A 60,948-nucleotide genomic window follows, 5' to 3' on the forward strand; every position below is an offset into this window, starting at 1 on the left:
GGCTCAAACACCCACTTCACTTTCAGAGGAGGCTGCAGCAAACACACAAGCACCACACTGGGTTCTTAACACCAGCTCACAATCACACACTTCTAAAAAATTTTCTGCTGCTTCAGATATTGTGACTTTTTCCAATGAAAAGCAAAGCAAACATTTATAGAAGGCTATCCACAGTATCTCCTAGAAAATGTGAACTACAGCCTGCTCTTAGTGGGCAAGGAGCAGCTCCCTGGCAGGACCAGGCACCAGATCAGAGCCAGCCCAGCCCAGCCTGACCAACGGGGAGAGCTGACCTGGCCCTGAGCACAGCCACCCAAAACCCTGCAGGGGCAGCACAGGCATCACCAGAAGGATGCTCTGTGTGCACCCAACACCCCCACACCAAATTCAGTGTTTTCCTGAACACAGCAATGATCCAAGTGCTATTCCTTGCATGAGACCCAACACCCAGCGCTGGTTCACAGAATCCCAGGCTGGTTTGGGGTGGAAGGGACTTTCAGCCTAGACAGATAAATTTAAACCAAAGCACCAAACCCCCTCTGGGATGAAAGACAACCATGGTGCCTTATCTGAGGTCTGTGGATGGCCACCAACCTGCACTAAACCTCCACTGAGGTCTGCACCAGGACCAAGGCTCCCATAAAGGCAGAAACAACTCAGACACCCAGAATACCTATAAAAGGTGCACTAGGAGCAGCATCTTTGAGAAATAACTGACTATTCTCGTTTGCCCTCTTTCCTTACAAGTAAGAGGGACTTGGAGTGTCCTACTTACTCTGGATACCTGATTAAGCATTTTTGAACAGGCAACCACTCCATTGTTCTCTGCTTTCAAATGCTAAGCAAGAACACTTCAGGATTTGCTCTCTCTTTCCACTGAAAGAGCTTGCAGGACTTCTCTCCTGACCAACACATCCTGCTGAGACTCAGACAACACAGAAGCAAGTTCTAATAAACAGCTGAAAAACACAGTACCTACAAGCACAGCTAAAATTCACCAAAAAAACAACACCCAAAGTGTCAAGCAGATGACTGAAAAACTGATAAAAAGTAAGAGACAAACTTTTAGGATTGCTCTGCATAAATCATTTAGTGAAACGTGTCTGTAACTAGTAGGAAAAGCTTCCTTAGTCCCCATGGTGTGAGATTTGATTTCTGAATTACATGTGGGATTTGCCATCTGAATCATAGTTCTGTGAAGTCATGGATTTGAGAAATATTATTTAATGAGCCTTGAGATGCAGGCTTCATTATCATGTTCTGCTTGAAAAACAAATTCAAGGGAAAAAAATCAAAATCACTGAAGCCCATTTCTCAGTCAGCTGAGGCACCAACTTGAGCCACTCCCCGAGCAACCCCCAACCCAATGCTCTCATCTCCAACACAGGGCTAGGAAAAGCAGCTGGGAGGAATCTTCATTATGCTCCAAGGCCAGCACTCTGCAACCCCAGCAGCACAAGGTGACACGGGGCAGGGAGGAGACTGCACCAGGCTGGGAAATGATTCACTGCAACACCAAAGTGCAGAAGGTGCTGGCACTTCCCAGCAGTAAATGGGAATAATTAGAGTGTGCTCAGGCACGGTGGCCACGGGCATCTCACACCCACAAGCCTGCAGCACTGCCCAGCCTTGGGAAGGCTCTGTGGGAAGCTGTGTGTGACAAGTGGCAATTTCAGCTCCCTCTCAGCAGCTCCATGCAGCTGCCAACCAAACAGTGACTTGCCAGATAAGAAAACCTGAGCTCAAAGATAAGTCCCAGTCAAATATTTGGTTTCATTACCTTTTCAGAAATTTTTTTCCATGATACAGACTGAAGGTGAGGATTAGAGGGACTAAATCACCTACCACTCACCAGCTCATGTCTACATCACTGCTTAGCATAGGTCACTAACCAGCCAAAAATAGTTGACAAATTCTGATTAAACTTGTCTGCAGGCAAATCCAACACAACCAAAGAAACCACCAGTCTGAGAAAAGCAACTACTACAAAGATGCACAAGCCACATGAAGTATTTCCTATTTAAATGTATTAGCACAGGGACACAGAAACAACAGGCCTTTGGTGACTTTCTAAACCATCCCTCAGCCACACAAACCAGATTTCAGCCAGCACTGGGAAGAATTCCCTGCCCTTCTCTGAAGGTTTCACAAGCAGCTCCTGATCCCAGCATGCTGACAGCAACACAAAACTGGAATGGTTTGGCTTGGAAGGGAGCTCAGAGCCCACCCAGTGCCACCCCTGCCATGGCAGGGACACCCCCCACGAGCCAGGTGCTCCCAGCCCTGTCCAGGAATTGGATTCTCCACAGAGGAGATTCCCACCTGCCAGGCCAGGCAAAGCTGCTCTCTGATCCTCCCTGTGCACTGCTAACCCAGCACGGGGCTCTGATGCACAAAGGGCTCAGCAGAACCCAGCCCTGCCTGACACTCCTGCCCTGCCCAGGGCAGCCTGAGCAGCAGCAGCTCCTCAGAGCAAGCCAAGGCTGGCTGGGCTTCCCAGAGGTGGAAGGAATCCTGCCTGCTCTGTTTCTGCATCACACCATGGGCTGGTTATGCACCTGCAGGACAGCAGCTCTGCAGAGCTTCAGAAGGACCCACCAGCTCTGGTGCCTCCCCATTTCCCTGGGAGATGGTGCTCCACAGCTGAGATCATGGTCAGAATAGAACAAATGCTTCAAAGCCTGTCCTTGACCAGATACTGATTCTGGAATGCCACCACACCAGAAAAACTCAAAGGTCAGCTCTTATCTAAGCATGATGTAAACATGTCTTTGTCTCTTTTGGGTGCTTCTACTTGAATCTCAGAGGTGGTTGGTGACATGGCCACTCAAGGCCAGCAGGTCCCAGACACTCCTTGTGGCACAACTCCCACTGAAGTCTGGAAGCAAAGAGCAGTTTTTTGGGGGGAAGGCACCCAGAAGCACTGCAGAACCAAGGCACAGTGACCCAGCAATGAGCAGTTTTTGGGGGTGAAAGCACCCAGAAGCACTGCAGAACCAAGCCACAGTGACCCAGCAATGAGCAGTTTTTGGGGGGAAAGCACCCAGAAGCACTGCAGAACCAAGGCACAGTGACCCAGCAATGAGAAGGGTACAGAATCACTGGGGCTGGAAGGGACCCCTGCAGATCACCCAGCCCCAGCCCCTGCCAAGGCAGGGTCCCCTAAAGCAGGTTACACAGCAACAAGTCCAGGTGGGCTTGGAATGTCTCCAGTGCACACTTAGATATTCTGTCTCACTATCACAATTAAAATAATCAGAGGTCACCTGTTCCTTCTAAGAAGTAAATTCAGAAAGACAAAAATTGCAGCCTGTGCACAACAATGGCTCTGCATCTCCAGCTGGCCCACGGCAGCTTCCCAGTGGAAAACCTGGCTCTTCCCTTCCTACCTCTCACACTGCTGGAAAAGAATGGCATTTGGAGATGCTCAGAAGCTTGGGCCAGCTCTTCAGGTTGGCTTGAGGAGTTCCACAAACAAACAGCAGCAGGCAGGGAGCGCTGGCAGTGCCAGGCTGGGGCTGATGTCACAGCACCAACCTGAAACCAGCTTTGCTGGGCCTGGCCTAGATGCCAGTGTGCACACACACCAGCTCCTAAAGCCAGAGACAATAGAGGGATCAGCCTTTTTATGAGCTTTCAAATCTTTGGCTTTTTAAGAGCACTCAGAACTCGAGGCATGACTAACACAAAGGGCGGAAAAAGTCAGCAGAGAATTTCACGCGCCGTGTCTCTGAATGCTGCACTTCCTCTTGGGATTAGGAGGAGGGGCAAGGAAATTTCACTTTGCTAGACAACACGTGAAGCCATGAGACCCACAGTATGGGAAATATAATACTACTTTTGACAGATTTTTAATCAAATGTCTCCTCCAATAACTACTACAAGATTAGAAATACAATTCTACTATTAATCCCAACAGTAAGTTTTTGGACCTTGCAAAACAGGAATAAAGTTAATAAGCTCTTGTTTCTAACAGCACAGGAACCTCTTTATGTCCACCCAGGATGATCAGCTAGCTACCAGCTTTGCACTGGGAGAAACCCAAACTCAAGCCCCATTTATGACTTCACATGCAGAAATTCATCCTGTGCCACCAGCCCAAACATAATGTGACATTTAGCAGAATTTCATATTCAAAAGCTGTGACATCTGGTTATCTGCACTCATGCACACCAGCATGTTCCCAGAGGATGCTGCTGGAGTTACCAAGTGCCCACTGCTCACATCCACCCAGCTCAGTGAAATGTGCCACACCTCGACCAGCCACCAACACACTCTGGACAACAGGTATCCAAATCCACCCAGTAATTTCTCCAGAGACCTGGACAACCCCAGGGCAGCTCAGGAATGCTGAATCCTGGGTGGGAAAGCCTTGGGCAGCCCAGCCAGGACCCCTGTGCCCATGCAGGGACCTTTGTCTTGGCCACAGTGATACTTCACAGGCTGAGGTTCAAAAGGTCCAGCAGGGTGGAAGAGATCATCTACTGATGCAAGCAAGATTTCACAGACTGGACACTGAACGTGGCCTTTTAAGAGATTTTTGCAAAATACTGTGGTATGCACACGCAGGGAAAATTCTGGGTTTGGAACAAAAGTTTCCCTTCTTCCCTGACCTGTCTCAAGACCTTTTGCCTTGAGAAGGATCTTCCTCCTCCACACACAAACTGACACCTAATACTTATGTAAACAGCATCCAGTTAACAGCATAATTATAAAGCTGTTGTCATCACTTAATGCAACTCACAGGCAAGAAGAAAATTCCCAGCAATAATTTCCCAGATTCAAGAAGAGAACACACTTGCTTCACGCTTCCGCTGGCACTTGAACCAAGTCCTTTCAGAGTGCTTTTTTTCCAAGCTCTTAATTTAACAAATAAAATAATTCCCCAATCATAAATACGCTGTCAGTTACACTGATTCAGACCGGCCTTACTTTACACAACAGATTTACAACAAATATTCCTGTTGAAAACCAACAAACTTTTCCTTTCAGGAGAAGGACCAAAGCACCTTGGAGAGAACTCCTAATGGCATTCTGGCTTTGCACCTGCAGCTCACACCTCCAGCCAGCCGTGATCTGCACCACTTGCTGCTCCAGAAAAACCAAAGCTCCTTCCAGCGAGCATCAGGAATTTTATCTCCAGTGCTGCAAACCACCGAAGCCAAGATCACGCTAGTTACCGACTCTTTGACCCAAGACCATCCAAAACGCAGGGCTCCTACAAAAACCGTGTTTCTCTGCACCTTCCACCCCCGCAGCGAGAGGGACCGACGGCTGCTACTCACAGTGGGACGTGGGGCTGCTCGGGGTCAGCTCTGCCCAGTTCCTCCTCCTCCACGTCCGACTCTCCGCCCGAGCTGCTGTCGGTGGCGTCCGAGTCGAAGGCCCGCTCGCTGCAGCGCAGGGTGGCCATGCCGCTGGCCGTGAACCGCCCCAGCTCCTCCGAGATGGAATCGCTCTTCAGGAAGTTGCTCAGGCCCTCCGAAGCGGCCGCGTCGCTCGCGGCTTTCCTCAGGGCCGCCTCTGCCTTCCTGGTCAGCATCAGCTGCCCGCGGTGCCGCAGCGGGTCCAGAGCCGGCAGCTTGCTCAGCGTTTTCTCCAGGAAGCCGCCCAGCTGCTGCTGGATGTGCCTCTCCACCTGCTTGGCCTGCACCACCTGCAGGCGCTTCTGCAGGCGCCGGGCGCGGCTCTCGATGTCGGCCTGCCGCCGCAGCAGGGCCCTGGTCCTCATCTCGGAGCCCAGGGCGCCGCGCTGGGGCCCCGGCGCCGCGCTCTGCTCCTCGGGCCGGCCGCTGCCCGCGCCGGGCGCCCGCGGCCCCGCGCAGCCCCTGCTCGCCGCGCCGCCGCCCAGGGCAGCGGCGTGCTCCGCATCAAGGCTTCTGTGTGCAACAGTGCAATTGCTCAGGCCCGTCTTCGCGTCCCCCAGCTCAGAACCTCCCGCGTTGCAGTCAGCAGTCTGCAGGGCAGCGGGAGCGCACTTCCCGCCGTTCACAGAACTGGAGTTCTCGTGGTCTGGGTTGGTACTTTTGGCCAACTTCTTGGCCAAGCCATTGACAGGCGCTTGCGGGAGAGGCGGCTGGCTATTAGTACTCATTGTTTTGAGATTCTCCAAAGTGAATTCCAACACCGGTTGCCTCCCCAATAGATCGCTTGTTTTCAAAAAGGACTGAGATAAGAGAGAGTGAGATTTAAGGACTGTCTGCTTGTTGAAGACTCCTTGCAGCTTCAGAGGCTCTTTTGAAGAGACAGATGTTACATCCGAGCAGAGATAAGAGGCCACTAGCGGCTGCAGCTTGCCCAGCTCTTCCTTGGTAGGGCTGTTTCTGAAATCCAGAGCGGGGTCCTCCGGAGCGATGGCTTTCCTTTTGGTGCCGTTGGCGGCCAGGAGGATGCTGCCGGCGTTGCCGTTGCTCTCGGCACTGCCAGGAGACAAGGTGGAGGACGGGGGAGCCAGCTTGAATCGGATGTGGTGAGCTTCGGCGGCGGCGTCAGTGAGAGCGGGCGCCATCGCAGCCATTCAGCACCGAGCCGCGGGAGGTGCAGGCGGTCCCGCTGCCGAGGCCGGCTCCAGCTGCAGCTCCAGCTCCAGGGCCTCCCAGCCTGCAGGGGAGGGAAGCACAGCTCAGCACGGAGCAACAGGCCCAGCTCTGCGCCCAGCGCAGCCCCCTCCTCCTCCTCCTCCTCTGAGCCCGAGCCCCAGCCCTGCACCAGAGCAACAGACCCAGCTCTGCGCCCAGTGCAGCCCCCTCCTCCTCCTCCTCCTCTGAGCCCCAGCCCTGCACTGGAGCAACAGGCCCAGCTCTGCGCCCAGCGCAGCCCCCTCCTCCTCCTCCTCCTCTGAGCCCCAGCCCTGCACTGGAGCAACAGACCCAGCTCTGCGCCCAGTGCAGCCCCCTCCTCCTCCTCCTCCTCCTCCTCCTCCGAGCCCGAGCCCCAGCCCTGCACTGGAGCAACAGACCCAGCTCTGCGCCCAGTGCAGCCCCCTCCTCCTCCTCCTCCTCCTCCCCCGAGCCCCAGCCCTGCACTGGAGCAACAGACCCAGTTCTGCGCCCAGCGCAGCCCCCTCCTCCTCCTCCTCCTCCTCCTCCCCGGAGCCCCAGCCCTGCACCGGAGCAACAGACCCAACTCTGTGCCCAGCGCAGCCCCCCTCCTCCTCCTCCTCCTCCTCCTCGCCCCAGCCCTGCACCTGGGAACAGCAACACCACCCACCCCAAGCCCAGCAGCTCCCAAAGCTCAGGCCTGTCCCCAGCTGCTGCTCCCACCTTACACTTTATCCCACAACCCTTCCTCCAGCCCTGGATGCTCCTATTCCTCAATGCCAGCACCTCGCCAACTTCATCACTAAAATCCCTGAGCTACACCTATGAAATACTTTTCAGTGCTTCTACTGCCAGCTCAGGGGTCTTAAAAATGACAAGTTTGACTATAACATGTAATACAGACAGGGCTTGAGGGGAACAAATCTCCATATGCTTAAACTCCCAGTGGCTGAAGAAACCCCACCGCTTCCCTGAAACTTGGATTTCAAGCAAGTCTCTTCCCTGGTGTATATGAAACCTACTTTCCCAGAAGGGCATTTCCGAATGAGCCAGGTGATTTCCAGTGTTAGCAATTCCCATTTCTCTTTCAAGAGCATGGATAAAGATTAACCCACACACACACAGAGCAGTTCCACACTGACTGTCACAGCAAGCCTGGGTTTAACTCAACTAGAGCAAACAAACTGAGAAATAACTAGAGACTCTTCATTCTCCATACTGCAACCTCTTCTCATCCACCTGGCCATTCACCCACCTTCCTTACCACTAAAACTGCCAGTGTTTTAAAATGCCTTTTAAAACTGCATTCAAATAACCCACAGTACTGGCTGTGCTGCCAGTGAAACAGTTACTTGATTTTCCTTTTACTGCTGAAGTTATTTAGCATCTTCCTAAGATATTTCAATGTCAACTTAATAATAAAAAAGTTGCCCTGATCTCTTGCCTGATATGCCAATCCTCTAATTTCACATAAATTTGCATAAACTTGTTGCAGCTGTTCATTAACACACCCCAATGACCAAATTAATGCACCACTTTACAGGAAAAGCAAGGACTATCTTTAATATGTTTAACAAGGAAAATTTCACAGCCAGTTCTGTTTCTGGGCTCATCCAGTTGCTCCCAACATCAGATCCAGGTGCTTCTATGTAACAGGGATGAAAGCTGAAAACCAAAGTACTAGAACCTGAATTTTTGTGAGATGAGTTAGAGAAACAAACCCACATTCCCACGGAGGGAAGGCTCAAAATTCTTTGTGGTTTCCTACAAGTACACACATCCAACTGTCCAGCCCCTCACCACATCCAAAAGACAGCCCCTCCATGGTCCTAGAATCCCAAAATGACTTGGGAAGGCACCCTGAGCTCACCCAGCTGCAGCAGAAGTATCAAGATGCTGGAGGTGGGTTCAGGCCTCCCAAATCCCCTCCTCACAGACCTTAGGGCATTCTGTCATCAACTGCACTTTATCCTTACTGAAAAAGGATCTGCATGTCTAAAAGTTTAGGCCACACTCACTGAAAATGGCTCTTAGTCACCATTTGGGTCCATAAATAAAAACTGAACATGGCTATTCAGGGAAGAAATTTTAAAAAAGGAACTTGCAGGGAACTTTCCACTTGTAGCTAAGACACCCTTGGGAGAGGAGGGAGGAAGACTGTCAGAATAAAGACTTCCTCCACTCCAGCCTCCCTCCCAGACCTCCACCAGAGACACACTGGGAATGGCTGCCCCTAACAAATTCTCAGTTCTGCAGAAGGATCTGGGTTTCCTTTCCAGAGGGAACTCTGGCTCAGGGCTCTGCAGAGTCACCACAGTGGCTCCAGAAACCCCAATGCAGAGAGCAGCAATCTGCCTTGGTGCCACAGGACTCTGCATGAATGAACCTGCTCTGCACCACAGCCAGCCAGCAGCTTGCAGGAGTTGCAGGCTGCAGTTTTAATTCACAGGTCATCAACTTGAATTAACAGAAATGGGAAATGGAAGCAAAACTTTGACACTGCCTTTTCCTCCAGGTTAGCAAACCCACCTGAAACCAGCAAATCTCCCTGCTAAGCCCCTGCAATCCTCCTTGGCTCCACTCTTCATGGAGTGGACAGCATTCAGAATACTTTGGAAGCCTGGAGAGCCTCCCCTTAGAATAAGGCTTTGTTCTGGTAGCTTAAAGATGACCTCCAAAAGTTATTTGGTCTATTTTTTAATTTTATTTGAGTCCTTATAAAATCTCTGTGTGCTGGACAGCACTGGCTTCTCTAACACTGAATTAGATCACTACTTTTATGAGCAACCCTGGAAAAGGCATTAAGAAACATTTGTAAGCGTGTTCCCTCCCTCTGTTTCTAAGTGTGGGTTGTTATTAAAGCTGTATTACACTTATCAGGAATTTCTTCCTAACAGGGAATTGGAGGGGAGAAAGTGTTAAGGCATTTCTGAGGAAGGAGAACAAAGAAAAGAAAAGGTCACAGAATGGGAAAGGAAGGTCATTCACACAGTCTCAGGAACCTGCAGAGCATTCTGGCAAGTCTTCCAATAATCCCAAGAATTATCCCCAGTCTGTTCCCTACTCCTGGACCCAAGTTGAGCTGGCAGGTTCTACTGAAGCTGCTGCCCCCATCAGCAGATCCATGTGAGCACCCACGGGTCCCTTTTTTTCACTGTTCCCTGCCAAGGGTCCTCAATTCCCAGCACTCAGGGTGACACTGGTGGGACAAGAGGCCTCTGCAGTGGCACAAGCCCTGCTGGTGGAGCAGTGCCAGGGGAACTGGCCCCAGCCCCAGCCCCTGTGCTGGGGGATCAGGGTGTTCACAGCCTGCCTTAGCTCATGCTGGATGAACCCTCCTCAGGCTCCCTCCAGAAGCAGAGCAGTGCCAGAGCACTTAGCAGTAATTAACAGAGCCAGGATGAAAGGCTGCAGCAGGCAGGTAAAACCAGGATAACCATAACTCAGGCACCTTCCCTGGCTCCCCAGGAGGGCACGAGGCCACCAGAGCCACCAGAGCCACCAGCAGCCTTCACCCAAACTGCAGGGCAGGCACTGGGAATGGGGCTGGGGCAGCCAGGGAGCACTGGGAACAGTGGGGAGCACTGGGAATGGGGCTGGGAACAGTGGGGAGCACTGGGAACAGTGGGGAGCACTGGGAATGGGGCTGGGAACAGTGGGGAGCACTGGGAATGGGGCTGGGAACAGTGGGGAGCACTGGGAACAGTGGGGAGCACTGGGAATGGGGCTGGGAACAGTGGGGAGCACTGGGAATGGGGCTGGGAACAGTGGGGAGCACTGGGAACAGTGGGGAGCACTGGGAACGGGGCTGGGAACAGGGCTGGGACACTGGGAATAGGATTGGGGCAGCCATGGGAGGCAGGGGCAGCAGGAACACTTCCAGTCACCCTACACCCCGAGCAGCACCAGGTCATGACACCCCTGAAAACAATCCCCCTGCCTGCTGACTTATTCAACAGCCTCTGCTTCTAAAACCCTATCCTACAATCACACATTGAAAGGAGAACTGGGTTTCCAAGCACATGATTTTGTGCAGTACCTCAGAAAATAAGCCCAAAACAAACACAGGAAGTTTTGGCTCCCTGAATTCTTTGTGGAAGTTTCCTGGGGAGCAAGAAGGGCTGTCCCTGCTCTCCTCCAGACACCAACCCCACCGTGGCACTGTCACCTGTGCCCTCCATCCCTCCCTGCACACACACACCTCACAGGTTTATGCTCCTGGGTTCTGGTTTGAATCCCAGACATTGTCCCAGACTCCTGCAGCCTGACACCCCCCCAGCCCAAGCTCTCCCCAGCACCCATTTCCTGACCTACACAGAGGTGCTGTTAGAAGCAATAAAAGCAAAGTTCCCCTGAAGGAAGTGAGTATTCTACCAATTCCCACTTCCCCTCTCCTCCCCCACTACAAATCAACAGTGCAGCCAACTCTTGAATCCGTGTGGTTACAAATATGTTTCAGTCAAAAAACCAAAACAAAGCACACAAAAAACCCCCGAACTTGCTAAAATAAAATCCCTCTGCACTTCATTTTGCAGTAAAACACATCATCTGTGCTAACCTCAGCAGGTAACAACACACAACAACTCCCTGAGCCCTACAAACAATTTCCACATCCACAACGTCCATCTACCAAAGTTAGGACTATTCTACATAACAGATTCTCTACGTGCTTCTGTTCTCAGCTCTCAACATTCTGTAGTTGTAGGACAGCTCTTGACCAATTTAGAAAGGGATTGACATGAGAAGCAACTCCCAAAGCTTTAATTAAGGAAACGTGACAGGCAAGTGCAGGACGATCACCTTATTGATAAGCCAGTTATCACGTGCAGACTGTGTGCTTGCAATGACCCACATTTGGGAAACAGGCTCTTTTTAAAAAATATTGATTAAAAAAGGGTTAAGAACATACACAAGAACCACAGATTTTTACAATACACACATGAGTACATTCCACAGCTATTAACACTACAGACCTGCACCTAATTTCCCAGGGAAAAATAAGAATTTTAACAGTAGGAACATCCCAGAAATATTACTGAGCTCCAGTTTTGCTTCCAAAGAGAAGTCCTCAAGATTAAACTAAAAGCTGATGTTTCCACTTCCTTGTCCATGTGAGTGGCAGGATCTGGTTACTCTGAGATCTCCTTCTGCAAGAATAATTCTCTCTTACACCCGTGAATTCTTACTGGATATAAATAAACCAAACCAGTTGCATCATCTGAGGTAAAGGAGGTTTCATCAATATGATGTCAGAAAGAAAACAGAAGCCACAAAGCAAGATTAACTGCCAAAAAATCTGGAAAAGTGAATAACTAAAAAGCAAGAATGCCTTCACCTGGAAAATTAAGGGGCTAGAGATAAAAATACACATTGTTGTTAAGCTACTCTGCAGAACAAAGTTGCAGTTTAGAGTCAAATGACAAGAAATGTGGTTCAAAAATAGTAATGGGATATCTGCAGAAAGCAGCAGCCTGTCAGAGACAAAAAATAAAAAAAAAATTTTAAAAGCTTTAATTGTGAAATCCGTGTCTCCCCCATCCAGTATCAGAAAGATTTTGTTTTTCTTTCACATAATCTGGGCAAGTTGCCCAGAAAATATGAAAAAGTGAACTCAGGACTCAGGGAGCAAGTTAAACAAAAAACAGAATTGCCTTTTAACTTTAAAGACACGTTTTCATTCACTGGGTAGAGTCACACCCACCTTTGCTCAAAAGCTCCTAACTGTTCCCAAAACTCTCAACACCCCCCTGCCCCAAAAAGTGGCACCACCTTAATATTCCCATTTTCAGCTGAGTATTTCAGAAGAAAGCAGCAGCAGAAGCGCTCGGGATGCACAGACTGGGGCAATGAAGGTGATGCTCACTCACACCTCACTCACACCTCAGGTACAGCCTGAGCTGGGCTTGCTCCCCTCACTGAGCACAAAGCACCTGATAGAAACCCTCCCATCACATCCCCAGCTGCACAGGAGTTACAGAGATTGCACAGAGATGTTTCCCAAGAGCTGAAAATGGGAAACCTTGAAGGTCCACCTCCTGCTAAGGCCTCTGAGGCCTCCAGAAGCTCCCAATACACAAGTACATATTTCAATTATACTTTTCACCAAATCTGAAAAAAAAAAAAGTTTGCAGCAAGAGATGAATTCAGGCAGAGATGAGGACGAGGCCTGCTCAGGCTGACAGCTACCCCCATTTCCCCTGCTGAGATTTGATTTTGTTACCTTTCTCCCTGGTTGTATCAGATAAACAGCAGTTTCATCTCTAAACTCAGACACTGCACTGCAAGCTCTGCTCTCCAGAATTAAGTCTTCCCAAATACTAACATCTCCCATTTCTCCATTTGTCTCACTCTCCAAACTCTGGCAGTCACCTGCTGGCTGCACCTCGTGGCAGGAGAGATCCAGACTGGTTTTCCATCTTTAAAAACCTGAACAAGACCTTATCCAAACCCTCCTCCTCCAGGAGCCCAGCTCTGAACTGGGCTGACCAGGGTTTAATGGAATTATGTTTACTCAAGGCCTGCATCACCCAGACTCCTGCTGATTTGGGTCTGACAACTCCTGGCCCAGCTGAGAAAGAACAGAAAGCTTTTATTCCAATTTAAACGATTTGTCACAGAAATCTGCACCCTCAAACGCACAGCCCAACTCCTGTTTACAGGGAAGGATTTTCAAACGGAGCCTTTGCTGCTTTTCATTGCAGACAGACATTGTATTCCTGGAAGTCATGAGCAGGGACTGGGTATTTACAAAAGGCAGAACGGAAACGCTGCTGCTCCATCACCTGCCCAGGGCTCAGGGACCTTTACTGCAAGGACAAACACTGAGAGCCAGGCTGCAGAACTTACTCACTGTTTGGTCTCATCACTACATGATCCTGCAGAACTTACTCAGTGTTTGGTCTCATCACTACGTGCTCCACCCGAGACCCTTCCAGGAATTAAATTCCTATTTAGGCCTAAATTGACCCACCTGTTTCTGCTCATAGTCCAGTAAAAAAAGACAGAGAAATGCAAAATCAGGTGGTGTTTTGGTTTGGGCTGGGATAGCACTGACCTACTCTCAAAAAATGGTCCCAGAAAAAGTTAATTTTCCAGAAGAGGAAAGTGATATGGAAGGCGATGGGGGGAAAGCCCATAAATAAAACTATGTGCTGCTTGCCCTTTCTCCCACTCCCCAAGCTTCACCCTTTCCCTGGGCTGGGAACACCCTCAGGCCTTATCTTCACCTGCCTGGAAAAGGCTTCTGAGGCTCCTGAGGACAGGCAGCAAGAGCAGCCTGAGCAGGGCAGGGTGGAGTGCACAACTCCAGAGCCAGGCTTTGTTCCGGGCGTTCATTAGATAATGGCAGTGGCCTTCACCAAAACACGAGTTAGAAACAGGGCAAAAGGAAGTGACTTTGGTCACAGAACCGCTCAGTTTTCACCCCTGCCTTGCATGATGTCACACTCTCACCAGCTCTCCGGTTACCGGATGATCTCCAGGAGCAAATGGGACTGAAATACTGCATTAAAAAAATAAATAAAATGCAAAAGAGGGGAAAAAAGGCGTAAGAGAAACCCACAGCCACATCTGCCTGGTCATCTGCTGCTTTATCACCTCTGACGAGGGAACACAAGTCATTCCTCATTGCTAAATCATTACAAATCAGCTATAACAGTACCACAACCAAGTTCCACAATTAACTGCTCCTGCAGCATATCAATCCATTAAGCCCCACACAGCTGTGCTACCTTGGCAGTGAGGCTACAGGGAAAAAACACCAGCACCAGCACCATCCGTGCCGTGCCAAAGGCAGGCCAGGCCAGGCCGTGAGTGCTGCGGGGGCGGGCGGGAACCGGGCTGGGAATGGGCTGGGAATGGGCTGGGGAATAGGGCAGGGAACCGGGCTGGGAACGGGCTGGGGAATAGAGCAGGGAACCGGGCTGGGAATGGGCTGGGGAATAGGGCAGGGAACCGGGCTGGGAACGGGCTGGGGAATAGGGCAGGGAACCGGGCTGGGAACGGGCTGGGGAATAGGGCAGGGAACCGGGCTGGGAACGGGCTGGGGAATAGGGCAGGGAACCGGGCTGGGGAATAGAGCAGGGAACCGGGCACGAACAGGGCTGGGGAACGGGCTGAGAACCAGGCAGGGGGAACTGGGATGGAGAATGGCTGGGGGAACTGGGCACGGAACCGGGCTGGGGAATGGCTGGGGGAACCGGGCAGGGAACTGGGTTGGGGGAACCAGGTAGAGAACCGGACAGGGGAATGGGATGGGGGAACCGAGCAGAGAACCAGGCAGAGAACCAGGCTGGGGAATGGGCTGGGAACCAGGCAGGGAACAGGGCAGAGAACCAGGCAGGGGGAACCGGGCTCCAAGCAGCCCCAGCACCAGCCCGGGGCTCCCTGTTCTCTCCCCCATTGCCCCCTCCACCCATTTAAAAGGCTGCTGACTTCTCAATTAAAGAAAAAAAATATATCATCAGCTTGAGGCGCGTCGCTGTTCCCGTGCCAGAATGGAAATCCAAGAGGATACGCTAAAGCAGGGAAGAGCATCAGAGGTTCCTCCATGAAAACAAAGGCTATAAAAAGGACAAATATGGTTTTAGAAAGAAAAGGCCTGTACACAGACAGAGGCCTGGCCCGTCACACCTCACACAGCCCGGGATGTTCTGCCCCGGGCACGGGACCGACCCGCAGCCCGGGCCCCGGAACCGGCCCCTTCCTCACCTTATTTTTAGAGGCACAAAGCACCCTGGACACAACACATGACATGATGTAACCGCCGACACCGCCGCGGCCCAAACCAGTTCAAAATATAATGGTCAGTCAAAACAAATAAAAACCTGCAGTTCCTCCCATATCCTGACCGGTTTCATGGAAAACTACAGTTTGTCATTCAAGTGCATTTTACATAACAGGGAATATAATCTATGGAGTGCCTGCCTTCTGCTCCACCTGGACACGAATTTAAGCAGAGGACGGATGACACCTCGGTTTGCAAGGTGGGTCTAATTTAGGGGGAGAAAATAAGTTTAGTTCCCGATACATTTAGCTGCCGTATTTTTCCTCCTACATGACCCTCATTTATGCCCCAATGATGGAAATTTCTCCGTAACCAAGCACTGGAAGATGCTAATCCTGTGATGGAAGTAAACACACGTAGGGATCACGGAAAGCATTTCAGGATAGCCGGACTCTTCCAGCCTGTTTTGGGGGAAATAATCCTGGATCGGCAAGGCCGGCTCGAAATAAATAAAAATACAAAATATGCGGCTCTAAAGTAAATACAGCGAAAGGGTGTTGGAGCTCGAAGGCACCTGGAAAATGACGCTATTGTGCACCCCGGGAGCAGGGCGAGCGCCCGGTGACACGGCTCCCGCCGGTGACAGCCCACCGGGATTACCGGCACCGCTCCGCTCCTATTTTCCAGGCGGATTTGGGGCCGCGGGACCTGCTCCCTCCACGCGTTTTGCAAGCTTCGAGGTTATGCAATTTAATTTTTTTTTTCTGTTTACTTTTAAAACTTCGCGTGTGCCCCCCCCCCCCCCAGCCCCCCTTTCCCACCGGGTTAGGGAACGGTGCCCCCCCCCCCCCCCCGCTCGGTCCCTCCCGTCCCTTCCCCTCCCCGGGGGCAGCGGCCACGTGAGAGGCCCCGGCCCGACCCTGCGGGACCCCCGGGCCGCGATTCCGATCGAGCGCGGCGCCGCCGCCCCCCGCCCGCGGCGCCCCCCCGCCCCGGGCAGACGCAGCACCGGGGGCGGCGGGCGCGGGGGGGGGGGGGGGGTGTGCGGGGCGGCTCTCCCGCCGCGACCCCCGCACTTCCCGCCGCACCGGGGGGGGAAGGGCGGGGGGGGGCGCCGGGAGAAGTTGGGGCGCGGCGGCGGCGGGGCCCGGCGGGGCGCGGCGGCGCTAACAAAGGGGCGGCGGGGGAGGGAGGCGCGGCGGGCGCGGGGCGGCGGGCGCGGGGCGAGCGGCACCTACCACGTGACGAGCGGCGAGCGCGGTCCGGGCGGGCTCGGCCGCGGCAGAACGGGCGCAGTTGGCAAACAAACCGAGCGGGCCCCCCCGGGACGAGCGGCGGCGGCCGCGGCGCCGCCACCCCCGGCGCCCCCCCCGCCCGCCCCGGCGGAACGGGGGATGGGCTCGCCCGCGTCCCTCGGCGGCCGCAGTGCTGGGGGTGGGGGGGGGGAGGGGGGGAGCGGGGCCCCCCCGCCCCCGGCTCGGAGCGCTGGGGCGGAGCGGGCGCTGCGGCGCTCCTCGTCGGCGCGCCCGGTCCCCCCCTGCTCCGGGCGAGCGCGGCGGCGGCGCGGCTCGAAAATGGCGGCCGGGCTCCTTCCCTGCCCTCCCCCTCCCGTCAGCCGGAGAATGCACCGGGGGGAAGGAGGAGGAGGACGGGGAGGAGGCGGGGGGGGCGGGGGGCGCCGCCGCAGCGCCCCCGGCGGCCGCGCCGCGCAGCGCAGCCCGCGCCCGCTCGCAGCCGGGGGGCCCCGCCGAGCGCCCGCCGCGGCCGCGCGGAGGAGCTGCAGTGCGGGAGGGGAGGGAGGGGAGGGGCGGGCACCGGCACCGCCGCCGCCGCCGGAGAGGGAGGGACGGCATGGGGAGGGAGGGGCGGACCCGCCGCCTTTTGTCCGCCCGCCGCGGCCCCGCCGGTGCGAGAGGCTGCGCTCCCCGCCGGACGCCGCCAGGAGGAGCCCGCGGCCGCGCGCGGGGCGCGCCGGGACTTGGAGTCCGCTTGGCCGGGGACGCGCAGGACACGGAGCTGCGGAAAACGCTGCACCCAAAATGCACGGCACTGCCCGCTCTGCCACCGCTCCCGGGACAAACAGAAACAAAGGCTTCAGCCGCTCAAGTGTTCTCCACAAACTGCACGTCACGCTCTCCCGTGTGCCCCCCGGAGCTGTGCGGGCTCGTCCCGCACCGCTCCTGCCTGTGTCTCCAGCCTGAGCCCGGGAAACCTGCCCGAAGGCTCCGGGCTGGGCTGGGGACGCGCTGCTCCTCCTCCTCCCGCTCCCACAGCACTCCCCGAGAGCGAGACAGGATCCTCCGGGACTGCAGACACCATTTCACCTCTGTGACCTTCAGCCGGGCCGCTGGCGGGCGGGGGACACCGCTGTCCCCCGGCGTGTCACAAACCCGCTGGCGGTTCCTGCCCGGCAGGAACGTGGGCTGATGGCTCAGCCAGAGCTGCTCTGCTGCCTCGACAGCAGGAACGCAGCTCTGCCGAGAAATAAATGCTTTATGCCATCATTGTCCTGCAAAGGGGCTGTGCACAGCCTGCCCGAGAGCCGCACCGAGCAAAAACAAACCCTGTCCTGCTCGGCTGCAAATCGGCTACGGAGGAATCCCCTTTCCTGCAGGGACAACCCCAGCCTGGATTATGCAGTTTATTCCCTCCTGGTGCTCCAAATCCCAGCAGCACACAAGGTGCTTCAACACCCCACAAGCAATTGCAGAATGTCCTGGGCTGGGAGGGACCCCCGAGGGTCCGAGTCCAGCTCCTGCCCTGCACAGGGACCCTACAGTGCCTGGGCAATGCTCCCTTCCCCTACAAAACATACAGAGTCAAGACACTACTGCTGCTCTTGAAAATCCAATATACTGCCTAACAAACCACACCACGGCACTGTCATTACAGCTGGGGTTTTTGGGCCAGGAAATTCACATTTCATCGTTTTTCTGAGGGTGTGTGCGACCACCTGGGCATGCAGCCAGAGCCACCCCAGAGGTCTCTGCTGACCAAATGCTCAAAACACACTTTATACCTAAGTGCTTCTCCAAGAAAAATATTCAGCTCTGGACAGCAGTGAGACTAATGCTGGTTTTTGTGCCAGCTCTGCTCCTGTGCTGTCCCCTCTGGGATGGCCATGCCCCATCCCCACACACTCTCAGGCTCAGCACTCCTGCAGTACCTTCAATAAAAGAGTGTAGAGACCTGGAGCAGGGCTTTAAGTCAGAGATGAAATCGTGCCAAGGAGGACAGCAGGGCAGTGTGTTATCAGCAGCACCCAACGGGGTCACACTGAACACAACTATTCCTAAGGGTAACAAAAATGCCATTTCTGAAAGGGAACTGCATGAGGAGCCCAGCAGCTGCACGCTCTCTCCTGATTCCTCACCTCACTTGGAGAGAGCTTCAGGAACCCAGGACACAGGACCCTACAGTGGGCATGCAAACCCCTGAATTATTGGGTTTTTAATCTATCTTGAATTAGAGCTTAGCTAAAAAGCAGAAGTAGCAACATATGTGATTTTACACCGGAACAGAAGAGTGAGGACAATCTGTTCAGGAGGAAGTGAAAAGAAATTCCTGTGCAATAAAATTTCTGATCTTGTGTTCATTCTGCAGTGCAGGATTTTCTGCTGAGGCACAGACCAAGAGCCCAGATTCCAGCCTGACATTCCAGTACAGGTCTGGACCTTCTGTAGCACAGACACAGGTGTAGCCTCCTATTCCAGCCTGACCCGGGGATGATGTAGCAAAAACTGCTGTGCACTGTTAAACAGCACAGCTTTGGCCTCTGACACCTTCTATGGCCATGCCAGCCTCAGTTTCCCACTCAAAACTGTGCCACAAGTGCTCACCTGGCCACTCCTGGACCAGGAACTCAGGATGTTCCTGATCTGGACATGCCCCACGAGCAGCTCCCCCCAGTGAAGCCCCATTTCTACAGCACCATCCTTTGAATTGTCCTCTTCTGCAAAGCATCCAGAACACTCAAACACAATATCTGGTGAGGGCTGTGTACCCAGCTACTCACACCAATTGCTACCTCATCTTTCCACCTATTAATCCTCATCACTTGCTCTGGTTGGACCTACCTCAGAAATTTCACAGTCTCTATACAGTAAGTATATGCATACCTGTACATAAAATAACTCTTAAGTGTTATTATTTATGACAGCACGTCCCAGGCAGCTGTTCTGGAAATGCTCACTAAACAGCAAAGAAAAAGGGCAAGTCCTTAATAAACAGAAAGTAGAAGCACATGGAGGCAAATAGCACAGAGGCTGAGATCTCAGCAACCCCTCCCTGCTCAGGCTGTTTCTGTTTCTGTTGCAGGAGAACAGTTGTAACAAAATGCTCTTTGGATTTCCAGACTTTGCTATTGGTAGCTACTTATAACTCAGTTTAACCCCAGACTGGAGAAGCATCTTAACCAGGTTGAATCATAGCTGATAACCAGGATATTGGATTAATTACTCCTGTGATCATGCTGAACCATCATCTTGTGAGCAGGGCTGTGCTCTGAGACCCTCTGCTCCAGAGATAACCCAGCCTGCAGCTCTGAGCCCAGACTCCCAGGGCTTCATGCAAATTCCTCAGTCCCAGACAAATCCACCTCCTTCACAGCCTCAGCAACACGGCCAGAAATCAGAACTCAGGGGTGAAAAAGTCCTGTCTCCACCTGCTCTCATTAACAACATCCCCTGGGACAAGTCCAGCACAGGAGAGTCAGAGCCCAGGGAAGTGGCACAGGCAGGAGAAGGCAGCGAGTCCCTGCCCTGAGAGCACAGCACAGGCAGAGCTGCAGCAGCACAGGCTGCACTCCCCTGCAAGGACCAGGCAAAGCCTCCTGCCCCTCCTGGAGCTCTGGGTGAGGAGCTCCATAAAACACAAGGGCTGGAACTGAGCTGGTCCCTGCTGTGACAATAAACCAGTGCCAGCTGTGACAACAGCGAGTGCCAAGCGGGGGCTGTGGGTGACAACAGCCCTCAGACAGGTCCTGGCAGAGCTGTAAAGCCATTCAGCCTGTGACACCCCAAAAACCAGAATGCAGCAAGACCCTCCCCAGCAGCTGAGGGATGCAGCAGCCAGACAGGACAGACAGACAGACAGACAGACAGAGCCCCGTGTGCCCAGCACACACAGGCACTGCTCCTTCCCCAGCTCCTGCCAGCCCAGGAGGCACAAATGATCCCTGTGCCCTCCCTGCCCTGCTCCAGCAGGGAAACCCTCCAGGTCTGGGGCACCTCCCCAAACCAGCACCATCCCCATCCCACAGGGGCTGCAGCTCCCTGAGATCTCACTCAGTTTTCTCCTCCACACTTTTCCAGGCTGCTGCACGAGCCTAAGGAGCAATGGGACACTCAGAGGGTTGACAACAGCCCAGTGCCCACGTGGGTGAGAGGCTGCACACATCAGCCCCAAAACAAACCCCACCACATCAGCATGTGCCACTCTGGAAATAAAGACCAGTCTGCTGAGAAGTTGCCTCCTAATTCCCACCAGTGTCAGCAGGAGCTGTAGCAACACAGATTTCCAAGGTATTTTGTGATAACCTCCAAAACCCACAACAGGGAGATTTAATTCCATTTTTAAAGCCCACAAAACAGCTCACTGTTATTCTGTGTACAAAGACCAAGAGCTTTGCTGCTGTGTTGGCCAACTGGAGATCAGATACCATAGCAGATTTGTGTAAGGTCAGTGTGAAGGGATTGAGATAAGATTTTTGGTTTTCCCATTACAAGAGAATTTGTCTAAATTAGTCAATAACTGGCCTAAAGTCAGGCTGCTTTGGCTTGTAGATTTATGAAAAAAGGGAAATGTCCTTCCCTTCAGCACTTCTCATCAGGTTTTATTCATCTGCACAGAACTCGATTCCTGTACCTGAGTGCTTAGGACACATTTTTAACGTGTAAGAGCATCAGCAAGGCAAGAGATCACTTTAGTAAAGCAGCACCAGCAAAGCCCCACCAGGCTCCACTCCAGACCCAGAAACACCAGGGCTGCCTCACGCCTGGGGAAACCAGAGGGGCAGAAATGTGAGCAGGAAACTCCAGCTTTAGACCTTTGGTTTCCACAGGACAGAGCCAAGACCCTCTGACAGGTGTACACAAAACTCTTTTGGTACTATAAACACATATATAAACCAGATGAAATCAGCAAATTAAAAGGACCTTATAGTGTAAACTTGGGTTTTAAGGATGAACACAATAAAGGGAGAAAAAAAAGTAGAACTTTCATTTTCTGGGCAAGTCGTTGCCTTGATGTCTGGATGCTCTGCACACAAGGACAGGTAACACCTGTAAATGCACACACTCTCCCAAGAGGAGCCTCCACATCTCTCCACTACAGGCACTGGAATGGCTTTGGAGAGAGGAACACCCTGTACACACACAGGATGAATCCACACTCCCAGCCATAACACCAAACCTCCATTTTAAAGTTCTGCATCAGCCAAGGAACTGCGAGGAGGGCTGCAGGCTGGTGCTCTGGGGCAGGAAGGGAGCCGGCCCGAGGCGAGGCCGGCGCGCACCGAGCGGGCTCGGGAGCCCCGGGCGGGCGGCACGTACCTGGCTGGGCATCTCGGTCGGGCCCATCCTCACACCTGCGCTCCAGGTGGGCAGCGCCGCCACGGGCTCGGCCTGCCGCTCCTTCCAGGCTCCGCCGACGCCGGCCGGGATGCAAGTTTCTTATTTATTGACTGGAGGAGGCAGGAAAATGCAGGGGCTGGGGAGAGAAAGGGCTGTCACAGGGGGCCCGGCCGCCCCCTCCCCCGATCCCTCCATCCGGGGGCCGGGCCCGGCACCGCCCGCAGCGCGGCGCGGCCCGGGGGGCGCGGGGGGCCGGGGGCTGCGCCGGCCCCGCTCCCGCTCCGAGCCCCCCGGGCCCGGCCTCGCCTCCCCGGGATAAAATGGAGGCGCGGGGCGGGCGGGGAGGCGGGGGGGGGGGTCCCCGCTCCGCACGGAGCCGGCCGGGCCCGGATCCCCCCCCCCGGGCAGCGCGGCGGGGCCGAGCTCTGCCCGCGCCCCGGGCCCCGCGCCCACCGCCACCCTGCCCTCGACCCCCAACTCCGGCCGGCAGGAGCCGCCCGGCCCCCGGCCCTCCGCGGCCCGGCCCCCGCAGCCAAGTTCAGGGCCGGGCCCGGGGCTGCCCGCGGGCCGGGGCGGGGGGCGAGCGGCGACCCCCGGGCCGGGCCCGGCCCCCCCAGCCCAGCGCCCGCTCCTACCTGCGCCGCTCCGCCGCCTTCAAGCGGGGACCTTCCGCCCTCCCGCGCGCCCATTGGCTGCGCGCGGGGCATGGGCGCGTCCCATTGGCCGCGGCCGCGTCAATCAGGCGCGAGGGGCGGGGCGGGCGGTGATTGATGCGGTGCCGCCGCTCGGCCCCTGCCCCGCGCCCCCCCCCACGCCCCCCGCCCCCGGGGCCGCCCCCGCACCGGGACCCCCCCCAGCCCCGGTCCGGTCCGGTCCGGTCCCACCGCCGGTCCCGGATCACCGCTCCCCCCCGGGCAGCCGCGGCTCCGGCCGGGCCGCGGGAGCGGCGGGCGGCCCGTGTGCGGGGCGGGGGCAGCGCGGGGCGCCGCCGTCCCGCAGGTGGCACCGGGCAGAGCCGCGGGACGCGCGGGGCTCCCGAGGGCCGCCCGTGCCCCGCGCGGGGAGGGACCTGCCGGGGCGGCGGGAGCTGCCGCCGGGACAGCGGGCCTGGCCCGGGGGCGGCACCGGGCCCGTGTCCGCCGCTGCCCGGGGCTCTGCCCCGCGGATCACCGTCCGCGCTCCGCCGGGACCACCGCACCGAGCCAGCAGCTGCTGCCCTGCCGGCCACAGGGAGCCCACTGCCCATCCCACTGCCCATCCCACTGCCATCGCCGGCACACGGAAAACTCTCCCACTGCTCTAGGGCACAGCGCTGCCGCTGCTGCCACTCTTCTTTCTCCAATTCGTCTTTTAGTTTTTATCTCGGTCATAGCAGAGGTTTAATTCAAATAAAAGATTAACTTCATGTCCCACAAAAAGCAGGTCCCGGGCAGTGCGAGTCGCTGGTTCCCTTTGGGACAGCAGAGCTGGGGAGGGGATCATGGAATCAGGGAATGGTTTGGGTGGGAAGGGAACCCACAGTCCATGGGCAGGGACCCCTGGCACTGCCCCAGGCTGCTCCAGCCCGGCCTGGGACAATTCAGGGATGGAGCAGCCACGGCTTTCCCTGGGTGACCTGTGCCAGGGCCTTGCCAAGCTCAGGGTAAAGAGTCTCCTCCCAACATCTGAACTGAGTCACTCTCAGGTTAAAATTGCTCTGCCTCTTGTTCTGTCACTTTCTGCCTGTGCGAAAAGTGACTCTCCCTGTTTTTTCCTAAGCCCCTTTCAGGACTGGAAGGATGTTTGAGATGCTCCAAAGACATTGTTGGAGGTGTCAATCCTGGTCCTAGACAGACTCGGTCCTTTCTCTCCTTCCCCAGGGAATGTGGAACAACCAGGTTTTTTCCTTGGCTATCTAGGAAAATCTGACTATTACTTATTCTGCAGGTGACAACGTTTAAAGGCATTGGGATCCCTGCTTTAGGAAAAGCTAGTTCTGCTCCATTAAAAATAAAAAAACCAGTTCCTGCATGTGCATCAACTCTCACTCAAACAAAGGCAGACTTGGACAGAGGGACAGAAAATAAGATGCTGCAGGAATGAAGTCAGTGGTGAACACCAGAATGAGTGCAAACCTCAGTGAGATGTTTGATGTTCACTATTCAGCCCTGGACCTCGGGATAAATCCAACTTCACCACTTTGCCTTTCTCTAGAGGCACTAAAGCTCAGCCTGCCCTGAGCAAAGCCTGAGTCCAGCCCTAGGCAGAGCCCAGCTCCATCCCCAGCCCACTCCTGCAGTGAGGCACAGAGGAACAGAGCAGGGTAGGGCAGGGCAGCTCTCACTGCAAGGAATAAATGTCCAGGATTAACAGAACCATGGGAGAATGAGGGAAGCAGAAAGGAAGGGGGTAATGTCAGTGTGGCTTGTACAGCCAAACTCAGCTCTCAAAAACTCCTGGATTATTTTGGGCAACAATGAGTGGTAGAAGGTTCAATCCAAGATGACTACATGCAGCAGAGAACTCCTGCACAGCCACGAGCCTTCCTGGGAAGCTCTTCCTCCAGCTATGAGACTGTAACAATTCATTTCTCTGCTGAGCAACAACAGCTGCAGCCACGGGGTGGGGACCTGCTATGGAAGGCAGGAAAACTGGAAACAGAACTCACCTGCTGCATAGCCCAGAGCTCCCTGAATGTCCAGTCACTGCAGGATGGAAAGGGAGGATGAGCAGCACACACTGATCCAGGCCCCTGTGCCAGGAAGGGTTTCTCCCCTCTCCCATCTCTCCCTACACACGCAGGCACTGGGAGCCCTGCCCCGTGTCCTGCCCTGTCCCCAGCCCCTCCTGCCCTGTCCCCTGCCCTGTGTCCTGCCCCTCCCTGCCCTGCCCTGCCCTGTCCCCTACCCCCCTGCCCTGTCCCCAGCCCCTCCTGCCTTGTGTCCTGCCCCTCCTGCCCTGTCCCCAGCCCCTCCTGCCCTGTCCCCTGCCCTGTCCCCAGCCCCCCTGCCCTGTCCCCTGCCCCTCCTGCCCTGTCCCCAGCCCCTCCTGCCCTGTCCCCTGCCCTGTCCCCAGCCCTGTCCCCTACCCCCCTGCCCTGTCCCCAGCCCTGTCCCCAGCCCCTCCTGCCCTGTGTCCTGCCCCTCCTGCCCTGTGTCCTGCCCCTCCTGCCCTGTCCCCAGCCCCTCCTGCCCTGTGTCCTGCCCCTCCTGCCCTGTCCTCTACCCCCCTGCCCTGTCCCCAGCCCCTCCTGCCCTGTCCCCAGCCCTGTCCCCTACCCCCCTGCCCTGTCCCCAGCCCCTCCTGCCCTGTCCCCAGCCCCTCTGCAGCCCCCCAGGCCTGGCAGGGCTCTGAGCTCTGCCTGCAGCTGCTCCTGCCCAGGTGAGCCCCAGCTCTGCCAGCCGGGCTGGGGGGGCTCTGTTGTCCCCCTGTTGTCACAGGCAGCTCTCAGCTCCCTCCTCAGCCCCAGTTCCAGCCCCCCTGAAGGCTGTGGCAGATTTACACAGAAACGAGCCCTGTGCACCCCAAGGGGCCCTCAAACTCCCCCATCTCTGCTACTTGCCCAACTCCTGAAGGACAAGTCCCACCCCTGACCCAAAGCACCTGGGGCTAAGCCTGCTTTTAAAAGTAATTTATTTGGAATTTCCACATCCTTTCATGAATTGCAAATATATTAACAGAAAAGACTTTTTTTTTCCCCCTAGGACTGTACAATTTTTGAAATTAAAAAAAAAAAATCAAGCAAAAAAAAAAGTCAAGAAAAAAAGAGACAAATTACATTGTTTCAATGCAAATAGTAACACCACACCCACACTCTGCATTCTTTCATAGTTTGTTGTAAGAAAATGACATTTTCCTAATTCTCTTCAGTGAAAACTTGCTCACCTGCCTGCCAGTGCCTCCATGCTCAGCCTCCTCCCCTCCGTCCCTCCTCAAAGAGCCAGATTTTAGTCCTTCAATACTAATTTTGTGGTTTTCCTTAGAATGTAAAATAGCAGCATGGGCTAAATGTGACCCTGGATTCTTGGGAAAAAAGAAAATACCTTTAAGGTAGGATGAACATATAAAGCCAGGAATGCTTTTACATATTAAATCTCCCAACTAGCACAAACATCCTTTGAACATCCCAGCTGAATTAAGAGCTTTTTCCAGGGGTTTGGAAGTTTTACTGCATTTTTCAGGGAACAAAGAAAAAGGAAAAAAAGCCCCTGCAATTCCTGGATCTCTGCTCCCCACACGAACATTTGTTATGGAAAAGCAAATAGCACCTGCTTCCTCCTGCTTTCTGCTGGGAAGCCAAAGGAAGCCAATTAACACAGTAATTAGTGGCATTCCAGCAGTGCTCAGACTCCTGCAGGGAGGGATGGGGGCTGAAGAGCAGCAGAGGCAGGAGGGGAAGGAGCCCAGAGCAGCCCCAGCCCAGCCACATCCACCAGCTCAGAGCCAGCTGGCCCAAGTGCAGGGCAGAGGCACAAAGCTTCTTTAACCTCCTTTACTCCCTCAGATTTTACATGGCTTGTTCACCCTTCATGGGTGAAGCCCATTTTTCACTGCCCATCCGCCTACTTAAAAAAAAAAAAAAAAACCCAAAACACAGCATTCTGGTTTTGCTCAGAACTTGGGGATGATTTTTCAAAGGATTAAGGTGCCCATGTGGCTCTTGGCCAGAGAGAAGCTGGGACAGAAGAGGTGCCAAGTGGACAAGGACAGAATTCAAAAGAAATTGGAGTAAAAAGGAAACTAAGAGACACCTAAAAATCAATAGATAAAAAAAAAAAAAGAAAAATAACCATTAAGACTGATCACAACAAATACATTGCTATGAAATTTGTATCATTCCCAATTTATTAGGCATAAATTGCTCTTTAAAACTGCTTGTATCATACACTTTCTTTATCATCACTGCACAAAGGGCACCAATTGCTGCTGCAGAATGCTACAGAGAGCAGTGTGGACTCACTAACGTGGCACAGCTTTCTCCTCCCAAGAACAGACCCTGGAGCAAAGAAGAGTGTTCCTAGAATGGGAAACTGAAAGAACAGCTTAAAAATAAGGGAAGAGACAGATAATTGCACATTTTTGCATTCTGCTTGGACCATACTTCACAAAACAGTTTCCAAAGTGATACCAGACCTAAGGAGATCTGAGACAATTATTTGATGCGTTTGACCAAGGTTCTGATTGCATTAAGGCTTCCAATCTTCCCACTCTCACAGGACTAAGGGTTTGATGTTTCACATTACACTTGTATCTACATTTCTCTCTTGATTTTTCCCTTTATTAATTTTTATTCTTCAAAGGGGAAGAACAAGTCAAGGGGTGCGTGAAAAATGAAGCAAGGTGGTGCTGACAGAAATACAAAGTAAACACTGACCTTTCCAAAACCAGGTGAATAAATTAACTCTTGGTTAGAACAGGAAAGCATCTGATGAAAGCTCTGATGCTGCAATGGGATTCTCCTGCAGCTGCACTCTGGGCAGGGCCAGGGGTGCTCCACGTGGCCTGACACACGCCCAGTCCTGGTTGCTCACTGGAGACACTGCAGCTTTAAGGTCACTGACACTCCCTGGCATTTCAGTTACACTACAATAAGCAAAAGTCTTGAACAGCCTGTTTGTCAACACTGTCCTTGGAGAACTTGGAAATGAGGTTCAGCACTCTGCTTACCAAGAAAGAACCAAACTAAGACACATTTCTGGAAAAAGAACAAGACACCTTGTCATTAGTACTATCCCCACACCTACTGGCTTCCATACAGCAAACCACAAGTCTTCCATGATAGTTTTTTCCAGCAAGGGGGAGTCCAAAACCAGCATTTTCTCCTCAGTCACTGCCACAAGTGTGTAAGAGCCAACTAGTGAGACTCAGCAGCAGCTGGACATTGCACTGCCATGAACTCTGCTGAGCTCAGGTCTGAGGAGCACTCAGAGGTGGTGTCAGTGGAGAACAAGGACAGTGCTGGCTCAGAGATGGAGAACCCAGGGTGCCAAGGAAGGGGACAACACGACAGTACCAGTCACACACACTCAAGCTCAGACAGTGGCTCTTGGAGGTTAAAATTCATCACTTTCCACGGCGTGCAGCTGCGTGTCGTCCGCGTCCGTCATGCTGCTCTCCTGGGACTCATCTGTGCCCACTGCAGGGAGAGACACCTGGGCTCAGGGGGCTGCAGAGCCCCTGCCCCGCCCAGCCCAGCACAGAAAAACAAACCAGACATTCCCCAAAGTACTGGGATTTGTGCCATGTACCCAGCTGAGGCTGTGGGACTCTTCCACACAGCCAGGGCAGCTCAGCTGGGACACTGCCCAACACTCATTTTGTTTGGTTTATTGGACAGATCAAGCTGTTGGCTTTTTTCCTTTTTTTCCCCCCTTATTTGGTTGGTCTTTGGGGTTTTTTCTGTACACTGCTCAGGTGTTGCTCAGCAGTTCCAGTCTCTGTCTCCATCTCCTGGTCAGAACAGGCTCAGCCCAGGGAGCTGGGGCTCAAATTACCCCAATTACAGCAGCAGGGAGAGAAACTCAGGATACTCCTTGAAGTGCAGTGCAGGGTAAAGTTTCCATATTAAAAGAAACACAGGACCCATAAAAACCAACGTGATACACAGCTGTCACCTTTCCCTGCTTTTCAGTTGAGAATCTGGAATTGCAGGACACAGCATTTGTCTATTAATAAAGAAACCAAATCCTGCTGTATTTCCTTCTTTGCAGGAAGAGAATTAAATTGCTTATTTAGCATTTATTTTCTATCTCCATTTCAGCCTGCAGATAGGTCAATATTTATGACTGTCCATGCTTTATGGAATTTAAGTTCATGATCAAAAGCTGAGGGAAGAAAAACCTGTCTGTTCCTTTGTGTGAATTACTCCCCACAGTGTTTTATTTTCTCTTGATCCAAATCAAACCACTTCCATGACCTACCAAGCTACCTTTTATGTTTAGCACATCCAACATCCACTTTAACTTCTGAAAAAGCATCTACAGACAACTTCAGTTGCCATTCATTTACTCTGAAATTATTTGATGCTTTATGATGGAATACTTGCAGCCCTGGGAATGTCTTGCTCTCCTGGAATACTTTTAAAGCCACCCATCATTTGTACAAATTTAGAGTTACCACCATCTCTGTCCTACTACATCCAAAGGAATTTCACAACCCTTCATGCTGTGCTTTCTGTAGGGAAATGAATGAATTCTGAGTGAAGAGCCTGCAGAGTTCTTGCTTTCTGGGCAGGAGTGTCTCAGCCATGACCCCTGGCACTGCCCCAGGGCTGCTGGCACACAGCTGGCTCCTCACCCCTGGGCAGTGCCTCAGCTGTCCCCTGGCACTGCTGGCACACAGCTGGCACACCCCTGGGCAGTGTCCCAGCTGTCCCCTGGCACTGCTGGCACAGCCCTGGGCAGTGTCCCAGCTGTCCCCTGGCACAGCTGGCACTGCTGGCACAGCCCTGGGCAGTGCCTCAGCTGTCCCCTGGCACTGCTGGCACAGCCCTGGGCAGTGTCCCAGCTGTCCCCTGGCACAGCTGGCACTGCTGGCACAGCCCTGGGCAGTGTCTCAGCTCTCCCCTGGCACTGCTGGCACACAGCTGGCACTGCTGGCACAGCCCTGGGCAGTGTCCCAGCTGTCCCCTGGCACAGCTGGCACACACCTGACTCGTAGGGGTAGCATTCACTGATCTGCTCCTCACGGGTGATGGGCTCCTCGTCGTCGGGCAGGTAACGCTTGTCAATGGCCTCCTTGATCTGGTTGTTGGCTCCTTTGGGATCCAGGTCCATTGCCCACGAGAAGTTCATCAGGGCCAGGTGTGTCTGACCCAGCTTTTTATACACCTAAAGATAAAAAAGCAGAAGAGGCTACATTTAACATGAAGCTGCTGCTTGAAGGGTTGGCCAGTGAATGTTCTGAGCCACAGTTCAGTGATGTTTGAGGGAAAGCAAGAGGGTGGATATGAAAAATTCATTATGTGAGTCCCAAGGGAAATGATTATGTGTAGAAAGAGCAAGTGTTTCTATTTAAAAATAATAATAAAAAAATAAACTGGCAGCTGAGAGATTCTTTATCATTAAGGGTAGATGAAGTTAGTTATCTGTGTGGATCACTTAAACAGTGAAAATACTTCAGTTTATCAAGACATGGCCCCTCTCATGCCAGTTTAGAGGTCCAGCTACTCCTGGACAAATACCAGTGAACATTTCAAATCCTTTTACCTCTCTTTAAACAAAATAAAGAAATCCTGCTGACAGAGAGTTCTCCAGTGCTGCATTAGAGGGAAGTTTGTCTTGGTGCTTCCAAGTGACCAGACACCCCCCAGCAGAAAGTTGCAGAAGTTATTTAAAGCTCATCAGCAGAGGAGGTGGGAAGGAGGATTTCTGTCACCAGATCACTTCTGTGGCATTTCACACAAGAAAGGTTGGAATGTAGCTGCTTCTTATTCAGGATTTCTGACACAATGCACAAGAATGTCATTTAATATTTTCAGTTCCATGTGCAAATAACCAGCTCTGCTGACTGAGGGATGGACTATCATCTCCAGCTCTCTTTAACTCTCCTTTGCATTTAAAAGCTGGCACATAATACAGCTCTGAGCACTAAGCCTTATTTAAAGTTTTGGGAATTTTTAGAATACTGCTCCAAGTGGAAGCATCTTAGTGACAAGCATCAAATTTTCCTCCTTAAGCAGTAAAGGAAACAGAAGAACTTGCAACCACAGTGAAGTTTTACCTACCTTTCCTATTAAAAAGTAAACAAGAGACTCTTTGGGAACAATCTGTTTCAGTTCTTCAAGTTCTTGTAAAGCCGACTGAAAGGTTGGAAAGTGTTCATGTTAGACATTTGAAACCAACACTTCTAGTGAAACTTTACTTCACTTTTAAACTAATTCTTGATGCTGGAGCTGTTTGCTGTGACAGTCACCTGGCATCACTAGGAAATTCAACTGAAAAATATTTAGTCTGCAGTTAGAAATAAAAAAAAAGTTTGAACTTTTCCCTTTCAATGCGCACACAGGTTTCTGAAGCAAGTTTCAAAAGAGACTTGGCTTGTCTTCTGGAGCCAAAAAACACTGGCCAGAGGATAAACACTGTGGGAAGATCTTCTCTTACTCTAAACAGGGTTCAGGTCAGCAGGGGATCAGCCCAAAATGCTTCACTTCTAACTTTTCACTCCACACAACCTTGAAAACAGCTGGTTCTTCTTGCTGGAATTGGATATGGGGCAGTTGGCTGAGTTTTTTTAGCAATTTAGCATAAACTCCTAAGAGTGGGTCAGACTACAATAATAATTTAAAAAGCAACACCTGCTGGCCCCAGATTTTATTACAATCCAAACATCTAAGAGAGACCACCCAGGTGAGGGTGGCACTTGCCAAAGCAAAGGCTTCCCATGTCCCAGCTCCTCCTGCAAGCCCTGCTGCTCCCCAGGGTGCCCTGTGAATGTTCAGCTCCCAAGGCATCCCCATTCCCAGCTCCAGGAATTTCAAGGCTGCCAGGAGCACCAAGACTGACCTTGTACTTCTCATTTGCAAATAACACTGAGGCTCTATGGAATTTGCATAGTGGGTTCTTGGGGTCGATGTTGATGGCTTTGTTCAAAGTGTCCAAAGCCTTCTCAGATTTTTTCAGTGCATGTTGGACCTGGCACACAAAGAGAGAACAATTCCAAAAGGGGAAAAACAGCAGCTCATCTGCAGGGCAAGGACAAACCCTTCTGACCATGTTTACTTACAGTCTGCTCTCTTTGAAAAGTATTTGCCCAATTCTAGACCAAGTCTGAACAAGCCTCCCCACAGAAGAAAAACCCTCCTCACCCCATTTAAGTGCCATGTACTTACTACTCCAATGTGACACAGCAGGACTGAGCTCTGAGGGTTGATATCAAGTGCTTTCTGGAAATGCATTTCTGCCAGACTGAACTTCTCCTGTTTGTAATAAATCATCCCCAACCCGTACCTGCAGCAGGGAAACAATTCTGGTAAACAGCACTGCACTTTAGCCAAGTTCATTTCTGCCAGTGACCATGGCATGGCAGCAATGGTTTGTAGCCTTGCCAACCCCATCTAGGGTGGGAAGGGATTCTGTCTGAACATTTCTCTCTTTATCTGTTGGGTAGCTGAAGAACTGATGTGTGACACACAGCAAGACTGGCTAAGTAACTGCTCAATAAAGAGCTGTTAACACCAAGTGGCTCACACTCACAGATCTAACCTTTACTGCTTTACAGATTAAAAAGCTGTAAGAAACTAAGTGTGTCCTGAGGCATGAAGAGGCTGAGATCTCATCTCTCCAATGCAACTGAGAGAACAGAATGCACAAAGAATGCTGTCCAGCAGAACAAAATAACTGGGGCAATACAGCAGAAACAATCTGAAAAACGACAAAAATCCCATTTTTTTGCCTTGCTTGTGAAAGCAACCTCCCCACCTTCTGCAGGAATGGCTCTGCTCCCTTCCAGGAGGGAGCAGGGGCAGGGAGCTGGGGTGGTGGGAGGTGGAAAGGGGAGGAACTGGATGGGCTGCAAGGTCCCTTCCCAAAGCAGAGTGTGACTGTCACATTACAGCAGGGCCATGCCAGGGGGGCTCCTCAGCAGGGCCATGCCCCCAGGGAGCAGCAGGGGCAGTGCCAGGGGGGTTCCTCAGCAGGGCCATGCCAGGGGGGCTCCTCAGCAGGGCCATGCCCCCAGGGAGCAGCAGGGCCATGCCAGGGGGGCCCTCAGCAGGGATCCTGCCCCCAGGGAGCAGCAGGGGCAGTGCCAGGGGGGCCCTCAGCAGGGATCCTGCCCCCAGGGAGCAGCAGGGCCATGCCAGGGGGGCTCCTCAGCAGGGATCCTGCCCCAGGGAGCAGCAGGGCCATGCCAGGGGGGCCCTCAGCAGGGATCCTGCCCCCAGGGAGCAGCAGGGGCAGAGCCAGGGGGGCTCCTCAGCAGGGATCCTGCCCCCAGGGAGCAGCAGGGCCATGCCAGGGGGGCTCCTCAGCAGGGCCATGCCAGGGGGGCTCCTCAGCAGGGATCCTGCCCCCAGGGAGCAGCAGGGCCATGCCAGGGGGGCTCCTCAGCAGGGATCCTGCCCCCAGGGAGCAGCAGGGCCATGCCAGGGGGGCTCACCAGGCGTTGTAGTGCCGGGGGTTGACCCTGATGGCATTCCTGAAACAGGCCAAGGCTTTGTCCAGCTCCTCTGTCAGCACAAACTCGTGGCCCAGCAGGGTGTAGGCATAGGCATAGTTTGGATCCACCTGGATGGCTCTCTGGAAGAACTTGATGGCAATGTCGTGCTCCCTCTGCAAGCTGAAGCAGTTTCCTGCAGCACACCAGGCCTGGAACAGCAGAATCCTTTTTACAACTCTGAGTTTGAGCTGAACACATTTATCTGTTCTGCTTTAAATCATTATAAATAACTTACTCCTAGATTAAAATTTAAAAACAGGAATAAACCAACAGTTAGCTCAGGCTTACTCCTGTGAGGCAAGCAGGGCTAAACACACCTCCTAAAATAAATAAACAAGCAAGCTGAAACAGAAATGGAGAGTCCATGGACACCCAACAAGTCTGTGCCACTTAGATCCTCTGATGACTAATGACTAAAGCTCTTGAAGCTGTTGGAAAGGCAAGATATAAAACATCTTTGATACTTAAGAATAACAAGGAAGGAGATGGTACTTTATTTCCTCAGCTCCCTCCAACTGACAAATCTGGAAATCCGCAGAGGAAGAATTTTAGCAACAACCTCCTCTTTCCCTGCTGCTCAGGGCCCATCAAGACTGTCAATACCACAGGGTCCCTCACTGCCCCAGATTTTTGGCATCACTGCTGAAGCACAGAACTATTTTCCACTCCTTGGATTAGAATCTGCATTTCCCTCTATCCTGACTAATCTTACTACAACCACCAACTGCTTCACTGGCTTTGAGTTTTCCACTCTTAGACAAACTAACAGGACAACATGAATTGGATTTCCTCCTCCACCAAAGAGATTTCCAACAGCCTCTCTAGTTTGCTCAATTCTTAAGAGCACATTTATCAACTCACATCTTTTATTTTTACATTCATTGAAAGATCTCTGGGTTTTGGCACATTGTGACTACATTATCACACACCCTGCAGTTTAATGGGTTTTGGTATAAAAATGTGCAATCTTTTGTCTGCAAACAAATTCTAGAACAAACATTTTAAGTGCCAGTGAATTAACTACAGCAATTAAAAGGTACAGGAAAAAGATATTCCTTATCTCTAAACACTGGCAGCAGCAGGAGTGACTGACTCATAATCTGCCTGGCTGAATAATGCCAAGGCAAATTGAAATAACCATTAACAGATAAAAGGTTTCAACCTGCTCCACACAAGCTGATATTCACATTGCAAGGAGCCATTTCAGGCATCAGCAGCTCAACAGACAACTCTGCATTCTGCCATGTTCAGGTGTTTCCCACTGGAGACCACACTGCCCAAAGCTCTGCTCTCAATCACTGATTTTACCATGTACAGCTCCCCACCTCTCACCCAATCCCACACATTCTGTACCTCTGGTGAGTTTTTATCCATGTCTGTCAAATCCTTAGAAAGAACTGAAAGGGCAACATCTTTCTGCAGATGCCAGAGTGTGGTTGAATAGATTTCCATGCCTTCTACTCTGTAGTTTTCAATCCTCCTCACTTCTGAAAATATTCTCTCAGCCTGAGAACAGAAATGAAACTCAAAATAAAATCCCACCCAGCAAGGCAGAGCACAGAGGCCAAGGTCCAAGGCCTCTTGTCCAGCCTAAGCATCCTCTTTGCTTTGTAAGTGTTCCACACAGAGCTGCAAGTGCTGGAGCTTTCCTTTCAAGGGAAGGAAGTGACTGTATCCCAGGATATTTCTGCCAGCAGGAATGCAGCCAGCTCTCCCTCCTGCTGACTCAGCTGCATTCCTGCTTCTATCCATGCCTGAGTGAGGCAAAAACACCAGCCACAAAATCAGAAAGAGTGCAACAGACTGTTATGGGCCAGTTGGGATGGTTAAGCATCCCAATAAAGAGTGGCAGGATCAGGGGTGATGGTTTTACACTGCCAGATGGCAGGGCTGGATGGGATATTGGGCAGGAATTGATCCTGGCAGGGTGGGCAGGGCTGGCACAGAAGCTGGCCCTGGATCCCTGGCAGTGCCCAGGGACAGGGGGGACACTGGGGCTGGAGCAATGGGACAGTGGGAAGTGTCCCTGCCATGGCAGGGGTGGGAATAAATGAGCTTTGAGGTCTCTTTCAACCCAAATCATTCTGGAATTCAGTGATGAAAATGTGTACCCTCACCTTTCTAAATATCCTCTGAAAGCACCCAGCATATTCCCTCTTGAAACAGCTCAAAACCTCCCTCTCCTCTGTCTCCTGCACACATTGTGCCAAGGAGTGTTTGAAAACCTCAGCAAACAGGGACATCAGCTGTCAGGACAGCAGTGCCAAGGAGAGGGAGCTGTGGGATTCCCCTCAACTGCTCACTTCTGATTCTGGAGCAGTTTGGTGTCACCTCAGCTGTGCCAATGCTCATTTCAGAGGCTGCAAGGGAAACTGGGTCACTGATGTGATCAGAATTAACTAGAATGGGGAGGTTTTTTGGTTTAGAGCTCCAACTGTTGAGTGATCTATTCTAAAACAGCACAGTGCAAACAATTCTATCAGCACAGGACAGGAGACACAAGGAAGAGACCCCAACACTTGGATACAAGAGGAAATAACAAAGCTCTAAACAAAGCAGATCCAAGATCTAAATCCACTTGATATTTATCCATTTACCAGAGCTGCAAACTCCCCAGAGATTAGCCAGGAGATCTGCAGGTTTAGTTAGAACTGCCAGAGCCCAGAGAGGAGAAGGCCCAGCCCCAGCTCCTACCTGCATGTACTCTGCCAGCTCAAAGTAAGCTCTCCCAATTTGGCACAGCACCCAGCCTGTGTTGTAGTGGTGGGATGGCAAATGGCTCAAAATGTTGATGGCTTCTTTACAGTTGTAGGAGCACAAGGCCAAATAACCTTTCCCCATGTCCCGGAGAAGGCTCATCAAACCTTCTAGGAGAAAAACACAATAAATAAAAAGTGGGGGGAAAAGAAAGAAAAGAAGACAGCTGAGACTTATTTCCTTGGAAGTGCTAATTCCAAAAGCTCTCCCCTGTGCACTGCTCCTGAATTTGCCTATGAAAACCTTTCAGGAGTTTCCAAACAAGGTTTAACATTATACACTTAATTAACATGAGCATGATATTCTGAATATCAGCCTAATGAGTCCTTAAACTCAGGGCTCAGAGGAGTGGAGCTGTGCCCTTTCAGCAGCTTTTCAAACTCTCCTCTAGGCCTGAGCCACAGGCCTGGTGGCCATGGATACACCTCCTGCTGCTGCAAACACCCCTGAGCCAGAAGAGGGGAATTCTGCATTTTGCTCAGGATTTTCTGACAACCAAAATAAAGACTTGTTTTTACACAAATGGGAAATACCAAGGGAGAGCAGACCACATAAAGGCCATGTTGAGGGGAGATGGCTGAGCAACTCCTCTGAATCAGTTTCCAAGGGTAATAATAGCACTGCCATAAATTATATACTTTAAAATTTTTAACTTATATCTTACAACAACATAACACTTACAATATTACTTATTCTATCAGAATTAATACACTGCATAATTGTTTATAATACTTTCTATATCAATACTTTGAAAATACTCTAATCATTAATAAGGATCAGAGTTTGCAAGATATATCTGCTGACAATTACCACTCTCATCTTTCTTCACATGCCTCTAAGTTAACAATAGGATGTTGAATTACATCAGTTTTTATCACAACACAAAGGTGAGAGCTGCAGACCAAATGAAATGGGAAAGAAGTAAATACTGAAGCAACATTAAAACCCAGAGAGATCAGATTTTACTCCAGTCCAATGCTCAAACAGACCTGCTGCTGCCTTCTGCAGAGTGAAAGCTTGGATTTGTGGTGCAACAGTGGAAATTTTCCCTTCTGAAATGATGGAAGAGTCCAGTTTGGTAATTTCCAAACTGTCATTTAAGTTTGGTTGAGTTATTCCTCCCTTATTTGTTTTACTTTTTGTTTTTCTGTTTGGAATCTTAGGCGGAAACTTCATTTTTAATTTTTTGCTATTTTCCTGTGAATAAGAAAAAAAGGAGTTACACACATAAGAGTCTTTTAAATTGAGAAATCCAAAGGTGAGAGCAAATTGTGCACAATGATGTGCACAGGCTGTGCCCAGCCCTGCCCTGCTCACTGCAGGCAGCTGTGAACTGATGAGAGCTCAAGGAGCAGGAGAAGCTGCAGGGCTGGGCTGGGGGCAGGAGTAGGGGCAGGGGGGCAGGAGGCAGGGGGGCAGGGGCAGCTGTGGTACCTTGGTGGTGGAGCTGTCGCTGGTGAACAGGCGGGAGCTCCGCTGAGAGCTCAGGGAGCAGGAGGAGCTGCAGGGTGGGGCAGGGGCTGGGGCAGGGGGGCAGGAGCTGGGCTGGGGGCAGGAGCTGGGCTGGGGGCAGGAGCTGGGCTGGGGGCAGCTGTGGTACCTTGGTGGTGGAGCTGTCGCTGGTGAACAGGCGGGAGCTCCGCCGAGGCAGCGCGTTGGGGGGAGCAGCAATGGTGGGGCTCAATACCTGAGGTGTGGTGCTGGAAACAAACACTGCAGGTAAGTGCCTGTGCTCCACCTTCAGCACTCACAGCTGTCAGCTTTGCTTTGAACAGAGATGCTCAGGACTGGGGTTTGTTACCTTGTCTGAGGACCAGAGCTCTGTGTCTGTGCAACAAGAACTGGAGTGACCTCCCGGCTGTTCCCACTCTGGGAGAAGACAGATTTTGTTCCAGCCTGGCTGATCCTGCTGACACTCTGCACAACACAGTTTGCACAGGTTTGTTATGATGGCATCCAGGAGCTTCCACCTCTGCTGTGCCAAACCCAACCCACTCCACCCACCAAAGGAGAATCAATCAAGGAGAGGGTTCCCCCATCCCCAGGGGAAGCCACCAAAAGTGTTTCTCCTTCCACCTGTTACTAACACCAAGTTTGCAAAGCTTATGCCCATTATTTGAAGATATAGAATCTCCACCTAGTGGCAAGAAACTGTATGTTAAAAGGCATGTGCAAGAACAAACGGGAACTAAAAGCCATCATATCTAAAGGGTTTTTCCTGCAGAAAGTTGTAAAGAAAAAAAAACCAAACAAACCAAAAAAAACAGAAAGAAAAAGGTTTTTGAATTATCCTATTACAATCCTGCTCAGAAAACATTCATAAACTGCAGAGCACCTCAGCCTGTTTTCAGAACAGATCCTCCTCTTCCTATTTTTAAAAAACAGCTTTAAAAAATTATCTCTCTGCCCACTCCAGGGACACCAGCATTCAATTATTCAATTCAGTGAGGGCTGTTTGGAAAGGACACCAGAAAGGGACAAGTGCATCAACAGCAGCAGAAGCAATGCCAGTCTGTGCATTATCCAGCCTCTAAAGCTCAGCCCTTCCTTTCCAGATTCTGTCACCAGAGGATGCTTTAGGTGGCCAGCAAGGAAACTTGCCCACTCAGACAGGAAGCCTTTGGATTCATCCTAATGTAAGTGTTTCCTAGGAAACTGCTCTGCTCAGGCACAGCTCCACCAAACCTTGTCTGACACAAAACTGGGAGAGCAAAGTGGAACTGGCACAGTCACCACTTGCACTGGACAAAGCATAAACCACAATTTAAGCTGTTTACTAAAATGTATTAAATATTTGTGTTTTGGAAGTAGCACAGCTCCAAATGGGCAGGGTCTAAGTGTGGAGTAGTGGAATTTATACCTTTTGTCACACTCAAAGCAACTGAAGAGCAGCAAATCCCATGTGACTCCCCAAAGCCTTTCAGCTCTCAGAGCTGCACCTTACTGCCTTTATTTCCATTTACCATTTTCCATTTCAATTCACCTTCCTACATGTGCACAGTTCACCACAAGCCACTGTTTTCAAATGGTCCTGGGCAGGTACAGGATGGGAACTGGCTCAGCCAAACAAAGCCCATTTTTAACTGACTGGTTCAGCACAGGTCCCAGATTTCCCTTTCAGAGTGGGAAATTCAGCAAGGTGAGCATCAAGATTCATCCAGAGCAGATATGGCAACTCAGGTTCTGCTTTGTGGGGGATTCAACACTATTTCAAAATACTGTCCTCTATAAAACACCAACACCTTTCATGCAACTTGTAGATTTACTAAAAATACAGGGAAAAATCCTCAGGTTTTTGTTTTTAGAAAGGAACAAATAGTTCTTCAACTGTCACCAACATTCCACCTCTCATTTATCTCTATGGCAACTACAGCAGTTCTTCCTGAGTAAAACAGACAATTTTTAGTTTCCCCTGCCCAAGACTTTGCTGAGTAAAACAGGGCCATTCTCTCAGCCTTTCACAGACCAGCAGCAGGATTTTTATTACTCTAGTCTGTAAACTACAATTCAAGAACTACTTGCAAGAGATCAGTAGATCAGGCTTCAGAAAATACATTTAATAACCAAAAATTCCAAGTCTTCACACTCCACCCTGCAAACTGAAAAGTTTGAATGAGCTGTTGTTTGCACAACCCTGTGTGATGGGAGGTGGACAGAGCACAGATCTTCCCTAGGTCAGCCCAGCAAGCACAGCCTGGGCAGCTGGGGGGAAAAACTTAGCTCCTGGTTTTCTGTGTGTTATGGATTCTTCTCTAAAGAGCATTGTCAAGCTGTCAGAGCAGCTGAGCTCCAGAACACCAGGTACCTTCTTTGAAGGTGCTCCAGTGGATGGCACATCGATCACAGAGGAGGAGTTGGTGTAGTTCTGTAAATAGGAGCCATCTCCAGGGCTTGGGGTTTCCAGTGGCAAAATCCCAAAGCTGAGAACAAACCAGAGAGGAACAGTCAGTGTGTGAATGTGAGAGCTGGAGAGCTGCTCTGATGTAGGGGTAAAACAGAGCCCCAGATCATGGAATATCCTGAACTGGAAGGGCCCCACAGCACCATTAGGAGCTGTGCTTCAAGAAAAGCTCTGTACAGCAGCCTTCACAATAATGTTTATTCCAAAGCAGTAGCTTCAGAGATTTTTCAATGGCAAAAGAGACCCAAAATAATGAAATGGGACCCAAAAATTGGGAGGAAAAAATCTCAAAAATAGGAAAAGGGACCTGAAACCAGGGGGAGAAAACCCAAAAAACAGGAAAAGGGACCCAAAATTGGGGTAAAAAAACCAAAAAATGGGAAATAAGGACAATAAGCAATATCTCGGATCAACGATTCCTCTCCAAATAACCAACTGTTTGTTTAAAAACCAGAAGAGATCAACACTAGGAGCAGGAGCAGCTCCTCAAGTTGTTTGGGTTTCCCTTGTCCAGCTGTGTTTACAATTGCAGCAGCACTGGCTGTGTGTCAGTGCTCTGAGCAGCACCAGACCCCAGCCAGCAGCTGCCCGTGCCAAGGACTCACCTTGGAGTCAGAGGGCTCAAAGCTGCAGGTCCCCCCAGCAAACTCCTTCCAGTTTTTGGTTTATTTTGAGCCTGTTTGGCCAGGATGGCAGTGCCTGAGCCCAGAGGGACAGGATCTGAGGAGATCACAGCCGAGTCGATGTACGACATGGAAGAGTCTGAATTCAGGGAGGAATACTTGGAATTGGAGGATTCCAGGTTGATTCTGTTCAACTCCTGAAGAACAAAAGGCAGCTCTTAGGTACTCGGGGTACAATTCATGCTTTCCAGTTAAGCTGGGAAAAGGAGCTGATTTTAGCAAATGATTTTACAATGATTTGAGCAAAACTCACAATGGTGTCCTGGGGTGTCTCCATGAGGACACTCTCAGGCTGTCTGTGGGATATGTTGTGATTTGACACCACTGTTGTGCAAGTGTTGGGCAGACAGCTGCTGAAGTTCTGTAAGGATGTTAATTTAAATGTTTGGTCAGGATCTGGCTTTTCACCTGTAAGAGTGGAAGGACATCACTAGTTATTCCTGAGTCTATACACTGATTATTCAGTCTGAGTCAAGGACAGAGGACAAAGGGTTTTAGAAGTGTTTTAAAACCTTTCATAGAATCACAGAACATTTGGGTTGGAAGGGACCTTACAGAACACCTCATCCCAACCCTCTGCAATAAGCAGGGACACCCTTCACTAGACCAGGTCACTCTGAGCCCTTTGTACTAAAGCAGAAGTGTTGTGAACAATCAAAAAATTTTAAAATTTCCCTTTATTATTTTGTCAAGCTATTCTCAGGAACAGTTTTTAAGTGTCTACTAAATGTAGGCTGGAAAGCACATTTGGATTGTTAGATCCAAAAATGTATAAATAATGAAAATGGAAGAAAACAAGACAGAAGTTTTAAGCAATGGTAAAGTATTTTAAATTAACTGCTGCTCACAAAAATCTCTTCAAAGAATGACATGAGTAAAAAGGTTCTGCAGACTCACCTATTTCACATAGTGATTCAAAAGGGGACCAGAGGAAAGGATTTAAACTAAGGCTCTTTTGGTAACATTCTGATCCTTTGGCAAGCCGGTCTGTCTTGCTGCAGAAAGAATGAAACAGTTCACAGGGAAACTTCAGAACAGCACTTCTGTTCAAGAGAGTTTCCAGAAGAGGAGTTGAAAAACAAAACCATGTTGAGAGGCATAGAAACATTCCTCATTTTTCAAGCCTGAGAAATACTGAGTTCTTTTGAAGTTGACATATTTAGATACAGTTGTCAAAAAAAGTTACATAAGCACTAGAATAGCTTGAGAATTTTCATTTTTAGGAAGATGCAATTCTTTGCAACAGCTTGTTTCGCTTTTTGCTAACAGATTGCCAGCCTTCCAGCCATCTTAGATATCTATGGATTATATTTTTGCAAAGAAATTAGGGGACAAACTGAACACTTAAGTATTTGGCTAACAAAAAAATAATTTTGAAAATAATTAAAATAGATATAGCAGAGAAAAATCCAAGAGCCCAACTATTCCTATTCAATCATTCACAATTACTGAAACCTATCTTGCATCTTAGCAAAATCAAAACACTTTAATTTGTCAAGTTATTCTGCCTGGCACCCTCAGAACTTTGATTTGAAGGTTAGAGCTACACATACAAACAGATAGTAAAAATCTGAATGGTAACACTGAGAAACAAGCTGAAAGACTTTCTTATGGAAGAATACAGAGCAAATCCAAAGGAATATAAAATCTCAGACTCTTGGGTTGCATTTTTATCCACATGGGAAAGAGGAATTTGTGTTTTCAGTCTTTGGGTGAAAACAAAAATCATTCTTGCATTCCCAAACCAGACTGATTCCACAACTATCCACCTGAATTTATGGTGCTCCAAAATGGTGTAACCCAGAGAGAGCTGTCTCCTGTAATGACTAAGGAGATGCTTGACTAAACCTGGCCTTGGTCAGGTAAAAACCTCCCAACTTTATTGGGCAAAATGAAAAATCAACGTTACCAGTAGACATGTCCCAGTAAGGAGAGTGTAAAGCATGCAGAGTCACCAAACTCCATAACAATGTCATCATGGCTTTTCTGTTTATTCAACACTCCACCAGACAAGATCTGCTCTCCTTCTGCAAGCCTTTTTAAAAAACAAGAGGTTTAAAGGGGTTACAAGGCTCACAGTACTGGCACTCCAGTGTTTTCACCCTGCTGCAAACAAAAACAGAAATCCACTGTCAGTGTTCACAGGTTTTAAAGCACAAAGCAGTTCCTGTAAATGAATGTTAAGCAACTGATGGATTCCTCTACAACAGGGAGAAGCAGGACTGCAGTCAAACAGCTCTACTGGGAGGGAAGAGAAACAAAAACCCAAAAGCAGTGGCACAAAATACAGCATGACTTTTGGAAAAGTGATCAATCCTAGCATCAAGGACAAGAAAATCCTCAAACACTTGATCTTTGAAGGTGATTTATCTAAGTTGTAGCAGTGCTTAATTTGGCTTTGTTTCCCAAAGAAATACAATCTGCAAGGGCCAAGCTCTGAGTTTAGAGCCAATATTGGGTATGGCAGAGATTTTGGATTTTAATGCCCTTCTTTCCTGCAAGAAGGGCTCAAAAGGAGAACAAAGGCTCAATTTGCACCTCCCCCACCTGCAGGAGCAGCACCACTCACACAGAATGGCTGTCAGGCTTCAAAATTACTTTATACAACTGCTGGGGTGGGAGGCACTTTTCAGGCATCTCAGCCCAAACAAACAAATCACCTTTTGTTGCCACCACTTGCAATTTTACTTGTAGGTGTACACTCCTATCAGCAGAGATCACCCCACAAGAAAACAAGGCAGAGCTGCATGAATTAGCTCTTAAGAGGTCTGTTTTCTCTCTGCACAGCTTGGCAATTCCTGTCTAAGTTACTCAACAACTTTCAGAGATTTTTGCAACATGGTTAATGCTCATAAGATCCATATCTGAAAGCAAAATAAATCAAACTTATCATCTTTTGTGCTGAAGGACCAATGAATTTTTAAACAAAGTGACATCTTCCAAAGAGAAATCCAAGCAGAAACAACAAATCCATTTGTAAGCCTGAGAGAACAGGAAGGATTTACTCACTTGCTGAGGTCCACACAACACTTGGCAAGCAGGTATTTGCACTGGGGGGTGGTGCAGCTGTGTCCCTTCAGGAGCCTGTAAGCTTTGTAGGCCTTTCCTGAGCGGTAGTAACACGTGGCCAGTAAAAACAGTGCTTCTTCTGAGTGTACTGCAGACAAAACCAACTGTTAGCAGCTCATCACTTCACTACAAACCATTTGGGGGCAGGGGGTCAAAGCCAGCTATGGACAAGCTGGGAGAAAATGGGTATTGGTATCAGAAATTCATTCCTGAATGAAGTCATCTTTATCTGCTGGTGATTACCAAACTTCCTCTGCCACTTCCTTGGCTAGGCAGATCAACTCAACACCTACAGCTGGAAAGGAACATTGACCCTTCTGGCTACCCAAGCTGAGTCAGTGATGAGCCAGCTTGCAGTCAGGACAGCAGCAAGCCAAGCAAAGCAGCCAGGCCAGGGCTACTCTGACAGCCTGGTGGGCACAGCAAGGCTGACTCGGCTCCAGTGTCACCACACCTGCCACCAACACTCTGCACTGCTCCAGGGCTGCAGACACTGCCACAACAGCACCTCTTACAAAGTACAGCAGCTTGCACAAGGAGGGTCTATTCCAGCCCAGGTAGCCAGTTTTAATCCAATTTCAAGTGGTCTTTTTTTCCATGTTCAATTTTACTTCTGTTCCTGTTCTAAAGCACTCAATGCTTCACCTTCACGTGACACAGTGCAGAAGATTTTCTGATTTTAATGACTATTAAAGTTGGTCAGTCCCTTCTAACCCAAACCACTCTGGGAGTCTGTGATTCCATAAATCCTTTTCCCAAGCTGAGATCTCACAAGTTTCTAAACTCTGGATGAAGAGCCCAAGCATCAGAAAAAGTCACCTCTATTTAAATAGACAAGAGGGATCAGGGCAGAAACACTTTCTTATGGAAGAGACTGGAACTATTTAGATTTGATGTTTGCTTCCACATTTTCTTCCATGGCAGTGAATTATGTACCACACTGAGGATATTCTACTCAAAGAGCTTGACTTGGCAGCCAGGTTTGAGACCCAGGTCAGACCCACTTGTGATTAAACCATAAAAGACAGAATTAACCCCTGAAATAACTTTAATCCTTTCTGTAAACTCAGACTTTGTACATCCATGGTGGCTTAACCCACTCTCTGTATTTCCCCAAATGTAACACTCAAATCACTCTCACACAATGATATTGTAAATCAAAATCTGTGTATGAACACAAGCAACTTCAAACTCCAAACAATTAATAAACCCACATTACCTTTATACTTTTCAGAAGACATTATCCTGCAAATGGAATTCAGCATTAAATAAACAATTTTGATGTTTGTTCATCCACTTATAGGGAAATCTTTAGAAAAATCAATATGAGCACTGCATAAAAACCTCTTTGGGAATCTGCCCAAATCCTTTGCTTCACTGGAAACTGGCTATTTTAAGTCTTTGTCATCACTTGGACAGTGACAATGGAAACAGAAGACCCAAACAGAGGACATTTTATTAGCCTTATCCTAAAAACACCAGAAGACCTTTCTGAAAATTCAAGTTGTTAAATCAATTTTTATCTACAACTTGAACAGACTTTGAGAGTTCTGGGAAACGACCAAGCCCCAGATGTCCCATCAAGGACAGTAATTGCAGGCAGAGTTAAAAGAAGTTCTTCTCAGGGAGAAATCCCTCCTGCCAACATGGAGCCAGTGGATTTGAGTTCTGCAGCTTCCACTCTGCAGTGCAACCACTCACTTTAAGCAGGAGCCAGATGTTTTGTTAGCAGTTAATTGCTTGCACCAAGTGTCAGCACTCATGCTGCTTTCTCTCAGCACTGCTGGCCACTGAAAAAGGCTCTTTGAAGTACCCTGACAGAGAATTACTCTGTAAAGATCTGTCACTAGCAAGTCAGGTATTCTTCTCCTGGCTGCTGCAAAAAGTGGATTCTCTTTGTTCCTAAATCCTTGGCAATTACCTTCAATCTACCATTTTCCTGCACCTCACCGTGTGTTGTGCTCTGGGCAGTTCTGTCATCCCTAAAATACTTTTTTCTCCATGAACACCTGGATTATCAGATTCCATGATATTCTACACAACATTTCTCATTTCAGCACCAGATCACACACCCTAGATTCCATTTGTAACCCTAACAAAAGGAAAAAGAAGCCTTTATTTCTCAAAGCTTAGCTTTGTGTTTCCATTGTTAAGAACTGCATTGTGGGCATGGGAGGCAAAATATTTAATTACAAAACAGAGCATGAAATATCTTATAGAGTTTAATTCAAACTATAAACTCAGGATGTTTAGCAAGAGAAATTATATGATGCTTGTATTTTAGCTTAAGGATTGGAGTGTTTTTTGTGTTAATGGTTAGTGAAAAACACCTTTCAAAATAGAGAAGGAAAGCTGACCACCAGTATCAAGGAGAAAGAAGTACAGAAGAACAAAAAGCTTATCTGAGGTCATGGAGAAAAGGTTGAAGAAATAAAAGGTGCCAGAACACAACCAACAAGTGTTTGAAGGACCCAGAGAAAGCAGAGATTTGTGTTAGTGCTGCCTGCTCTCCATCCAAGACATCCCAGGCCTGGCAGGTTTACAGTGCAGTAACAATTAGCAGGATTCAGCAGGAGACACCTGTTCCATATGTTCTGATTCTCTCTGTCTCAATCTCACAGTGTTTTTCTCTCACCATCACAGGACTCTTTGAGCCAATCAACATATCTGAGCAGCATTATTAGCAAAGACAGCTTTCAATGTCAAGCCAATTTGTAGAATTTGTGTGCTGTATGTATCCTCAAGTGCCCTTGGAAGACATGCAATGCTTGAGGGTTATTAAAAACCCCCAACATTCTCCCATTTGATACCATAAACCAGATCACTATAAACAGTGCACTTAAACACACAAATCTGAGTTTAATTTCTAGGAGATTTTACTATAAAACAACATTGCTGCTGGTACATGACTTGATTTTCCAACCATTCCTCAGCCTTCCCCAAGCAGAAAGCTAAACTTCATTATCAGAACAGGAGGAAAACAAAGCAGGAGCAGAGGCTCACAAATTCAAATTGGGAAAACCCAATCATTTTTAGAATAGGCAAGTACAGACCTTCTGCATAGAGCCTCTCTGCGAGGAACACGGCATCGCGGTAGGCGTAGTGGTTCAGTGCTTGCCAGATAGCAGCCTGCAAGGCAAGAAACACTTCAGTGGAGCTGGAAAACACCCCTCACCTCCCCCACTGCCTAAAGGCAAAGGCCAGATTGCTTTCACAGCCATAGAAAGATAGGGGAGTGTGAACGAGTTGTAATTGTTGCAGCTGTTAGTAAGGGGGCTTCGAAAACCCCCAACTCTGCACTGAAGTCACAAATCAGCCTGAGTGTTCCTCACTCATTATCACACACAATCATCCAAAGCCCTCAAATTACTGAGTTTATCTTGGTGCATGACTCAGTGGGAATTACTGCAAACTACCACCAAACAACACCACCTTCAGTAAAGTTAAAACCAAAATCCAACCCCAGCTGGTCAGAGTATCCCATTAAAGCAAAAGCCAACAGGCCCAGAAACCTCTCAGTGCTCAAGATGGCCAAGATGAGATTTGTGCTGATTGAGCATCTTAGTGTAAAGGACCTGCCCTGAAGAGGCATCAGTGTTCCCTGAGGGACCAAGGTGAACAGGACCCACTGCTCTTTGTGCAGCATTTTGTTGGGTTTCTTCACTGCCACCAGCTGTGAAGCAGCACCCCACAACAAGGGCAGTGCAAATCAAACAGACAAGTTGTACTCTACAGGCACAGATGAGCACAATCTACTGCTGATTTTGCTCTCACACTCAGCCAAATCCTGCTCCCAAATACTGTTTGCTTTCTCATGAGCCCCAGGTTTGGGGTTGTGACAGCCAGTATTTGTGTGGACTGGAAGGACAGCACAGCTGCAGTGGACAAACAAGCAGAGAGGTGCACAGCAGAGCAGGTGCCATTCACTGCACCAGCAGCTGGCACACAGAGCTGCCCAGGGCTGGGGTAAAGGGTTTCACACAAACTGCTAGGTGTCTGTTATCTGCAAATGAAAAATCATTGAAGGTCCCTTCAGCCTTTCCTCCCCACCTACTCCAGGGTGCTGTGCCTGCTCAGCAGTTTGTGCTCCAAGGTGGGCAGTGCTGGGATCAGGAGAGCAGCTCCTTCCACCTGCTCCAGTTCCAGAGCCCTTTGCCATCAGCAGCAGAGAGCCACTCTGCAGGTTTGCTATTACTGATCCCAAACCAGATCTGAACTCAGGAATTCAAGGCACTGTGATCTAAAATTTCTCTAATACTCATTAGCAACCAACGACAAATAGAATTTGCTTCTAAAACCTATGAGGCACCCCAAAACTAAAAGAAATCTTCCACAGGGAAAGCAATAGTGCCCTGCAGTGCTACTCCCATGGGAAAGGCAAGCATCAATTACATCTAAAAAAAAAAAAAAATCCAAACATCAGAGTTACATGTACCATATGCTACTTCTTCCAACACAAACTTGACAAACACAGGGTGTGAAAACTGTGCACGTTCTCTTCACGGGAAGCCCACACAGCCATCATGAACAGCACACACCAGGGCTCCCAGCAGTGCAGGGAATATTACACACAAACCTACAGAGCCTGCTTCCTCCTATCAGCAGATCCCAAGAATACACTTCAGGAGTCAACAGCTGCTTTGAAGCTTGTGTGGAAGTATTTGGACACATTCAAAAGTGAATTTCTTAGTTTGATCATTACAACACAAACACACTACTGTTCCTCTCTGCATTTATTGTATTTCATATTTCAGATAACTGAGCCTCAGAGCCTCCTGAAGTGATTCCTCCCTGCTGCCTCGAGAAGCTCCCAGGCTGAAGGTGGTTCCACACCCCACAGACAGAGCAGGACAAAGGGAGATGGAAGGCCAGGGTTATAATCTTTTAAGCCATCCTGAAGGCAGAGCAGCCCAAGGTCTCCCATTTCTCTTGCTCCCAAAAGCAGCTCCTCCTTCACCAAGGCACAAGTGACATTTAGGTGAATCCAGCCAAGTTGTGGCAGGTTAAAAATCCTGTCTTTGTAGGGCTGTAACTCAGCCAGCTTACAAAACAAAGGTGTGGGGGTAGGAGTGGGAAAATCAGGGCAATCTGATTGCTCAAACAAGAGCAAGTTGCCAGGAACAATCCTGCCAAAGGCTAAGAGGGGACACGAGGGATCTGAAGCTATGTCACAGCCACTTTGTAAGAAGTTACACTACACACTGGCTCAAATATCAATCGTTGTGGAGCAGAGTCCAGTGAAAGCAAGAAACGGGCTGGTAGAGTCCCCATTCTGTAGCAATTAACATTTTGCAGCCCAAAATGTGCCTCCTGCTCTGAACTGACCCATGCTGGAGTCTGGATCCTCACTCACACTCTCCTAAAAGAGCAGGGAATCAGCCATACCTATGCAGCAACAATTTTCCATGAGAACAGATGTCTAAACCATGACTGTGCCTCAAAGAAGTGGATTTATTGCCCACCATTTAGGACAGGAACATTAATCTCAATACAGCACAGTAATTTAGTTTGTTCTAGAAGGAGCATAATGCATGTAACACAGCACTGGTGGTACACAATTGCTAAACCACACCAGAAGAGTGGTCTCAGCCCTGTGGCACAGGAAGGAGAAAAATTGGACGTGTTTCCACATTTTATTCAAGTGTGCTTGCAGAGAAGATGAACCTCCAGGTCCTAATCACTCTTTTTAAAAACAATTTGAAATGCAAAATGAATAGGGAATTCCAAAACTACCATACACAGCCCTGCAGTGAGACATCTTCAGAAAGCAGGGCAAGGAAATAAAATCCAATTCAGACAGGTCCATCTTCTACCCAGAAAATCCTGAGCATTGTCCAAGTGTCACTTCAGATTTAAGCCAAAGAGCTCTTAAGAGATCTTCTCTTCTGACAGTTCTACTGCCTTGGAAATGATTTTGCAAGCTGTTTAACCTATATTGCCAGGCTAAGCAGATTCTGCCATGATTTTAGTGTTCAGGGTGGGCAGGCAGGAGCAGAGCTCTGGGATGGGCAGTGCTGCATTCCCCAGTTACACAAACTCTGCCCACTGGAGGAGCACACATTGGTCCTGCAGCCAAGTTCAAGCACCATTGCAGTGAGTCACAGCAGATGATCACCTTGAACTGCTGAGTTCCAAGCAAAGTGCTCATTTTCTTTCCAAGATGTTTTTAGAAGTATTTGGAAGGCGTCCAGCCTGTTTCTCAGCACATGGGACACAGAGTTTTATGCTGGAATTGAAGGGCTTTAAATCAACTGTACCAGGAAGTAAAGCACAGGGCTGTCAACTCTGGCACTTTGTTTAACTTTAAAGAATTTTAAAAGTTAGCAAAATCCTAACAAGTGACTGGGATGCCTTCTGGGATGTGAATTTCACGTAATTGAAGCACAACACTTGTAAAGCTACATAGAAACACAAATTCTGTTATTTATGTCACACTGTGACATCACAGCTGTGAGGATCTAAGGATGACAGTTTTTCCCTGGAATGCTGAGCCCTGTAGACATCTGAAAGGCTGGGAGAGAACAGACAAATAGACAGGAAAAATCTCTGCAATGACAAAATTGAGAACTAATGTCAACTTTCCCAATAATTTCATGTAAGAAAATTATAAAAGCAGAGCTAAGTACGTGGATTTCGGCTAAACTGAGAATTCAGAGACACAATGGACTTTACCCAGTCACAAATAATTCCTAAACTTACCAGCACTCCTGTGAGCAAGGAACAGCAGTAAAACTGACAGCAGCAGAACTACAGCTAAAGGAGTGATTTGTCATTTAAAAGCAGAATCTAAATAGAGAAAGTCAATCTAAGTAGACATATTCAACACAGCAAAGCCTCATCAAAACAGCCAAGCTGGGAAGAGGTTAAGAATGGAGAACAGCATTAGAGAGGCCTTTAGCTTGCTGAAACAGCACAACAAGACCCCACATTTCTATTGGGGAGCTCTCAGAAAAGCAGATATTTCCACTTGGTCAGTCTAGTTAGCACAGCACCGGAAACATTTGGTATTGTTTCCTGTCAGCCTCACTCATTCACCCCGCAGTGCATTCCTGCTTCCTTTCCTATTGTGATCCCTACAACACCCAGCTGCTGCAAAACAGGCAGCCCAGCCCCAGAGGCAACTGCAAAAGCATTTCCAGCACTGCTCTCAGAGGGGATGAGCAGAGTGGTGGCATCAAAGACACAAACCCCTGGTCTACAAGAATGCCCTCACTGCCACCATCCTCCTCAGACAGGGTCAAGTCAGCAGGATGGTTCCACAGGAGCCTTTCTTCCTCTCCCCCTTCCACCTCTTCATTAGGGAGAAAAAAGCCAAAAACAAGAATTCTCACTGTGTTCATTACAGAACACAATCGTGTTCTGACAAGACATTGCTGCCAGGAACCTCTTGCTGTAGCTAGAAAAAAGAAAAAAAGCCCAAAACATCCTGTTAAAATGCTAAAAATGTACTTTAAAAAATAATGCGAACATGGAAAGAAAATGACTGATTAATGAGGATTATGAATAGTTAGAGAATGGGCATACAGGAACTGCGGAAAGAAAAAGCAGCTCGATTCTGTGAATCACGACTTTTGGATGGGAAGGCTGAACGCAAGAACAGCAAACCTATCAGAGCAACTGCAGCGAGACTAAAACGCGACAAAACCCGAAATTTACATTGTGTTCTCTCCCAGGTCTCCCATCAATCCGAAGGAACCAACTCCTTGGGAAGGAGGAACGTCCTTCACTCGCTCGGCACGGAGGGAGCCGAGCACGCTGCGAGCATTTAAACGACACGGCAGCCAAGGCAGAAAGGTGAGCGAAGCTGCAACAGGTCTCCCGGGGGAGCCGCGGGGGCCCTTCCCGGGAGCGGGAGCGGCTGCGAGAGACCCCCACGCCCCTCGGGGCCCGGGGGCCAGCGGCGGCCGGGCCGGGGATGGCGATGGGGACGGGAGGCTGCGAGGGGAAGCCGGCGGGAGGGAGGGACGGAGCAGGAGCTGCAGGTCCTGCGGGCCCCCGGGCTGAGGGGCCCGGCCCCGGAGCGAGCGGGGCGGCCTAACCCGGCCCGGGCCGGGCTCTGGGGCCTGAGCCGCCCGGGGGTCGGTACCTGGACGGGTTCCTGCAGCACCGTCATCCTGCTCTCCCCGGCCTCCGCCTCCTGGTCGCCGAGCCCGAGCGGGGCGGCCCCGGTCCAGGCCCGGCTCAGAGCGAGTCACGGCGGGGCCCGGCCCGGCCGCGGCTCATTTGAACCCGCACCGACCGTTACCGGAGCGAGCGAGGCCGGCGGGCGCCGAGTCCGCCCGAACCGGCGGCGGAAATACCCGAATCGCCCGCCGGAAATACCCGAAGGCGCAGGCGGAAAGAGCCGAGCGTCGACGGAAAACAGCTGGGAAAGCCGCGCTCGCCAGCCGGGAGGAAACTACTCGGCGCCGGAGATAGCCGAACTAGGGCGGAGATGGCCGATCAGGGACGGAGATGGCCGAGCTGGAACGGAGCCACCCGAGCTAGGACGGAGATGGCCGAGCAAAGACGGAGATGGACGAGCGTGAGGGGGCTGGTGAAGCCCCGGCAGGGCCTGTGGCTCGTCCCTCAGAGCGCCTTGGCGCCCGCGGCATGTCGAGCTGGCATTCGTGCCACAGAGCGGCTCTGGGGATCCCCGCGCCCCGCGGGGGCTGCTCCGAAGGCTCCCTCCTGCCACCGCCAGCGTGTCCTGCGCTGGGCTTGGCTCGCGGTTCCGTGTCCCCGTTCCCGGTGCGGGGTCAGCACGGCCCAGCTCGGACCCCGTCAGTGGGGGTCCGTGCTGATGGTGCTCCCAGGTAGGTTCAGCCGCGATATCACAAAATCTCAGGATTGTGTGGGTTGGAAAGGACTTCCCAGATCATTGAGCCCAACCTGTGACTCATCTCCACCTTGTCAACAGACCAGAGCACTGAGTCCAGTCCTTCCTTGGACATCTCCAGGGATGGGGACTCCACCAGCTCCCTGCCAATGTTTAACAAGCCATGCTGTGCCGAAATTCCTCGTGGTGTCCTCATATCCAGGAGTAAAACTGGGATGTAAGTACAGAGCAGGTGATTTGCCAATCACAGCTGGGATGTGTTTGACAATGTGATATCTGGCACACAGTGCTTTAGCAAAAGAATGGAATAAAGATGCACAAGTAAGCCTCAATTTATTAAAATACTGACCTATCAATAGCCACCTGCCACTAGCAGAGGCCTTCCTTCCCCAGATCCTTCTGGGGCTTGCTGAATGGGCCATGACAGCAGCCCAGTGCACTCACTGCACACGGACTCTGCTCCAACAGCTCTCTCAGGGCTTTGCACTTGCACTCGAGCCCAAGGTCACATCCTCGTGTGCTGCCACACGTGGGCAGGGACAGTATTTTGGGAACAGAGTGTGGAGCAGGAGGGCTCAGCCTGCCTCCTTCCCCTGTCCCTCTGCACTTCTGAAAGGTGTCCTTACAAATTTGTTATGGGCAGCAAATCTGCAGGCCTTTGCTTTCAGGGTGTGAGCAGGTAAAGCTTTCTTCAATCCTTTAGCTGAGACAAATAAACAGGGCCCAGAGTGGGATGTGCCCTGGGATGGACACCTGGTTTCCTGATCCAAGTCACTTTGCCAGCCAGGAGGCTGTGAGTAAGAGGACAGGGAGGTGTCTCCTCCCCTGAAGGCCTTTGGCCTGGCTCTCTGATGGTGCTGAGTGCTGTGTGTACGTGGTGTGGGGCTCCAAGGAGCCTTTCAAGGAGCACAGTCCATGTTCACCCTGCTCCTGATCTCATGCACTGCAGATAACTCCTCCTGGGGATGAAAGCTGGCTCCATCTGTCTCTCCCATTCCCCAGGGCACAGAGCTCCTGACATCCAGACCTTCTTTGGTATGAGAGTGTGTCTTATCACAGCCTGAGGAGATACAGGCTCCTTGGACCTCTCCTCAGAGCCCCCTGGAATTCATGTAAAACATCCAAACTGTAAAAGGTCAGTGTTTGCTGCTGTCTTTGGAGATCTGGATTTACAGAGACTCCTCAGTGCTACAGTGCAGTTCTGTGAGGCCTGGGGGGTCACTCACTGGCACCCACAGATGCTTTTATAAATGTCCATGGGACTAAAGCCACTTTCTCTATGGAATCCTGGACTTTCCAGAGGAGGAGGGGAGCAGCCATGCCAGGGGAAGGGGCATGGAGGCACGAGCAGAGGTACAGACATACATACTATCCCTGTTAAAGTGCACAATTCCAACCTGCTTTATCCTAAACAGACACAACAAAGTACAGTGTGGCTGGCTCTTTCCCCAGGGGGGCTCCAAGGGCTGGTTTTTTCATGTGGAAAACTGTTTTCCTGTCATTTCCCACTGCTTGCTTTCTGTCTGTCTCTTTGCAGTTCTCACTTGTGTTTCAATTCAGTGTTACTCCTTTCAGTGGAAGCTGGGGCCTGTGCCTTGCACAGAGCAGTGAGAGTGCAGCCTCTTGGCTGCAGGGCAGGGATATCACAGCTCTAGCAGGAATATCATGGCTAGCAGAGATACCAGGGCTGTAGGGATATCGTGGCTCTAGCAGGAATGTCAAGGCTAGCAGGATATCATGGCCATAGCAGGGATCTCACAGCTCCTGGCCTCCCAGTCCCTGCTGTGGATTTCCTCTGGGAGTTGAACAGGTCCTCTCTGCTCCTTTCCTCTCTGCCACAGCACGTTCTGCTGCAGGGGCTGTGCCATGGCAGTGACAAGGACAAACAGTGAGTGCACAGCAAGCAGGGTCCCTCTGGCCCTGGCACTACCATCCTCCAGGAGGTTCAAGCACAGATAGTCCATTAAAAACACGAGACCCTGCCCAATGGAAGCTGCAGGAATAGCACAGAGAGGAGCTCAAATCTAATCTTGCATCTATAAACAGCTTATGTTGCTTTTTATGAGCAGTTGAATCAAACAGTGGGAATTGAAAGCAGCTGTTACTCAGTCACTGCACAGGAACGAGCGAGTGGCAACTGAAGTCAACACATGGAGCAAAATGCCTTCAATTTCTAGTCAAAGGCAGAGTGAGGACGTTGGAATAAGGAACAAATCAAAGGGAAGCATTTTCAGCTCCCAGGTGTTCTGCTGATGGGAAGGCTGAGTTATGTGTCATGAATTATTCACCAGTTGTGGTGATGCTCTGAGGATTGCTTTGCAAGTAGGAAGAGGGAGAGAGTCACCAGTTGTGTCACACAGCTCCTGGGCTAGAACACAGTAAGATCTGCCTGGAGGAGAACCTTCCAGGAGCCCACCTGGCTGGGCTCCATCCCAGGCAGGACACCACCCACAGCCCAGGGACCCCGAGGCTGACCCAGCCCACAAACCCCCAGGGGTCTCCTCCACCCACGGTGTCAATGAGCAAAATCAGACAAACTATATAAGGGAGGAGGGAATGAAATTTAATGAGACAAATGTCACAGGGAAAAGCTAAAAGAATAACTTGAAAACCTAGTTGCAGATATGTCATTGAATACCAGGCTTGTGGTGGGCAGTGCTTCAGGAGGGCTTAGGCCAAACATCCCAGGGAAAGGACATGGCTGGAGGAATCTCCTCATGGTGCTTCTGAGAGCCTGGGGGACAAGCAGGAGAGGACTGGATGCAAGAATCTTTGGGATGAGAGTATTCAGAGTATTCCTTCTCAGATGAACCCAAAATGTCAAGAGCTGTAATTCAAGACCGTTTGAAAAAGAGTTTTATATGCAAATAGTCATGTGAAGAATTAAATCTCCTGGCATTTGCCACCCAACCATCTGTATTGCTGAGCTGATGAAGAAGAACCAGAGAGAAATGGATTAAAAAGAAGATAAAAAGGATGCTGAACATTCAAAGTTCAGACTTCTGTCTGCCTGTGTTTTAACTTTCTGATGTCTAAAGAGATTGTGAGAGGGGAGAGATTTTTAAATGTTTAATTTGTGTATTTAGCCATATCTGAAGGTCATTTTTACTTCCATTCCCCCCCAGCCTCCTGCCTTTTACATAGCTGAGAGGTATGAGAAATATTTAAAAAAGTAAATAGGTCATGAAATCATAAGAAATTGGCAGGGGGGCTGGGCCAGGCAGCAATTTGGATTTTCTTTTCAATTGAATAGATTTTTGAGGGATAATTCACCCTCAAAGAAACCTCATACCCTTAGCAATGTTCCTCTGTTTTCCCAGGCAGATCTCAAGGAACACGAAAAAGTTTAAGAAAATCCATGGTACATTTTCCCTATTCTTTGTAAGATTAATGGGAAATGTGTTTCTCAGTTTGGAAGTTTCCTCTCTAAGTAGTTAATCATTTCTTAGTATCAAGTCATTCACTGTGCAGATTTAAAGCTATTAATTCCCACTAGCTGTTGTTGACCCCCTCAGCTTCTGGCAGGTTAGAAAATGGCACCATCAGCCACCTCTTTCTTTCCAAGAAGAGACTCCACACAATTACCCAGACCACAAATGACCATTAGAGGGGCTCTCCTTATAAATTTTAAAATTTTAATTTTAATTTTATAAATTTTAAATTTTAATTGGCAGGAGTTACAAATGAAATTCCTTATCATCAACGTAACTTTTGTGCCTTCAGAGCTGGGATTATTCCTGTGGCATTAATCCACTGCAGGTTTGGATTTTGGCTTCTCTATCCCTGGCTGTTACTTGCAGGATTTCCAATTCTGGAGTGAGCAGCAGGAATTGTCACTGAACTCACCTGAAGTTTCTCACTTCAGCCAGACATGATGTGCTTGACAAAAGCTGAGGAGAAATGAGAGCATGAGGGGTCAGGACATATGAAGTGCAGGGGCAGGTGGGCAGGCAGCAGGGGGGACCCCAGCCCAGACCCCTCAGGGATGAAGGGATGCTGTGCCAGGACTAATATTCCTCTTTCTGTTGCCACTTTTTGCATGCCATCCTCAACCTGGTCAGAGTGATGCCAGCCTTGGAGATGAGCTGGTACTACTATCCCCATTTTTCTGAGGCCAATAAAAATGGGTCCCCTCTTTTTCTTACTGCCCTCCAATTTTAGAGGTTCCTAAATTTAACCACTTCCTATTCCAGATTTTCACCCTCTGGGAGTAATGAGTGATCCTTGTCTCCAAATGTTCCCAATTAGCCTCTGCTGAGAAAGATGCTGGCTTTGTTTATTTTCAATAGCTTGCAACAAAACAGTGCCAAAACTGTGGATAAAGCAGCCCTGAACTCCTTGGAAACATTCTGCCTTCAGCTGCTTTTCCTGGAAATCACTGGCACAAGCACCTTGTTCCCACCCAGCTGACATGTCTCAGTGGTTTTTGGAAAGGCTTTGGAGGGTGGTTCACACCTCCCTTCCAGTGATCATCAATGTCATGGAATCATGGAATCATTAGGGTTGGAAAGGACAATTAAGATCATCAAGTCCAAGCAGAGCCTTTGCAGAGGATGCATTTTGCACCCTCAGACAAGACATGGCAATCTCCTGCTCCTACCTTCATAGTTGATGCAGCCATTGGCATCTTCCTGCCCTGCCATGAGCTGCTCCACCTCGCTTTCTGTCATCTTCTCTCCTGGAAGAGGGGGATGGAGAGGAGAGAGGAAGGGTTTTCAGCCTGCCAGGACCTTCCTGTCCTTCTTCAGATAACCAAGGACACCAGAGCAGGGAGAAGGGGATTAAAGAAGAGCTGTGTGTCACTACTGAGGGATGCTGGAGGGACATGGTGGAGAGAGGACCACACTACAACTATTGTCTGATAACTGAGGGTGTTCTGGAGTCTCCATCTTGCAAGGGACATGCATGAAGCTATGGCATGAGATGGAAATGGCCACAGATTGAGGATTATAGACCCCTGAAAGAGCCTGTGAACAGCAGCACAGCTCAGCCCAGCCATACCCAGGGTGACCAGCCCAGCCATACCCAGTGTGACCAGCACAGCCATACCCAGGGTGACCAGCCCAGCCATACCCAGGGTGACCAGCACAGGGCACAGCTCAGCCCAGCCATACCCAGGGTGACCAGCCCAGCCATACCCAGGGTGACCAGCACAGCCATACCCAGTGTGACCACCACAGCCATACCCAGGGTGACCAGCCCAGCCATACCCAGGGTGACCAGCCCAGGGCACAGCTCAGCCCAGCCATACCCAGTGTGACCAGCCCAGCCATACCCAGGGTGACCAGCACAGGGCACAGCTCAGCCCAGCCATACCCAGGGTGACCAGCCCAGCCATACCCAGTGTGACCAGCCCAGCCATACCCAGGGTGACCAGCACAGGGCACAGCTCAGCCCAGCCATACCCAGGGTGACCAGCCCAGCCATACCCAGAGTGACCAGCCCAGCCATACCCAGGGTGACCAGCCCAGCCATACCCAGTGTGACCAGCCCAGCCATACCCAGGGTGACCAGCACAGGGCACAGCTCAGCCCAGCCATACCCAGGGTGACCAGCCCAGCCATACCCAGAGTGACCAGCCCAGCCATACCCAGGGTGACCAGCCCAGCCATACCCAGTGTGACCAGCACATGGCGCAGCTCAGCCCCCATGACCATCCCGTTGCCCTCCTTGTCGAAGACTCGCAGCCCTTCCACGAAGTCCTCGAAGGTGCCCTGCTCCTTGTTGCGGGTGAAGTGCTGCAGGATGGGGAGGAAGGTCTCAAAGTCCAGCACCTTTGTGTTCATTTCTGGAAGGGGAGGAGATAGGGTCAGAGATGAAGTTCATGAGGCTGAATTCAACCTCTGAGGGCCTCCTGACTAATTCTCTGGGTCTCTTTTAATCAGAGTGCAGGGGAGAACCCCTTGAGGAGATGGAACTATTATATTAGGCTTGAGATTGGAAGATCCATATGAGGAATAAAGTGTTAACATCAGGGGGCTGCACAGAGACCCCTGATATCAGCCCAAAACTGGACCATTAGGTGGGTCGTCTGTCACCACAGTAATGTGGCCGCACTGGGACTGGTCTGGTTATACCAGTTTGCACCAGTTCAGGATGAAGTCTGCAAAGCATCACTTGCCACCATTCGTGTGTGAGGACTGCCTATCCCATATATCATCATCGTGGTATGGGGAAGGGGAGTGAAGGAATTCCACAGGAATGAAGCCTGTCTGCATGATTTCCTTCCCAAATCCTTCACCTTGCAGGGTTCTTCCTACAGGGAATGTAACCCTCTACTTGCTGCCAGGGAGCACAGGAATCGCTTGTCCCACCCTGTCCCAGTTTGCTGTCACCTTCTGGTTTGGGCTTGCCGAGCACCTTGAGGACCTCAGCGTTGGTGGGGTTGTGGCCGAGCGCCCGCAGCACGTCCCCGCACTGCCCGTAGCTGATCTGCATCGTCCCCGCAGGCGACCGGTCAAAGAGCCCGAAGGCTTCTCGGAACTCTGCGGGAGGGAGAGCTGGGCGCCCCGTTCCGTGCGGGGCAGCAGGGAAGGGACAAGGGACGGACACGTGCGTGTTGTGCCCCAGTCAGCTTGTGCAATGCTGAGGTTTGCCAGGCTCCTCGGCTGCCCGAGCAGGTTTTGGCACCTGCAGAGCTGGCTGGGTGACCTGCTGGATCCCTGCACCCTCGGCAGCTGGCTTTGCTGCAGGACATCTCTGCTTATCCCCTTTTCCACTCACATCTCCGCTCTCTGGGGCTGTCCCTGCGTTGCAGAGGCTGTTCCTCCCACCAGAAGCCCTGGCTTTGACCCAGGCTGCATCTCACACCATGAAGGAAAAATACCTTTTCCCTGCCAAGCTCTGGATCCCACTGGCCTTTCCCCAAAGAGGGGATTTGATGTGTGGGACCTCGGCTCCTGTGTCTGTGGTGAAAAACTACCTGGAAAAAGGATTCCCGATTTCTAAAGCCATATGTGAGAGAAGCTGCACTCAGCACTTACCTTCAATCTGCTCTGCCGTGAATTCAATCTGTAAAGAGAAGGAAGCAGAGTGGGACATGAGATGCGAGCCGCTGCTGAGGAGAGCAAAGGAGCTGTCCCCTCTGGAGTTCTCCCTCCCCAGGCTCGGGGCCGGGGCCAGTCCCTGCCGTGCCCAGATCTGTGCCTGCTCTGGCTGGGCTGTGTCCCCGACTGCTCCTGCCCTCGCTGTGCAGCTGAGATCCCTGTGGGAGCACAGCTGGCAGCAGCGGAGTGGGCAGGCAGGAGGGATGCTCAAACCACAGGCAGGATTATTTTGGGTGGAAAGGATGTTATTTTAGGACCTAATACCAAGTTCAAGTGATTAAACAGCCTCCATGCTGAGCCTGCTTTTAATAACTCTCCTGTCACAACTGGTTTAAAAACGTGGGTATCCCAAGGAATCATGGAAAAAGCGAGTTCCTGTTGTGGAGCCGTTGGATAAAGGATGCTCTTATGTGGAGGATGCAATGCAGGCAACAAAATACTTGAGGATGGAGACAGTGGGTGGCAGAGAAGCTTTTATTGCTGCCGGGGCCCCGACACAGGGTCTCAGCAGGAACTGGGGTTCAGCTGCAGCCACAGCTGCAGGAGCTGGTGCTGTTCCCTCCAGGGAGTGCAGGGCAGGGCTGGCTGGGGAAGACTGAGACATCTCCCCAGCGAGGACAGCATCACTGCCAGCCTGCTGCATCCACACAAGCCAATAACTTTTCCCTCTCAAGGCTGGCTTCCCGCCTGGCTAATGCCGTTCGCAGAGCGCTTTGCAGCGCCTGTGCCTGCCAGATGACAGGCACGAGAAAGGCGGTGACGTCTTCATTCCTCACTCACCTTCACGCTCTTGGGATCGAAGGCAGGCTCCGAGCCTGGAGCTGCTTTGGCTGCTTCCTTCTTCGGCTCGGGTTTCCTGAGCGGCATCGCGCTGGGATTTGCGGAGGTGCGGGAGTCCTGCGCCCAGCCGGGAGCGATCGGAGGGATGAAAAGCAAGGGCTGCTCCTTCCTTATATACGGAGCCCAGAGCTCACCCTGGAGGGGCAGGCCAGCTGCTGGAGCAACTGCTACTTACTATAAAAGGAAGAAAACTCAAACGAGAGGGGCCCCAATTTGACAATTGCCCATTGTCATCGGCTCCTGGCTCCACGGAGCCACCAGCCGCCCCCCTCCCAGCTGTAAAAAGGGGGGACGTGTCCCCCTCCAGCACCTGCACCGGGTGGGCTGCATGGGGGCTGCTTGCTGAATGATCACTGAAACCTAAACGCGAATGGCCACGGGGGCAAGGCAAGAAAATAGCAACGGGATGGCTGCTAAAGCTGCCGTGATAGCCAGGGCAAAATGCGCCTGGCTCGAGGGCCAGCCTGCAGAGCCCTTTTACACCAGGCTTTATGAAGGGCTGCTCCAAAGGGGCTCAGAACTCTCTGAACACTCCCTTGGCCTCGTGCTCAGGGTCTGCTCTGCCCCAGTCTCTCCCCAGGGCTGAGCTGATGCCCTGGAAAGGACCAGTGTAGGTGCTCACCTCCCTCAGGATGGCTAATGAGGAAACGGAAATGATGGCCAAAGCCTCAACTGAATTCATCAGTGCAAATCTTTCCCAGCTTTGCACCACCCATCCCAAGCATCTCCAAAACCTGCAGGGAAGATGGAGTCTCCTTCTGGCTCCTCTGCAGGTGCTGGGCAGGCTCTGGTGGGAGATGATCCTGATCTCTCTCTTCTCCCAACTGTTGGAACACTCCCAAAGGCACAGAACTCATTGAAG

The 60,948-nt window shown here is 50.7% G+C and overlaps 3 protein-coding genes across 5 annotated transcripts in view; all 3 read right to left on the reverse strand.

Moving 5' to 3' along the window:
• KANSL1 (KAT8 regulatory NSL complex subunit 1) overlaps positions 1-6,594 on the reverse strand; it is a 58,715-nt gene extending 52,121 nt beyond the window's left edge. Inside the window, 1 exon segment of the mRNA XM_079327573.1 lies at positions 5,286-6,594. Coding sequence (XP_079183699.1) covers positions 5,286-6,517 — 1,232 coding nt within the window. The 5' untranslated portion in view covers positions 6,518-6,594.
• Positions 6,595-25,431: 18,837 nt separating this feature from the next.
• Positions 25,432-51,684, reverse strand: CDC27 (cell division cycle 27). Its single transcript, XM_079327850.1, has 20 exons — positions 51,469-51,684; positions 46,436-46,511; positions 43,323-43,470; positions 42,223-42,348; positions 41,211-41,308; positions 40,567-40,721; positions 40,236-40,450; positions 39,535-39,649; positions 37,531-37,646; positions 37,330-37,429; positions 36,719-36,926; positions 35,667-35,839; positions 34,326-34,478; positions 32,913-33,121; positions 31,645-31,762; positions 31,319-31,447; positions 30,541-30,615; positions 29,464-29,644; positions 26,367-27,951; positions 25,432-26,262 (listed from the first exon to the last, which is right to left on the reverse strand). The coding sequence occupies exons 1-19, from the start codon at positions 51,493-51,495 to the stop codon at positions 27,869-27,871; spliced, it is 2,505 nt and encodes an 834-aa protein (XP_079183976.1). The 5' UTR covers positions 51,496-51,684; the 3' UTR covers positions 25,432-26,262; positions 26,367-27,868.
• Positions 51,685-54,742: 3,058 nt separating this feature from the next.
• On the reverse strand, positions 54,743-60,468 carry LOC306812749 (myosin light chain, embryonic). Of its 3 annotated transcripts, none has more exons than XM_079327612.1 (7): positions 60,027-60,468; positions 59,184-59,211; positions 58,536-58,685; positions 57,815-57,988; positions 56,801-56,878; positions 56,047-56,090; positions 54,743-54,934 (listed from the first exon to the last, which is right to left on the reverse strand). In XM_079327612.1, exons 1-6 carry the CDS (start codon positions 60,111-60,113, stop codon positions 56,062-56,064), a joined length of 546 nt encoding a protein of 181 aa, XP_079183738.1. In that variant the 5' UTR covers positions 60,114-60,468; the 3' UTR covers positions 54,743-54,934; positions 56,047-56,061. The 3 variants fall into 3 exon arrangements, with proteins under 3 accessions (XP_079183738.1, XP_079183737.1, XP_079183736.1); XM_079327611.1 differs by having other exon boundaries at positions 54,743-55,027; XM_079327610.1 differs by lacking the exon at positions 54,743-54,934 and having other exon boundaries at positions 55,816-56,090; positions 60,027-60,466.
• Positions 60,469-60,948: the final 480 nt, after the last annotated feature.

Source organism: Erithacus rubecula, assembly GCF_903797595.1.
Source record: "Erithacus rubecula genome assembly, chromosome: 27".
In the NCBI taxonomy this organism is placed as follows: domain Eukaryota; kingdom Metazoa; phylum Chordata; class Aves; order Passeriformes; family Muscicapidae; genus Erithacus; species Erithacus rubecula.

Bases quoted from the DNA above. Each gene is read 5' to 3' on its own strand.
- CDC27 (XM_079327850.1), bottom strand. From the start codon at position 51,495: ATGACGGTGCTGCAGGAACCCGTCCAG. The intron at 35,840-36,718 runs GTCTGTTTGAGC...TTTTTCTCCTAG, and splicing joins TCTGCAGAAGGCAGCAGCAG to AAGGTTTGATGAGCCTTCTC. The intron at 29,645-30,540 runs GTAGGTAAAACT...TTTTATCTTTAG, and splicing joins TTTACTTTTTAATAGGAAAG to GTGTATAAAAAGCTGGGTCA.
- LOC306812749 (XM_079327612.1), bottom strand. From the start codon at position 60,113: ATGCCGCTCAGGAAACCCGAGCCGAAGAAGGAAGCAGCCAAAGCAGCT. The intron at 56,879-57,814 runs GTATGGCTGGGC...CCCCTCTTCCAG, and splicing joins CCATGTGCTGGTCACACTGG to GAGAGAAGATGACAGAAAGC. The intron at 56,091-56,800 runs GTAGGAGCAGGA...ATTTCTCCTCAG, and splicing joins TGGCTGCATCAACTATGAAG to CTTTTGTCAAGCACATCATG.